This window comes from Pseudophryne corroboree, chromosome 6, assembly GCF_028390025.1.
Source record: "Pseudophryne corroboree isolate aPseCor3 chromosome 6, aPseCor3.hap2, whole genome shotgun sequence".
Lineage (NCBI taxonomy): Eukaryota > Metazoa > Chordata > Amphibia > Anura > Myobatrachidae > Pseudophryne > Pseudophryne corroboree.
This window is the reverse complement of record NC_086449.1, coordinates 402,414,215-402,486,303: the sequence shown is the minus strand read 5'-3', so window position 1 is coordinate 402,486,303 and position 72,089 is coordinate 402,414,215. Positions and strand designations below refer to the sequence as shown.

The 72,089-nt window shown below is 43.6% G+C and overlaps 1 protein-coding gene across 2 annotated transcripts; it reads right to left on the bottom strand.

Annotated features, from left to right (window-relative positions):
• Window positions 1–31,452: 31,452 nt before the first annotated feature.
• On the bottom strand, window positions 31,453–63,850 carry PROSER2 (proline and serine rich 2). 2 transcript variants are annotated; one of them, XM_063926871.1, is made up of 4 exons: window positions 63,736–63,850; window positions 41,421–41,620; window positions 33,567–33,792; window positions 31,453–32,973 (listed from the first exon to the last, which is right to left on the bottom strand). In XM_063926871.1, exons 2-4 carry the CDS (start codon window positions 41,550–41,552, stop codon window positions 31,964–31,966), a joined length of 1,368 nt encoding a protein of 455 aa, XP_063782941.1. In that variant the 5' UTR covers window positions 41,553–41,620; window positions 63,736–63,850; the 3' UTR covers window positions 31,453–31,963. The 2 variants fall into 2 exon arrangements, with proteins under 2 accessions (XP_063782941.1, XP_063782942.1); XM_063926872.1 differs by lacking the exon at window positions 63,736–63,850 and adding an exon at window positions 63,497–63,691.
• Between the last annotated feature and the right edge of the window lie 8,239 nt (window positions 63,851–72,089).

Sequence of the window (72,089 nt, the reverse complement as noted above, 5' to 3'; positions counted from 1 at the left end):
GTTGAACTCAAAGGACTTTTTGCCTCTTTTCAACCTTATCAACTATGTTACTATCTAACGCAGAATATACTGTACAAAAGCAAAAATATACAAGTCACTTCTGCGCACATACTGCATGGTAAAACTCACCGTTTGCATCCGTGAGAAAAGATCTGTCTGACTCTGGAACATTATTATGACCAGCTTGGTTTGTAATTCTACCAAATTATAATTGACCTGACAGTACTGGATATTATTTAAAAGTACTGTATTAGAATCAATACATACTACAATGATTGACCAGGTTGATTAATACCTCAGTGTAGGTTTGATGGTCATCTTCTGTATTAGTGCCCCAGCAGATTACTGTACCTTTGTCTTGTAAATGCTAAACTGAGGAAATCATTTTGTATTCTTCTTTTAATCAGATATCATTTAAACCCTTTCTTCACATAATATGCTATATTCACATACGGAAAAGACTGGGTTGAGGAACTGCAGGACATTTAAAGGTGTGGTAAAGGTTTTGTATCATTGATGAGCTGTCCCTCAGCAAGAATGTAGTCTTCTGTACTTTTCAGTCAATCAAAAGAAGTTAGTTCATGTAATAACAACATCCTATTCTGCAGTCATGGAATTTTCTGTGTGACTGTGCGTTGTCTACACAACACCATATAGGATACAAAAGAAAACAAGTGACATTCTTAGAAAAGCAAATATTAACTGTGTATAGACACCCAAGAGTTATGAAGGTCTGTTTTACAAAAGTTGGCCTTGAGAAAAGCTGGGATATGTCCCACAATTCTGCTGCTTAAAGCGGTGACTGAAATGATGCCCTTTTCATCAGTTCTACAAACCAGAGAAAACATTTCTATATGAATTGTGTTCACGTTTTAAGGCAAATATTCAAGTTCATAAGCATTATCATAAAAGTCAATCATGTGCTGTAATCCACCCTGTATTTAGGCTCCAAGATTTTTTATTTTTTATTAAGTTTGTGAAGCCACTTAGATTATGTGCTGTTAAATTGAGTATGCCCTATTTTACACCAACTGATCCTAGGAAGTGGATCTTATGTTAGTGGCAGGAGAGGAGGATTTAAAAATGGAAGAAAAGATCACCAGAAGAGAGGTGTGCAGTCTGTAACTGGTCCAGGGAAAAATGTTTTGAGAGCATGTGATCCAGTGATACCACACTGCACATCACGCTACATGACTGTAATTTCTAGCAGCTGCACTATGGGGGTAAAAAAACTAAAAAGTTGTGAATCCCTAGCAAACGGCGCAAAGAAGAGCAGCCCGTAGGCCGGTTCACCACAACAGAACCTCACCAAAAAGTTCAGCTAGCACAAGTTTAAATACAAATGTGTGGGACAACAGAATAACAGGCGCTTAACAGTATATATATAAAGGTATACTTAGTAACACGTCCCTGGAATGTGCAAGAAAGATGGAGCTTCGAACTGTCGTGTGGACGGGCGTATTTCCCTTTTCTGAAGCAATTCTTTCTCCTCAGATCGATGTTAACATGGAAAAAATGGTATATATATATATATATATATATATATGTGTAATAATGTTTAAATAATGAATAAGTCTCTCTCAATGTCAGAGATATTAAACACAGAAAAGGCAATATTCATCCATCGATGAGGCGTACCCCAACTCACTTTCCAAACGAAACAAGAAAGCCTATCAAGGTATCTTTTTCTATCCACCTCTGTGTTTAGAAATCACAGATTTAGGTGATAAACCCTCTTTGCCAAGGAAATAAGCGTACCTCACTCACACAAAAAGGGGGTGGTTGAAACACATAAAGGTATCTTTCATACTCTGTAAGTTGAATGTAAGGCGTACCCTACTCACGGAAATAAAGATTATATTCAAGCACATCTGGGTTTCTTTCGATGATCAAACGTGTTAATGATTGGCACTAATTTTCCTCATGTGTGGATAGATCCCAAAATAAAAAAAGAATATGGTTCACGATATGTCCACATGAAAAAGGTTTGTATTTTATTAAAAAACGCCCCGTATATAAGGGGTGAGCACAATGAACACAATAAAAAGGTATGCACAGTCCATTAGATGTTATAGCAGCGTGGATAATGCATCCAAACACATACAGAAATTTTTTTAAGTCCAAGACTTAAATAAAAGAATTTAGTTAAAAGCAATGACAGTTCATACCTAAATGTTATAGTAGAAGGTCCACACTCTCAGCTGGTCAACATGTTTCGGCCTGTCATAGGCCTTTATCAAGACATGTTTTTTAATAAAATATAAACCTTTTTCATGTGGACATATCGTGAATTGGCAGGTGCCAATTGGTCAGGGAGAAGTGTGAGAAGTGTATCCACTTTCAGATTTCCTGGTCAAATTCCCTGTAACTATCCAGTCGAATTGTGTACTTTGAATGTACATGGGCAGGAGAATTAACATAACAATTACAGAAAACAAAAATGAAATACTGAAAAGTGTAACTTGATCAGATTTAAAGGCATTTCAAGAATCAAATTTGCTTGTAACAGGCAAAAAAAAAAAAACAACCCAAAAATCTAAAGGTGGAAACATTACCGTTTACCTTACCATTGTCAAAAAACCTGTAAGTGGAAACATGGAGTGTGAGGGGCAGAGGTGAGGCAATAAGTATTGGTGTTGAGCAGGAAAGATGGAGAAAGGAAGCGTTGGCAACAGTAAGATTGCAGTAGAATTAAAAATAAAGAGTCAAGAATTGATGTGAGCAGTGGAATCACAGTCTTACCGAGAGCAGTAAAGGGGAGATACAGAAGAAGTGGAGATAGAAGCAGTAGTCAGACGGGATCAGTAACAGACGACCGCAGTGAGAGGGCAGAGACTTTCAGTTATCTGCTTTGTAGAAGAGGCTCCTTCTGAGTGACAGACCATATAGCATAGCTCTGCCAGTGAAAAAGTGGTCCCATGAAATCCGGACAAATACTAGAACCGAGTAACCTTGTATTTTGATGGAAACAGAGAATCAAAATATTCTCAGTGCTAGTCTTGAAATACTTTACTCCTACTTCACAAACAGATATATGAAATGTGATTAAATGGCTCAAGAGGAATTGAGAGAAGATCAAGGTTGTTCAAGGCAGCAGCCTATGGGTATATAGTCCCAGTGTATTACATTTCTACCATAGCCAAGCGCCAGGTAAGCTATTTGAAAATAAGCAAGGTAAAGTTCAAGCCCACAGGGACAGTTTTGATCCTTGATTGGTAGCAGACTGGCCACTGAGAGCTGTATTTAAGATATCTGCTAGACAGCGCTCTAAAGGGGGGTACTCATGGAGCGATAACTGCTTAAAATCTAAGCAATCTGACTAGATAAGAGGTGTGATGAAAATACTAAGGACACACTTGCTGTAGCGATAAACTGTTAGCAGGTGATACATAGAACATTGTAAATGATAAGAGGCACATCCTCAAGTTTTACTGAAACTGGTATGTGCTAGATGTGTTCATTAAAAAAATACTACACTTTTAATTTCTTACTCTCAACCCAGTTTTCATACTTGCATGTGTGAGGGCCTCATTACCATATCTGTAATGGGTGCAACCATAATTATACTTGCTTCTCTGGAGTCCCATGTCGGCCAATACTGTAAAAAAAAAAAAAAAGCAGAAACCCACTGTGAAAATGGCACAGTGCACATTTTTCCAGTGATCTGCGCATGTACAATGGAGAAGTCACCGGGAATGTGGCACGGCATAAAGACACAGTCTACTGCATTGCCAGAGAGGAGGGGACCCAAATGGCATCTGCCCTCTCTGCTCTTAAACCGCCTCTAAAAGGCCTTTACCACATTGCCCTGTGATGAGAACTGTGCAAACTTGGTGACAGTGTCAAATATGCACTTTTAGGTTTCCGCTGGTGAAAATGTGCATTTCGAAAACTTACAGGTGGCAAGCAACTGTCCTTTAAGGCTAATGTATTGGTTTAATATCTCTAGGAGGTTGAGATAGGTTTTGTATCTGACAAAGTCAATAATACGACTAGCAACAGTATTCTGATAATATTTGTGTTAAAGAATAAATAACACCAACAAACTCCTGCCTAGATTGCATGATCTGTGCTCTTTATATAATAAATCTGATAAGGGATGCATGATAATAATACTGGCATTGGATCTCTGCGTCCACTCACTACCCTACAGTTAGGTTATCACTTTACTGCACACCTATTCCACAAAAACAAGGTCCTATTGAATCCACTGTCTGAGCAAGTGGTTTTCATAAAATAAACCTGAAAAAGAAAAAAAAAGAAAATTGCCACAATATGCAGGAATTAGAAAGGATACTTTCAAGCCACGAGTGCCAAAAATGATCAATATACACTATAGTGAGTTCATGATATTCTAACACCCTAATAGTATAAAAAGTTAGCAAATATGTGCGTCACTTACACACTACTCTGTGTAATCAGGAGCATTTAATACGATAAACAGAGTGATCGCTACTATGTGATTGTGTACCAAATTCGAGTCTCAATCCTATTAGCTGTGATGATTTTGCAGCTGTATTTAAGATATCTGCTAGACAGCGCTCTAAAGGGGGGTACTCATGGAGCGATAACTGCTTAAAATCTAAGCAATCTGACTAGATAAGAGGTGTGATGAAAATACTAAGGACACACTTGCTGTAGCGATAAACTGTTAGCAGGTGATACATAGAACATTGTAAATGATAAGAGGCACATCCTCAAGTTTTACTGAAACTGGTATGTGCTAGATGTGTTCATTAAAAAAATACTACACTTTTAATTTCTTACTCTCAACCCAGTTTTCATACTTGCATGTGTGAGGGCCTCATTACCATATCTGTAATGGGTGCAACCATAATTATACTTGCTTCTCTGGAGTCCCATGTCGGCCAATACTGTAAAAAAAAAAAAAAAAGCAGAAACCCACTGTGAAAATGGCACAGTGCACATTTTTCCAGTGATCTGCGCATGTACAATGGAGAAGTCACCGGGAATGTGGCACGGCATAAAGACACAGTCTACTGCATTGCCAGAGAGGAGGGGACCCAAATGGCATCTGCCCTCTCTGCTCTTAAACCGCCTCTAAAAGGCCTTTACCACATTGCCCTGTGATGAGAACTGTGCAAACTTGGTGACAGTGTCAAATATGCACTTTTAGGTTTCCGCTGGTGAAAATGTGCATTTCGAAAACTTACAGGTGGCAAGCAACTGTCCTTTAAGGCTAATGTATTGGTTTAATATCTCTAGGAGGTTGAGATAGGTTTTGTATCTGACAAAGTCAATAATACGACTAGCAACAGTATTCTGATAATATTTGTGTTAAAGAATAAATAACACCAACAAACTCCTGCCTAGATTGCATGATCTGTGCTCTTTATATAATAAATCTGATAAGGGATGCATGATAATAATACTGGCATTGGATCTCTGCGTCCACTCACTACCCTACAGTTAGGTTATCACTTTACTGCACACCTATTCCACAAAAACAAGGTCCTATTGAATCCACTGTCTGAGCAAGTGGTTTTCATAAAATAAACCTGAAAAAGAAAAAAAAAGAAAATTGCCACAATATGCAGGAATTAGAAAGGATACTTTCAAGCCACGAGTGCCAAAAATGATCAATATACACTATAGTGAGTTCATGATATTCTAACACCCTAATAGTATAAAAAGTTAGCAAATATGTGCGTCACTTACACACTACTCTGTGTAATCAGGAGCATTTAATACGATAAACAGAGTGATCGCTACTATGTGATTGTGTACCAAATTCGAGTCTCAATCCTATTAGCTGTGATGATTTTGCAGGTGCAAGTCATCGCACCCTTTGCAGGCTGAAATCAGCCCCAGTTAAAAAGTGCTCGCTGCCCCATAGGGCTCAAAGCAATTTTGTGCTAACTAAGGCCGATTTCTGCCCGCGAAAGGTGCGAGATCGGTTGCAGTTGCCAGCGTTGAAACGTCGCAGCAACAGCACATCGCACCTAATAAGATTGACCCCATGGCCCTCATTCCGAGTTGATCGGTCGCAAGGCGAATTTAGCAGAGTTACACACGCTAAGCCGCCGCCTACTGGGAGTGAATCTTAGCTTCTTAAAATTGCGACCGATGTATTCGCAATATTGCGATTACTAACTACTTAGCAGTTTCAGAGTAGCTCCAGACTTACTCTGCCTGTGCGATTATTTCAGTGCTTGTCGTTCCTGGTTGACGTCACAAACACACCCAGCGTTCGCCCAGGCACTCCCACCGTTTCTCCGGCTACTCCTGCATTTTTTCCGGAAACGGTAGCGTTTTCAGCCACACGCCCCTGAAACGCCGTGTTTCCGCCCAGTAACACCCATTTCCTGTCAATCACATTACGATCGCCGGAGCGAAGAAAAAGCCGTGAGTAAAAATACTTTCTTCATAGTAAAGTTACTTGGCGCAGTCGCAGTGCGAACATTGCGCATGCGTACTAAGCGGATTTTCACTGCGATGCGATGAAAAATACCGAGCGAACAACTCGGAATGAGGGCCCATATACAGTGCCTTGCTAAAGTATTCACCCCCTTGGCTTTTTACTTATTTTGTTACATTACAACCTGTAATTTATTTTTTATCTGAATTTTATGTGATGGTTCTGCACAAAATAATCTAAGTTGGTGAAGTGAAATGAGAAAAAATAAGATTTTAAACCTACCGGTAAATCTTTTACTCCTAGTCCGTAGAGGATGCTGGGGACTCCGTAAGGACCATGGGGTATAGACGGGCTCCGCAGGAGACATAGGCACTCTAAAGACTTTAGAATGGGTGTGCACTGGCTCCTCCCTCTATGCCCCTCCTCCAGACCTCAGTTAGAGAAACTGTGCCCAGAGGAGACGGACAGTACGAGGAAAGGCTTTTTGTTAATCTAAAAGCAAGATTCATACCAGCCCACACCATCCACACCGTATAACCTGGAATATACGCAACCAGTTAACAGTATGAACAAAACAGCATCAGCCAAAGACTGTAACATAACCCTTATGTAAGCAACAACTATATACAAGCCTTGCAGAAACATGTCCGCACTGGGACGGGCGCCCAGCTACCTCTACGGACTAGGAGAAAAAGATTTACCGGTAGGTTTAAAATCTTATTTTCTCTTACGTCCTAGAGGATGCTGGGGACTCCGTAAGGACCATGGGGATTATACCAAAGCTCCAAACCGGGCGGGAGAGTGCGGATGACTCTGCAGCACCGATTGAGCAAACATGAGGTCCTCATCAGCCAGGGTATCAAACTTGTAGAATTTTGCAAAGGTGTTTGAACCCGACCAAGTAGCTGCTCGGCAAAGCTGTAACGCCGAGACGCCTTGGGCAGCCGCCCAAGAAGAGCCCACCTTCCTAGTGGAATGGGCTTTTACCGAATTTGGTAACGGCAATCCGGCCGTAGAATGAGCCTGCTGAATCGTGTTACAGATCCAGCGAGCAATAGTCTGCTTAGAAGCAGGAGCGCCAACCTTGTTGGCCGCATACAGGACAAACAGTGCCTCTGTTTTCCTAATCTGAGCCGTCCTGGCTACGTAAATTTTTAAGGCCCTGACTACATCCAGGGACTTGGAGTCCTCCAAGTCTCCCGTAGCCACAGGCACCACAATAAGTTGGTTCATATGAAACGATGAAACCACCTTAGGTAAAAATTGAGGACGCGTCCTCAACTCTGCTCTATCCACATGGAAAATCAAATAGGGGCTTTTGTGAGACAAAGCCGCCAACTCAGACACCTGCCTTGCAAATGCCAAGGCCAACAACATGACCACCTTCCAAGTTAGAAATTTTTAATTCAACTGTTTGAAGAGGCTCAAACCAGTGAGATTTTAGGAACTGCAACACCACGTTAAGGTCCCAAGGTGCCACTGGGGGCACAAAAGGAGGCTGGATGTGCAGCACTCCCTTTACAAAAGTCTGGACTTCTGGGAGAGAAGCCAATTCCTTCTGAAAGAATATAGATAGGGCCGAAATCTGTACCTTAATGGAGCCTAACTTCAGGCCCATATCCACTCCTGTCTGTAGAAAGTGGAGAAAACGGCCCAAGTGGAAATCTTCCGTAGGAGCATTCTTGGCTTCACACCAAGAGACATACTTCCTTCAGATACGGTGATAATGTTTCGCCGTCACCTCCTTCCTAGCCTTTATCAGAGTAGGGATGACTTCCTCCGGAATACCTTTCCCAGCTAGGATTCGGTGTTCAACCGCCATGCCGTCAAACATAACCGCGGTAAGTCTTGGAATACGCAGGGCCCCTGCTGCAATAGGTCCTCCCTGAGAGGAAGAGGCCATGGATCTTCTGTGAGCATCTCCTGAAGATCTGAAGACCAGGCCCTTCGAGGCCAATCTGGAACAATGAGTATTGTCCGAACTCTTTTTCGTCTTATGATTCTCAATATTTTTGAGATGAGAGGAAGAGGAGGGAACAGATAGACCGACTGAAACACCCACGGTGTCACCAGGGCATCTACCGCTACTGCCTGAGGGTCCCTTGACCTGGCACAATACCTCCGAATCTTCTTGTTGAGGCGTGACGCCATCATATCTATTTGAGGAAGTCCCCAAAGACTTGTTATCTCTGCAAAAACTTCTTGATGAAGTCCCCACTCTCCTGGATGGGGATCGTGTCTGCTGAGGAAATTTGCTTCCCAGTTGTCCACTCCCGGAATGAAGACTGCTGACAGAGCGCTTACGTGATTTTCCGCCCAGCGAAGAATCCTGGTGGCTTCCGCCATTGCCACTCTGCTCCTTGTCCCGCCTTGGCGGTTTACATGAGCCACGGCTGTGACATTGTCTGATTGAATCAGAACCGGTAGGTCGCGAAGAATATTCTCCGCTTGTCGTAGGCCGTTGTATATGGCCCTTAATTCTAGAATGTTGATGTGTAGACAAGCCTCCTGGCTCGACCATAGTCCCTGAAAATGTTTTCCTTGTGTGACTGCTCCCCATCCTCGGAGGCTCGCGTCCGCGGTCACCAGAACCCAGTCTTGAATGCCGAACCTGCGACCCTCTAGAAGGTGAGCACTCTGCAGCCACCACAGGAGAGACACCCTGGCCCTGGGGGACAGGCTTATTTTCTGATGAATTTGAAGATGGGACCCGGACCACTTGTCCAGAAGGTCCCACTGAAACGTCCTCGCATGAAACCTGCCAAAGGGGATCGCCTTGTAGGTCGCCACCATTTTTCCCATTACTCAAGTGCATTGATGAACTGACACTCTGTTCGGTTTTAACAGGTCTCTGACCATGTTCTGGAGTTCCTGGGCTTTTTCCATCGGGAGAAAACCCCTCTTTTGTTCTGTGTCCAGAATCATGCCTAAGAACGATAGCCGAGTCGTTGGAACCAACTGTGACTTTGGTAGATTTAGAATCCAGCCATGCTGCTGGAGCACTCTCAGGGAGAGCGACACGCTTTTCAGCAACTGATCTCTCGATCTCGCTTTTATCAGGAGATCGTCCAAGTATGGGATAATTGCGACTCCCTGCCTGCGCCGGAGCACCATCATTTCCGCCATTACCTTGGTGAAAATCCTCGGGGCCGTGGAAAGCCCAAACGGCAACGTCTGAAACTGGTAATGACAGCCCTGTACAGGGAATTTCAGGTATGCCTGATGAGGGGGATATATGGGGACATGAAGGTATGCATACTTTATGTCTAGTGACACCATAAAATCCCCCCTTCCAGGCTGGAGATAACTGCCCGGAGCGATTCCATCTTGAATTTGAACTTTTGCAAGTACAGGTTTAGGGATTTTAGATTTAGAATGGGTCTGACCGAGCCATCCGGTTTCGGAACCACAAACAGGGTTGAATAGTACCCCTTCCCCTGTTGAACTAGGGGAACCTTGACAATCACTTGCTGTTGACACAGCTTTTGAATTGCAGCTAAAACTATCTCCCTTTCTGGGGGAGAAGCTGGTAAAGCCGATTTGAAAAATCGGCGCGGAGGCACCTCTTCGAATTCCAGCTTGTAGCCCTGGGATACAATTTCCATCACCCAAGGATCCACGTCTGACTGAACCCAGACGTAGCTGAAGAGTCGAAGACGTGCCCCCACCGGCGCGGACTCCCTCAGTGGAGCCCCAGCGTCATGCGGTGGATTTAGTAGAAGCCGGGGAGGACTTCTGCTCCTGGGAACTAGCCGTGGCAGGCATTCTTTTCCCTTTACCCTTACCTCTGGCGAGGAACGAAGAGCCCCGACCTCTTCTGGATTTATGCGACCGAAAGGACTGCATCTGATATTGTGGTGTTTTCTTTTGCTGCGGGGGAACATAAGGCAAAAAAGTAGATTTACCCGCGGTAGCTGTGGAAACCAGGTCCGCAAGACCTTCCCCAAATAACACCTCACCCTTATAAGGCAAAACTTCCATATGCCTCTTTGAGTCGGCATCACCCGTCCATTGGCGGGTCCACAGGGCTCGCCTAGCAGAAATCGCCATGGCGTTGGCTCTTGAACCTAGTAGCCCAACGTCCCTCTGAGCGTCTCTCATATATAAGACTGCGTCTCTAATGTGACCTAAGGTCAATAAAATGGTATCCCTATCTAGGGTATCAATGTCAGCTGACAAGGTATCTGTCCAAGCTGCTACCGCACTACAAACCCAAGCCGATGCTATTGCCGGTCTGAGCAAAGCACCCGTATGTGAATAAATCGATTTTAAGGTAGTTTCCTGTCTGCGATCAGCAGGATCCTTAAGGGGCTGCCGTGTCTGGAGACGGTAGCGCCACCTTCTTGGACAAGCACGTTAAAGCCTTGTCCACCCTGGGCGAGGATTCCCACCGTACCCTGTCCTGTGCAGGGAAAGGATACCCCATAAGAATCCTCTTGGGAATCTGCAGTTTTTTGTCTGGAGTTTCCCAAGCTTTTTCAAATAACGCGTTCAGCTCATGAGATGGGGGAAAGGTTACCTCATGTTTCTTTTCCTTAAACATGCATACCCTCGTGTCAGGGACAGAGGGGTCATCTGTGATATGTAAAACATCTTTTATTGCAATAATCATATAATGAACACTTTTGGCCACCCTTGGGTGTAACCTCGCATCATCGTAGTCGACACTGGAGTCAGAATCCGTGTCGGTATCAGTGTCTGCTACTTGGGACAGGGGACGTTTTTGAGACCCTGAAGGGCCCTGTTACACAGTCAAAGCCATTGATTGACTCCCTGTTTTATCCCTGGACTCTGCTTTGTCCAATCTCTTATGTAATAAAGCCACATTTGCATTTAAAACATTCCACATATCTAACCAATCAGGTGTCGGCGTTGCCGACGGAGACACCACAATCATGTGCTCCACCTCCTCCTTAGATGAGCCTTCCACTTCAGACATGCCGACACACACGTACCGACACTCCCACACACTCAGGGATATATCTATATGGAGACAGTCCCCCAATAAGGCCCTTTGGAGAGACAGAGAGAGAGTATGCCAGCACACACCCAGCGTCACCGGACACTGGAATAAAATCCCAGTTAGTACAGCGCTTTTATATAAATATATAAATACACTCACTGCGCCAATGAAATGTGCCCCCCCCCCTCTTTTTTGCCCTCTGTAACCGTGTTCAGCAGGGGAGAGTCCGGGGAGCCAGCTTCTCTGTAGTGTGCTGTGGAGAAAATGGCGCTGGTTAGTGCTGGAGGAACAAGCCCCGCCCCCTCACCGGCGGGCTTCGGTCCCACTCAAATTATTTATACTGGCGGGGGTTTATTATTATACTGCCTCCGCAGTATCTACTTTATATGCCAGTGTCCCTAGAGGTTTTTATTGCTGCCCAGGGCGCCCCCCCTGCGCCCTGCTCCCTTACAGTGCCCGCTGTGTGTGTCTGTGTGGGAGCAATGGCGCGCAGCGTTACCTCAGTGAAGATCTGAAGTCTTCTGTCGCCTGTGAAGTATTCTTTTCTTCTTAATACTCACCCGGCTTCTATCTTCCGGCTCTGTGAGGAGGATGGCGGCGCGGCTCCAGGACGAACGGCGAGGGTGAGACCTGCGTTCCGACCCTCTGGAGCTAATGGTGTCCAGTAGCCTAAGAAGCAGATCCTATCATTTAAGTAGGTCTGCTTCTCTCCCCTCAGTCCCACGATGCAGGGAGCCTGTTGCCAGCAGTGCTCCCTGAAAATAAAAAACCTAACAAAAAGTATTTTTTAGAGAAACTCAGGAGAGCTTCCCTGCAGTGCACCCAGTCTCCTCTGGGCACAGGATCTAACTGAGGTCTGGAGGAGGGGCATAGAGGGAGGAGCCAGTGCACACCCATTCTAAAGTCTTTAGAGTGCCCATGTCTCCTGCGGAGCCCGTCTATACCTCATGGTCCTTACGGAGTCCCCAGCATCCTCTAGGACGTAAGAGAAATGTATATAAAAATCATACCTTCAGAAGTCAAATAATTAGTAAAATGAAGTCCACCTGTGTGCAATCTAAGAGTCACATGATCTGTCAGTATAAACACACCTTTTCTGAAAGGCTCCAGAGGCTGCAACACCAATAAGCAAGAGGCATCACACCATGAAGACCAAGGAGCTCTCCAAACAAGTCACGGACAAAGTTGTTGAGAAGTACAAGTCAGGGTTGAGTTATAAAAAAAATATCCAAATCTTTGATGATCCCCCGGAGCACCATCAAATCCATCATCTTCAAATGGAAAGAACATGGTACCACAACAAACCTGCTAAGAGAGGGCTGGCCTCCAAAACTCACAGACCAGGCAAGGAGAGCATTAATCAAAGAGGCAGCACAGAGACCAAAGGTAACCCTGAAGAAGCTGCAGATTTCCACAGCAGAGACTGGTGTATCTGTGCATGTGACCACAATAAGCTGTACACTTCATAGAGCTGGGCTTTATGGAAGAGTGGCCAGAAAAATGCCATTACTTACTAGGGAATTCAATTTAAATCGATAACGTCTTAAGACCCGTTAACTTGCTGTCACGTGATCATTTTTCCGGGTGAAATATTATCGGTATATTCATTTACGTGTTTATCGGGTGATATGTGTATTTTCGTTTTTGCTTTCACCCGTAACCGATTTTCAATGGTTAAAGATAGGTTTATCGCGGAATGGTATTCAATTTTTCGAAACCGATTTTTTTTCGGTCGTTTTGACGGGTACTTATCGCCATTTTACTTCACCTACTGCTGAGTAGGTGAAATATATTTTAATGTTATTTTTTTGCTGCAAAAAGGCAATAGTTTAGTTTTTTTTTTAAGTGTGCCCCATGATTTTTTTTTTATTATTTCTCTTTTTTATATTTTTAAAAGCATTTTTACATTTTTTTTTGGTTACTGTAATATTAATCCCCATGATGCAATGCAAAAGTCCCCAGGATGCATTGCTCCTGTTTTGACAGGAATCTGTCACTCCTCTCTTGGGACTTCAAGGAGAAACACAGCAATTGTGCAGTCTGCTGTTGGATACGTTTTTTTGCGGTTAGTTTGCGGATTTATTACTTGACAACTTTTTAGCTCTGTCTACAATCATGGAGCCATTCACTGATACAGTTTGGATGTTCATGATCCAGGCTGCTGTTGTGACACAGGAGGACAGGACAGATGAGGAAGGTGATCAGTCAATTGCTCCAGGTGGTGAGGTAGAGCGCGTTTCAATTCCACGCCAACGTAACTATCGTTGTAGGCGTGTGCTGGCAGACTTCTCCGAGGTGGATGTGATTAAGAACTGTCGCTTATCCTCTCGTTCAATCCATATGCTGTATGACTTGATGGAGCCGGACCTTGAACCACGGGTGCCCACTAATCACGCAGTCAGTGGTATGTCTAAACTGCTGGCTGCATTACATTATTTTGCGTCTGGCACTTTCCAGCCAGTTTTGTCCCAAACAGTCGGTTTTTCCCAGCCCACATTTTCACGTATTTTAACTCAGGTCTGTACGGCTTTCCGTAAATTAACGACCCAGTTTATTTATTTTCCAAGCACTGTCAGCGAATGGAGGTAGGTCAAATTGGAATTTTTTGAGAAATCACGCTTTCCCAATGTTCTGGGCGCGATAGATTGCACTCATGTGGCAATTGCACCACCAAGGCAAATGGAAGAGTGTTTTCGTAATAGAAAATCTTTCCATTCCTTGAATGTACAGATGGTGTGTGATGCCAAATTGAAAATCACCAATCTTTTTGTGGGCTTCCCTGGGTCGGCCCACGACTCCTTTATTTTGAGCCAGTCATCCGTGTTCCATAATTTTGAAGATTGCAACATGCCGGATGGGTGGCTGTTGGGTGAGGTTTTTTTTTTCTTTCTGATTTTTAATTAATTTTTTAATTGTGGTTTATTATTTATGTTTTTTTTCCACCATTTATTTCTTTAAGGTGATGGTGGATACCCTAACAAGAGTTGGCTTCTTACCCCATTGTCCAATCCCGTTAGTGATGCTGAGCATATGTACCAAAAAGCGCACATTACATCGAGGGGTGTAATTGAAAGGACCTTCGGTGTGCTTAAATCCCGGTTTCGCTGTTTAGACAGGTCCGGGGGTACGCTGTTATATTCTCCGGATAAAGTTTGCAATATAGTTAATGCTTGTTGCATTTTACATAACATCTGTGTTGCAAACCGATATCCGGAGAATATAGATCCAGGTGTTTGGCGGGATTCGGACATTTGCTCAGCATCACTTGAGGGTATGAATGATGGAGGTGATACTCGTCGAACACTAATTGATGGATTCTTCACTGGTGAGGTTTTTTTTATTGCCTTTCTATTTGTTTGTGCTTGGTAGATACTGATCCTACTAATGTTTTTTTCTTTTTCTTTTTTATTTGCAGAAGAATGTGCATGAGATTTTCTTCCGAGTTTGGCCCCTGTTGTTTAAAATATGGCCATTTAGTTTTTTGTTTGCTTTTTGAAGCGCAGTTGTTTATTTTTCAATTTACTTGTTGGAGGGTTTTAAAATATTTTTTACTTACACTTACCTGTCCCTGGCTCCTGTGATCCATCCTTCCTTGCAGCGAGATGGCCTCTCCACTTCTTTCCTGGCAGAAGGAGGTTGATGCTGAGGGATCCCTTCAGTCTCCTTTCCGGTGAGTATCCCCCAAATCCCCTCCCTGCCTCCTCTGTGTCCACGCTAGCTTTTAGGTTGTAACTGTGTACTAAGCCCAGTGTGTGTGTGTCTCCCTCTTTTTTTTGCAGCTACCGTTAACCTTGACTCCATGAGAGGCGTCTCCTTTGTGCCCACACTTACCTGTCCCTGGCTCCTGTGATCCATCCTTCCTTGCAGCGAGATGGCCTCTCCACTTCTTTCCTGGCAGAAGGAGGTTGATGCTGAGGGATCCCTTCAGTCTACTTTCCGGTGAGTATCCCCCAAATCCCCTCCCTGCCTCCTCTGTGTCCACGCTAGCTTTTAGGTTGTAAGTGTGTACTAAGCCCAGTCCTCTTTGTTTTTCCTAGGAACACTGATTTGGACTTTTCTTTGATCCTTTCAACACAACCAAATCAACTTTCTTATCAAACTGAACAGAAGGTTGCAAAGTTTTAAACTTCTTAAAGGTTACAATGTAAAAGAATATTCAAGGATGTTTTAATGAGTTTATTAAAGTGATGAATTTAATTTGTTTTGTAAATGTCAATGAACTGTAAACAATATTTACTTGTGTTTGCATTTTTATTCAAGTTTTTTTTAATAAACTTACATATTAAAAGTAATTTGTTCAATTTTTTTTTTAATAAATAACAATATAATTAGTATAGTATACCTATATAAATATATAGGTATAGTGTATATCCCTCCATTTAACAGTGCACACACATAAGCATCCAAAAGCACAGAAACAAATCATGTAGGCAAGACGCCAAACAATCAAACAGAGTTATGTTTACCCTGAGAAACAAATGTAAAATGTATAACATTAAAATGAATGATAGTGCAAACCACAACGAGTAGTACATATAGACATTGGTCCAATTTGAGAGGACAAGTAACAATTAACAATGTGATTCATCTGGTTTTTGTTGTTGTGTGTATGGTCCTGGTGTGGTTGCACTATCAGGAGGAGCAGGACTAGGAGCTGTTGGCATTTGCGGATGGACATCACCAGAGTGCAATCCATGTAATTGTCCCTCTGGACCAAAACCTGGAAATGGTTGAGTTGATTCTTGAATGGCTGGATGGTGTTGTCCCTGACTCAAAGCAGCCAACATCTTCAACATGATAGTATTCATAGTTTGGAGTTGTGTAGCTATTAGAGATGTATTTGCTGTAGTTTGGCTATGGCTGGTCTGCATGATTTGTAGGGTGTTTCCTTGGCACGAAGTGTTGTCCACAAGTTTGTTTAAGGCAACAATCATGGTACCTAGTTTGGACTCTATGCCCTGTAACACGGTAGAAGTGGAGGTTGTCACGTCTCTTAGATAATCAGAGAACGTCCCAGTGTTTCGTCCATCTTTAGCAGACGGTGGTCTACGGTTACATGAAAGCTTTCTTGTCTGTTCTCCATTTGTTTCGCTATGTCATTCACACGTTCAGTAGTCCCTGTCGATAGGCCTGTCCGTATATCCTCCAACACTTGAAATTGACTTTCTAAAAAAAAAATATAGATTTAATAAAAATGTTAGTTAACTATTATTCAGTCATACTTGCGTATAGTTTACATTTTAGAAAATTAAAAAAGTTGGAATACACTAGTTACACATTACTGTACCTATAGGAGATGATACTTGTGTCCTATCAGGCTCATCTAAAGGTTCTACATCTTCCTCAAGGGAAAATGCTGCAGTAATTGCTGTGGCAGATTCAATCAGCTCCTCCGATGTGTTGGTATGTACGTCAGATAATCGTGTACTCTCTTGTTCTGGTTCCTGAAATGGCTCATTTATTGGGCTTGAAGGAGAAGTGGAAATTAAATCTACAATTGAAGAAAAAGTAAAAAATATGAAACATGTTAGTTTACAGTAAATATGTGTTTTGAGCGAGTGCATGAATACGCTTCAAATGTGGAGTTTCAATCTGCTGCTGACAATGGGGGTAATTATGAGTTGATCGCAGCAGCAAGTTTGTTAGCAATTGGGCCAAAGCATGTGCACTGCAGGGGAGGCAGATATAACATGTGCAGAGAGTTAGATTTGGGTGGGTTATTTTGTTTCTGTGCAGGGTAAATACTGGCTGCTTTATTTTTACACTGCAATTTAGATTGCAGATTTAACACACCACACCCAAATCTAATCTATCTGCACAGGTTATATCTGCCTCACCTGCACTGCACATGGTTTTGCCCAAGTGCTAAAAAATTTCCTGCTGCAATCAACTTGGAATTACCTCCCATATACGTTGTTCTCAGTCTCTCAAGTGTGCAACATAACTTGTAATGTTCCTTTACATTTTTCGAGGCACGAGCAGCTGCATGTTATGCAGAGAAATATTAGAGATGATCTCAACCTACTTCTGGCAGAATGGTGTGTAATGTTACACAATGGTCATACACCTTCACACTTTTTTAAACCATGGTTGCCACAAAGCATATTTGCACATGATTATTTCCTTAAAACATTGTGAAATTGGGGAGCTCATCTTGCATTTTCACATTAAATAGTATTGGTGGTTGCATCACAATTGCAGGATATGGTCCAAACTTGAAAATTCTTTTACCTTCCGCAGTGGGCTGTGGGTCCTGGGTTATCGTCAATATGGCAGCGGTGCTGCTTTCCAGAATATGTGAGGGTGTCAATTTTTCAGTAACTTTTTTATGAATTAATTTTCCGGGAGTCGGATCAGCTTGGACGTTTTTTACGGCTTTGTCATGTCTTCTTCTTACATCCTCACTCGTCAGTTGACTCATGGTCAATGTACCTGCTTAATAAGAAAGTTTACTTAGAATAATTTTCAAAACAGTTTATTTAGTTACCAAAATTACTACAAACTTAAGTCGTACTCAATTATTTAACATAGATTTACCATGAGTTTTACTTGTCTTTTTGGAAGATGTTCCAGCTGCTGATGCCATTTTTTCAGCAAGATTTCTTAAAAGCTGTGAATCTCCTAATTTTGGAAATTAGGGCATTACAGGTGTACCAATTTTTTTTACAGAAAATGAATACAATGTAGACCACTTTATTGCTGATATGAATATTGCTTGATATTATCTGGTAATTGTGTAATTACCTTGGCCTTTTGAAGACTTTGAAGTTGTGGCTGGTCTACTCCCGCTACCAGATACCTGAACTTGTCTTGGTCGATGTGTTTCACTGGGATCTGTACTAAATGGAGTGTTATGCATAAATGTTAATCTGCTTAATACAAAGGCAAGTCTGAAGAATTGAATATTTTTTATAAAATTAAAAAAAAAAATATTCTACCTAGACAAAAAAGATGCATGGATTAATGACAGATAAACCAAAATCTACGTTATTTGCTAAACAGATTGTAAATATTTTACAAGAAATAATCAAATGAAAGTCAAAAAAACAAAATAATAATAATATTCTTCAGGTGCATATAGTTATTACTGTTTTATTTGGGTGAATTGGTGGTGAATACATGGTAGTCTTATTTATTGAAAGTGAGGTGAAGTTTACTTTTGGCCAGCTTTTTGAACATTTTTTTTTTTAACCCTTCAAAATAGTCTGAAATATTTTAATCCATAAGAAAAATGGCATACAGGAGCAGTATTTTTAAACACAGCTTGTAATGTGTTTTGGAGTACTTGAGTTTATTATAAATTGACTTTTAAAATACCTTCTTCAGTGTGTATTCTGCTGACCATTGATGCCATACTTGCTTGTTTAGGGTGATGGGATTTTGCCCTTTTTTTCAACTTCTGCAGTGCGTATTTTTTTACTTGGTCTGCCTTCTTGACTCTCCTTACGAGTTCTTTCTTGAATTCCACCTTTAGAACATACTACATTAGTAAAAAACAAAACTTTTAAATTTGTATACAATTTTTAATTCAAATACTTACTTTGTGCCTGACTTGAGACTGAAGGACGAGAGTGTCTGTGAGCAGTACCACTTGTTGATGGACCTTGATGTCTTTCCATTGATTCTCTTATATCTGTATATTTTTGATAATAATGTCAAAAAAATTGGTTAAATTAAAGACAATAAAAATGGGGGTGGGTGGTGGGGGTATCCGTTCACATGGTCGACCATGTTATGGTCGACAGTCATTAGGTCGACCACTATTGGTCGACATTGACATGGTCGACATGGACACATGGTCGACACATGAAAGGTCGACATGAAAAGGTCGACATGAGTTTTTTAACTTTTGTTTCTTTTGGGGAACTTTTCCATACTTTACGATCCACGTGGACTACGATTTGAGCGGTAGTCTGTGCCGAGCGAAGCGGTAGCGGAGCGAAGGCACCATGCCCGAAGCATGGGGAGCGAAGCGAGCCATGCAAGGGGACGCGGTGCACTAATTGGGGTTCCCAGTCACATTACGCAAAAAACAACACCAAAAAAAGTAAAAAAACTCATGTCGACCTTTTCATGTGTCGACCATGTGTCCATGTCGACCATGTCAATGTCGACCAATAGTGGTCGACCTAATGACTATCGACCATAACATGGTCGACCATTCATACCGGAACCGGTGGTGGGTTGGTTATAATGATTACCTGTGCTTATAGCAGGCCTGGAAATGCTGCTATCTATGCTTGCTGGCAAGCCTTTAACCATAGCCGGATTCATTCTCTGAATGATTTTTTCTTCCCAGGGCAGCCAAGTTATGTCCAATGCCGGTCCTCCACCTGTACCTTTTTTATAATTATGCTCTTTGGCCATTTTTTTCTTGGTGCATCTCCTGCAATCACTGTATCTTTTTTTACATACATCTACTTCCCTGACTACACCAGAAACTGCAGTAACATTATCTGCAATTTTCCGCCATATTTTCATCTTTTCACTCGGATGAGTTTTAGCAGAGCGGTGTCCTAAAAGCTTGTCATAAAATTGGTCAACACCATCGATTAATGCATCATTCTCTGCATTGTTAAATCTGGCAGCTCGGATTGCCTTAGTTTTTTTAGATTTGGAGTGAGCAGGTACCTCAGCCTCAGAGGTGTCAGTATCCTCATTATTTCCCTGTAAAAAAAGATTACACAAGTTACAACAACAACAAAAAATGGATGGTGGGGTGGGTACATGTGTGTGGAGGGATGGCGGGGTGGGTGCATGTGTGTGGAGGGATGGCGGGGTGGGTGCATGTGTGTGGAGGGATGGCAGGGTGGGTGCATGTGTGTGGAGGGATGGGTGCATGTGTGTGGAGGGATGGTGGTGGTGGGTGCATGTGTGGGGAGGAAGCATGCAGTGTCAGCCAGTGACGGGACAGGGCAGGTTCGGATGGGCAGGCGGGGGTCGGGCCCCCAGGGGCCACATGGCACAGTGGGGAAAATACAGGGTCCCATGTGGCCACATGGCAGGTTCGGATCGGTGGGCGGCGGTCGGGGTCCCCGGGGGCCACATGGCACAGGGGGAGAAATACAGGGGGCCCATGTGGCCACATGGCAGGTTTGTATGGGCGGGCGGGGGTCGGGGCCCCCAGGGGCCACATGGCACAGGGGGGTAAATACAGGGGGCCCATGTGGCCACATGGCAGGTTCGGATGGGCAGGCGGGGGTCAGGGGCCCCCTGGGGCCACATGGGACAGGGGGGAAAATACAGGTGGCCCATGTGGCCACATGGCAGGTTTGTATGGGCGGGCGGGGGTCGGGGCCCCCGGGGGCCACATGGCACAGGGGGGAAAATACAGGGGGCCCATGTGGCCACATGGCAGGTTCGGATGGGTGGGCGGGGGTCGGAGCCCCCGGGGGCCACATGGCACAGGGGGGAAAATACAGGGGGCCCATGTGGCCACATGGCAGGTTCGGATGGGCGGTTGGACGGACAACACAGATTGGGCAAGTTACCAATCTACTCCACCAAACAGGGCAAGAAAAATATGCTTCTTCTAACTGGCTGGCTTCTAGGCTGGCTTTTGGCTGGCTTCTAGATAGCTTGTAGCTGGCTTCTTGGCTGGCTTCGCTTCTTGGCTGACTTCTGGCACTTGCAGTACTTCCACATTAAACATACAGGTATGCTATACACCGTGGAGGCTGAACTACGGCGGGAAAAACAAGCTTATATATAGCGATATTTGGCACCACCCCATATACGGCCGATTGGACAGTTAACGGTTGAAGTGGGTGTTAAGTCGTTGCTAATTGGATACCTGCGCAAAGACGAAACCGAAAGTAATATTTTTTTCGACCGAATGCACCAAAAACACATTTCACCCGAAAACGTGTGGCGCAGTTCGATACATTGAATATACCCCTTAGTGTTGAAATTAAGAAGGCACGTTTTGAGTTTGCCAAAAGGTATGTGGATGTCTCCCCAAATGTATGGAGGAAGGTGCTCTGGTCAGATGAGACTAAAATTTAACATTTCAGGCCACCAAGGAAAACGCTATGTCTGGTGCAAACCCAACACACCCCATCACCCCAAGAACACCATCCCCACAGTGAAACATGGTGGTGGCAGCATCATGCTGTGTGGATGTTTTCCAGCAGCAGGGACTGGGAAATAGTTTCTAGTCGAGGGAAAGATGGATGGTGCTAAATACAGGGACATTTTTTAGCAAAACCTGTTTCAGTCTGCCTGTGATTTGAGACTGGGACGGAGGTTCACCTTCCAGCCGGACAATGACCCGAAGCATACTGCTAAAGCAACACTGGAGTGGTTTAAGGGGAAACCTTTAAATGTGTTGGAATGGCCTAGTCAAAGCCCAGATCTCAAACCAATTGAGAATCTGTGGTCAGACTCAAAGATTGCTGTTCACAAGCGGAAACCATCTAACATGAAGGAGCTGGAGCAGTTTTGCCTTGAGGAATGGGAAAAGTCACAGTGGCACGATGTGGCAAGCTCATAGAGACTTATCCAAAGTGACTTGCAGTTGTAATTGCTGCAAAAGGTGGCTCTACAAAGTACTGACATTAGAAGGGGGGGGGGGGGAATAGTTATGCACGCTGAAGTTTTCTGTTTTTGTCCTATTTGTTGTTTGCCTCACAATAAAAAAAAAATCATCTTCAAAGTTGTAGGCATGTTCTGTGAATGAAATGATGCAAACCTTCCTTCAAACAATCCATTTTAATTCCAGGTTGTGAGGCAACAAAACATGAAAAATGCAAATGGGGATGAATACTTTAGGAAGGCAGTGTATTTGTACTCCATTTGCTCTCCTTTAACAATTTATATTGCGTTTTCAATTCTAGCTCCACTGTTGTAGGTTAGCAATCTTGGAGCACATACTTCATAAAAGCAACTCATCATAAAACGAGATGATTACACTTTGCCCAACACATTCCTCGAAACTTTGTCATGACAACCAAAATCCCTGAAATTCCTCGGATCCTGAGCTTGGAGAACAAGTTGTACTATCTGCTTTACTTGTCATTTATTGCATTCAGTAAGATCTGCCACATATTTCTTCCATTACTACAGCTATATATAGACAGAAAGTAACACAAACACTAGTTCCCACGTGGGGTTATTTTATTACCAACTCAATGAATGTTGACAGCATATAACATTTGAATCAGGTCATCTAATTTCCGGTTAGGCTCTTTTAATAATATGTTTAATTAGAACCTGTGTGTTTATCCCAAGCAATGTTTCAGTTATCTTTTCAACCAGATTTCCTGGAAGTGCACCTAAAGCCCCGTACACACTGGGCAATCTCCCCTAATTAGCAATCAACGCTATATCGCTGATTGCTAATTAGGTGAGATAGCCAGTGCATACACACTGAATAATATCGTTCAGTGACGTCATCCCCACACTCCCCAAACATGCAACTCAAAGATATAGTTAAAGTTGAGCTTCATGTTTGATAGATAATGCATGAATGAGAACGACCCACGGGAGCACACATCGTCCAGACATACACACTATAAAATATGAACGATAGATCTTTTAAAAAAGATTGTTAATGTTCATATCATCTAGTGCATCACTGTGTGTGTGCGGGGCTTAACACTCCAACATGCATACATAAAAAAAAAAAAAAAACAATCAAACAAAAACACACACACTGGACACAGATAAAGATCTATATCTATATCTATAGGATTTTGGTTATCTACCGGTAAATCCTTTTCTCGTAGTCCGTAGAGAATGCTGGGGTCCATATTAGTGCCATGAGGTATAGACGGGTCCACCAGGAGCCATTGGCACTTTAAGAGTTTAATAGTGTGGGCTGGCTCCTCCCTCTATGCCTCTCCTACCAGACTCAGTCTAGAAACTGTGCCCGAGGAGACGACATACTTTGAGAGAAGGAATTACACAGATAGTGGCGAGATTCATACCAGCTCACACAACATGCAAATCCGGCCAATATGCCGGAACAACTCAGCAACAGCTGAAACAGTTAATAATGCAGAACTTACCTAGGAACCAGGTAACACTGAACTATAAAAATCAATGCAGGAAAACGAAGCGCTGGGCAGGCGCCCAGCATCCTCTACGGACTACGAGAAAAGGATTTACCAGTAGGTAACCAAAATCCTATTTTCTTTAACGTCCTAGAGGATGCTGGGGTCCATATTAGTACCATGGGGATGTACCAAAGCTCCCAGTACGGGAGGGAGAGCGCAGAGGCTCCTGCAACACTGCCTGACCAAACTTGAGGTCATCAGAGGCCAAAAGTATCAAACTTGTAAAACTTGGCTAACGTGTTCAACCCAGACCAAGTAGCTGCTCGGCAGAGTTGTACCACCGAGACACCCCGGGCAGCCGCCCAGGAAGAGCCCACTTTACAAGTAGAGTGGGCCTTTATGGATTTCGGACACGGCAAGCCTGCCGTGGAATAAGCATGCTGGATAGTGAACCTGATCCAGCATGAAATTGACTGCTTAGAAGCAGGACATCCAATTTTCTTTGGATCATAGAGGAAAAACAGGGAGTCACTTTTCCTGTGATGAGCCGTCCTCTTCACGTAAATCTTCAAAGTCCCCACTACATCCAAGGCCTTTGAAGTAATTGAGGGGTCAGTAGCCACTGGCACCACAATAGGTTGGGTGATGTGGAAAGCCGACACAACCTTAGGTAGGAACTGTGGATGAGTCCTAAGTTCCGCCCTATCATCATGGAAGATCAGATAGGGACTTTTACAAGACCAAGCCCCCAATTCCGACATGCGTCATGCAGAAGACAAGGCCAACAAGGTGACCGCCTTCCACGTGAGAAAGTTGAGATCAGCCTCCTGTAGAGGCTCAAACCAAACAGATTGCAGGAACTGCAATACCACACCCAGATCCCATGGATCCGTAGGCACCACAAAAGGAGGCTGGAGGTGCAGAACCCCTTTCAGAAAGGTCTGAACCTCAGGAAGAGCAGCCAACTGTTTTTGGAAGAAGATAGACAAAGCAGAGATCTGGACCTTGACAGAGCCCAGTCTCAGTCCCATATCCACCCCTGCTTGCAGGAAAAGGAGAAAACGTCCAAGTTGAAACTCCACCGCCGGAAATGTCTTGGCCTCACACCAAGAAACATATTTCTTCCAAATGCTTAGACGTTACCCCCTTCCTGGCCTGTATCAGGGTAGGAATGACCTCACTCGGGATACCTTTCAGAGCTAAGATCTGGCGTTCAACCGCCATGCCGTCAAACGTAGCCGGCGTAAGTCTTGATAAGCGAATGGCCCCTCTAGAAGCAGATCCTCCCGAAGAGGTAAAGGCCGTGGATCTTCCAGCAGAAGATCCAGCAGATCCGCGTACCAAGCTCTCCTTGGCCAGTCTGGAGCAATGAGGATTGCCAGGACCCTTGTTCTTCTCACGAGTTGAAGAACCTTTGGTATCAGAGGAAGTGGATGGAACACATACACCGACTTGAACACTCACAATGTTACCAGTGTGTCCACCGCCACTGCCTGTGGGTCTCTTGACCTGGAACAGTACCTCCGTAGCTTCTTGTTGAGGCGTGAGGCCATCATGTCTATGTGGGGAACCCCCCACCAACTGGTTACCTCCTCGAACACCTCTGGATGGAGTCCCCACTCCCCTGGATGGAGATAGTGTCTGCTGGGGAAGTCTGCTTCCCAGTTGTCTACACCCGGAATGAAGATTGCAGACATTACCACCGTATGCCTTTCTGCCCAGGAGAGGATCTTTGACACCTCTGCCATGGCAGCCCTTCTTTTCGTTCCGCCTTGTCGATTTATGTAGGCCACTGTGGTCACATTGTCCGACTGCACCTGAACAGCCTATATTGTAGAAGGTGTGCTGCCTGCAGAAGGGCGTTGTACACTGCCCTGAGCTCCAGGATGAGGAGGAGAGACTCTTGGTCCAACCAACGTCCCTGAAAGATTTCCCCCAGAGCTACTGCTCCCCAACCTCTTAGACTTGCATCTGTGGTTACAAGGATCCAGTCGTGAATTCCGAACCTTCGCCCTTCCAGAAGGTGTGGAAGCTGCAGCCACCAGAGGAGTGAAATCCTGGCTTTCAGAGTCAGGCGTATCCTCTTGTGCATGTGTAGGTGAGAGCCCGACCACTGGTCCAAGAGGTCCAGTTGAAAAGGTTGAGCATGAAACCTGCCGTACTGTAGAGCCTCGTACTCGGCAACCATCTTCCCCAGGAGGCGTATGCATTGATGAACCGATACCCGGGTAGGTTGTAGGACATCTCGGGCCATAGTTTGAATCACCAACGCTTTCTCCACCGTGAGAAACACCCTCTGCACTTCCGTGTCGAGGATCATGCCCAGGTAAGACAGCCGCCTTGTCGGCTCCAGGTGAGACTTTGGAAGGTTTAAGATCCAACCGTGTTTCCTGAGCAGCTGTGTCATGGGCGTGATGGATCGCAACAGCCTCTCCCTGGATGACACCTTGAGCAGGAGATCGTCCAGATAAGGAATTATGTTCACCCCCTGCCTGAGGAGGAGAACCATCATCTCCGCCATCACCTTGGTGAAAATCCTTGGTGCTGTGGAGAGGCCAAACGGCAGCGCCTGGAACGGATAGTGATCGTCCAACAGTGCAAACCGGAGGTATGGCTGATGCGGCGACCAAATGGGAATGTGGAGGTAAGCATCCTTGATGTCCAGAGAAATCAGGAACTCCCCCTCCGTCAGTCCTGAGATGACAGCCCTCAGAGATTCCATCTTGAATTTGAACTCCCTGATGTAAGGGTTCAAAGACTTTAGGTTTAGAATAGGCCGTACCGAACATCCGGTTTTGGTACGACAAAAAGGTTCGAATAATAACCCTTGCTCCACTGCTGAGGTAGAACCGGAACAATGACCTCCGACACCACCAATTTTTTGATGGCCTCCAGAAGGATTGTCCTGTCTGCCAGCAGGGCTGGCAAGCTTGACTTGAAGAAACGGTGAGGCGGGGGATCTTGAAACTCCAGTCTGTACCCTCTGGACACTATATCCAGCACCCAGGGGTCCAGACCCGATGACACCCAGACGTGGCTGAACTGCCGGAGTCTTGCCCCCACCTGACCTTCCTCCAGGCCTAGCTGTCCACCATCATACGGAGGACTTAGGGGTATCAGAAGTGGGCTTCTGGGTCTGGGAACCTGCGGGAGCAGGTTTTTTTCCTTTGGCACGACCACCTCTGAAGAAGGTGTTCGACGGCTAATTCTTTCTAGGCCTTGTGGGCCGAAAGGACTGCGACGTGGAAGATGAAAAAGGCTTCTTCATAGCCGATGTCCTGCTGGGGACCCCGAGGAAGCAGTGTCAGACCAGACAACCATAGAGGACTGGAGGATCTGAGTGGCATGCTCAGTCCTAGCAACTTATCAGAAATCTGAGAAATAGCTGGGATCTGTGCTAAAACAGTGCAATCCTGATTACATGGAATGGAGTCTTCCTGGGAAGACAAATCCTCTGCAGCATATGAAACAGTGTCCCTAGACATGTTGCACACACACTCAAACACCCCACAAACACGCATGGTATTATGAAGACAGAGTTACCCCACAAGAATGTCAGAGAGACACAGAGATTGGAGCCAACCCACACACAGCGCTATCAAAGGTATAGGGAGTCCCCCAACCAGTGCTGGCTGTGTCCCCCCCCCCTTCTACAACCCCCTTGGTACCGTACAGACAGCTGGAGATTGCTCTGGAGGGACCTGGTTCCACGTGAAGTGATTGCAGGCAGGAGAAAATGGCGCTGAACGCTGCTGGGTCCGCTCCGAGAAGCTCCGCCCCCTCAATGGCACTGTCTTCCCGCTCAACAACAGATTATACTGGCCGGAGGACTTGCACTGGCCTGGATCCTCAGACCCCGAAAGACTTTAGTGGACAGTGTAGGGATCGGCGCTGGCCCAGGGCGCCCCTCCCAGCGCCACCCCACCGGTGAGACCGCGCTCCTTACCCCAAGGCCGCCTTCTTCACACTGTCCCCCCGCTTGCAAGGGGGGACAGTGACTCACTCGCCACCTCTTCAGCTCCCGAGGGGGTGGCGGCCGGCTGCCGGGGCGAGCGTTCCCCTTTGGCGGGGCGCGATCAGACCCCTCTAAAGCCAGTGTTCAGTCAGCGGGAGCAGTGGCTCAAGACCCCGCAGGGCGGACACTGCTCCCATCCCCCCTCAGTCTCTCGCTGCAGGGAGGCTGTCGCCAGCAGCCTACCTGTAAAAACAAAAAAAACTCTGAAAAATAAAAATTAAACTTTTTCTAAAGAAGCTCAGTAGAGCTCCCCTAGCTGTGACCGGCTGCTCCAGGCACATTTTCTAAACTGAGTCTGGTAGTAGGGGCATAGAGGGAGGAGCCAGCCCACACTCTTAAAAGTGCCAATGGCTCCAGGTGGACCCGTCTATACCCCATGGTACTAATATGGACCCCAGCATCCTCTAGGACGTTATAGAATTTTTTTTTATATATATATATATATATATATATATATATATATATATATATATATATATATATATATATATATATATATACATACACATATATATGCACATATACACACACACACATACATACACTCTACATTATGGAAAGTGGTTGGCCTAGCTTTACATGTAACATTGTTATAAAATTTCATATGTGGCAAATTCAGACACATGGAGCATGTGAAGTTACACAAAATCATCATGGAGTAGGCAACTTAGCATATAAAATATATAGGCATAGAGTAAAGGCCAGTACTCACTGGCCGATGGCAGAGAGATGTGTGCTGAGCGAACCGCTCAGCACACATCTCTCCCGGCGCTCAGCACAGCGCGATCTGTGCTGAGCGGACGGGGGGAGACGGGGGGGCCGCTCACTTCACCCAGCGGGTGAAGTGAGCGACCCGCTAGATTGGCCTGCATGCAGGCCAATCTAGCAGCAGCGATAGCGATGCGCGGGGCTGCGCATCGCTATCGCTAAGGGGGCTACACACGGAGCGATCGTGCTTAAAATCTAAGCAATCTAGTCAGATTGCTTAGATTTTAAGCAGCGATCGCTCCGTGAGTACCCCCCTTAACTGGTTAATTATATTATGCATTAGGATGGAGACACTTAGGGGGGAAATCAATTAGCTTTTGTAAATTTCCGTGCGGTAATTGATCGCCTGGGGCTATCCAATTCGTCTTGAATGCAGGCCACTGGCAACACATAACAGTGATTTTTGTTTTTCAAGACCTCAGCAGGCTCCAAGAAACCCCCCCCCCCCCCCCCATAAAAAGCCTGTTTTCGCTAGTCCGGCAGTGTTAACACATAGATCCATGATTATCACGGATCTATGTGTTCAACACAAAAACAGATAATTATATGGCACAAAAAACGGTCTCTAAATGAAAAGGCTAAAACTAATAAGTGTAAAAAGCTTGAGGTAACCCCCGTTTTTTGCCCCTGTTAAATTAATCTGGGATAACTGAATTCCCCCTTAAATTAAAAAGGAGGCACAGGATCTGTGGGAGTGGCAGGTCAGATGAGTGTCTTACCCTAACTTTTAAAAGTCAAATGATTCCTGCTTACCTCCATAAATCTTGGATAGGATTCTAAAATAGAGCTCAAATAGGACATATCATACTCTTGCTGTGAAATCCATATGGCCCTGTGTGTCACCCCATAGGGAAGTATAAAACATATCAGCTACTGTAGGTCAGGTGTTCTGTAGCTAAGATAGATCCCTTGGCCTCTGGCATCAAAATTGTGCCTATCCTTTTGCTAGCATTAATCTATTAAGGTAAGTGTGAACAGGAATGGGAACTATGGCTTCTGATAGCCCCACAACCACTTGCAGGTAGGAAGTCATGTGCCATTTCTTTTACATTGTCTGCTTTATTCATTTTAGCAGTCAGTGGCGGACTCTCCACATGGATGGATGTGTATGCATGCATGTCATTTACATAAATATGTACACACACACACACACACATATATATGCTTTAGTGAATATATGTACAAAAGGGTTACTTGGTGATTTAGGGGTAAATTTACTCAAGCTTCTAAAACAGAGAATTGGCGATGTTGCCCATAGCAACCAATCAGATGCTGTATATCATTTCTCTATTGCCTTTTAGAAAATGATAGCATCTGATTGGTTGCTATGGGCAACATCCTAATTCTATGTTTTAGAAGCTTTAGTAAATTTACACCTCAGTCCTTCAACAGTGTATTGTTGTTTTTAAATCTTCACATACCCTTTGTTCAGCGTGAAGCTGAAGCACGGTCATCATGTGTACTCCACAGCCATACTCATTTTCCTCAGAAATGATTGTGGCTTGAACCAACTGATAAAATACAATACAGCATTCAATTTAACAAGTGTTACTTCTGCACCTTATCACCCCACAAGTGTAAAAACCTGTAGCATGCTTTGCACACCTTGTGACAACAATCACACAATTCAAGAGCTATGGACACACTCCTGTTAAGTTATAAATATATTTATTCATGAAAACTAGGTTTATTGTAACAACGGTTACCAAATATACAAAATAAAGTTTAAACCTCAAAAGTACATATTCATACTTCATAAAACTAATGTACTGTACATATACTATTTTAAACCTATGGTAATGTTACAGTGGAGTTCTAAGCAATGTGATTGTAAGATGGTAACAAAGCATGCATCATTATATTAGTACAAGTAGTAATCTTAAGACCATATTTGAAATATTTTTTTCCCGCTACTATAATCAATTGACATGATGAAGGATTCATATTGGCTGTTTAGATTTACTGTACACCCCATTTCATATATTGCATAGTTCACAGAAGTCTACAAAAAATAAAAATAAAAAAAAATGTCAGAAATAAAAGTAAATGAGGCCAGACACTGATCCCAGTGAGGCCTCATTAAGTAATCTGTGAAAGTTAGTCTTTGGCATTTATTGTTTCAAACGAAAAGAGAACGCTTTCATTTAAAAAAAAAAAAAGTGATTTCCTTTGTAAGTGTTCTGTTCAAAGAGTAAAGCGTGTGAAACACCACAGGAGGTTTACAATGGATTATAAAAAAGCAAGAATGGACATGTGTATACCTGCAGGATTGTCTGGGGAGTAACATTGGATCCATTATTCTCCTCCGAATATGTTAGAATGATACTGTATGCTAGAATACTATATAAATATTAAAATGCTTCCAGAGTTTATCATTTACTGTAAATCAATAACAATGAATGAGTGCCGGCAAATGGAACGACTGTCTGGGGGAAGTTTGTATGCCTTACTCAGCGACATGAACTAAACCTTTAATTCCTAAGATGTTGTTTCATATAAACCTAAAATATAGATCTTTTATTTTGTTTTTATAAAATAGAATATAGCATGAATATCAGTCCCAGTTTCCAGATAAGAAATACCCAATAGTATAAATAGACCCAAAGATCTCTAGAATCATGAAGAGATGTTACTTAAAGCACTTCCCATCATGTAATAAGTAAAAAAAACAATAGTATGATGGCCCTGATAAAGACATATATGAAACCCATAGGACAGGTCTACTGGTAGTGTTCGAAATAATTTGCCTCACCTCTTTTATCATATGGTTCTACCATGATTACTAAGAGTGGACTCGCACCTTTATTTTTTGCACGCTTACAGGTTATATCTGTAAGTAACCGATTCGCTATTATGCTCTGTGTTTTTAATCTACTATTTGTTTTAAAAAATATAAGTAAAGTGTACTGCAAACACTGTATGGGGCCTATTGTCTCAAGGATGAATGAACCATACAATTTTCATGGTTGATATTCTGTTATTTGAGATTAGTGGCACCTTAAGTGTGATTTACTTATCAAACCTGACAAGAAAATCTTAAGAACATTTTCTGGTACTTGCATTAATTAGAATTTGTTGGCATACTACTAACTATATCCACCATTTAGGCTTTTTTGTTTTTGAAAACACATTTTTTAATCTAAATAAATGATATAGTACAAAAGAACAGGAAATCATATTTTATATTTAAAAGATTCTAGTGAATGGAGATATATATTCATTTTTTATACACAACTGAGATTTTTATGTAAGTGAAAGACACAGCACCTATTATTTCTGCTAAATGTATATCTAAATAAAACTTTAAATATATATTTTTCAGAAAATATACCATTGATTTAATTTCCAGCTTGAAACAGAAGTTTCATTAAAACAATTTAAGATTAGAAAGATACAAATCTATCTAGAATAATTTCTACTCTAACCACTTCTAAACATTTTGTCAGGTTATAAACTGCAACAAATAAAATAAAATACCAAAATTTATATTAATGGTTCCATGGAAACAAGTTTCCCATTTTTAATTCACCATTTCAAAAGCACTGCTAAAACAACAATTTTGTAAGAGAATGTGTGTGTGTTTTCAATCCTGAAGTTTAATTACATAAAAAAAAATATATATATATAATTAACACATACAAACCTTCATATATACCATAATTACATGCACACACATATAATGTACATAACTATACACATCTAACACATTTTTGCTTCAGAGCCTGCAAGACTATGCTTAGTGCAACCTATATGCTTTGAAAAATTAGTTTGTATATTATACACAAAACAACAGTCTTATGTGATCTTCATCAATGCCTGCTATTTAGAAATGTAGCACAGTCTCAGTGTCCAGGTAACTCTTTCAGTAGGCCAAGTCTCCGCAAAGCATCTCTTCTAGTCTCCTCAGAAGAGTCACGTCCAGAGAACTGTACCGTAATCCCCTGATGCCAAAAACTAGCAGGTCTTGGCATGGAATAAGCTCTTCGGACGTCCTGATGGGCATTTGGCTGCTTTTGCTCATGTGGAAATTGTGACTGTGGTTTGTTTTTTTGTGAAGACGACGTAACTTCTCCTTTAATAACAACAGTTTTCCCCAAAGGAACAAAGCTACTAGGTTCGCTCATCAAGATGTTGTTAATATTTTCATGCTCATTTGAAAGCCTCCTATTTGGTTCTGGAGGCAAGAACTTTGGCGAGTGTTGACCATTTGAGACCGGAGATAGGCCAGCTGAAGGGATGTCAGCTTGAACTGGAATTTCCTTCACCAAGCCAAGTTTGGTCAGGGCTTCATACCTGGTCTGCTCAGATGCCACATCCCGAAATGAAGTCCTCCTACCCAGTGATTCATGGTTATTTTTCCCATCAATTTCATCAAATAATGCAGATCTATGTAAATTGGCCAGTACTTGAGCTTTCCGTTCCTGTACATTAACTGCTGCCTTGGCAATAGTTTTATTATATTGTTTCCCAACAAGTTTAATATTTATGTTGTTTGGAAAACGGGCAGTTTTGGTATTTGGTGATCCAGGGAATACAAAATGGCCTTCATTGATAGGCGAGGTTGAAACACTCTTTTTCAATTCTAGTGATTTATCCTCATTGGGTGACAATGGAGACATATTTGCATTGTCAGATTTCTTCTCTAAAATCTTTTGAGCAATAATTACAGGGGTTGGAATACCACCAGGAGGTTTTGGATGTCCTGCCGGTAGCTCAGGAGAGAAATTCCCACTGACCTTCTGTGTTTCACCAGTTGGAATAGACACAGATAAACTTGTAGCAGCCGACTCTGAAATTGCAGTCTCCTTTTGTGCACGATTCCAACCACTGGGGCTCAGTCCAATACCAGAATCTGCATACAAATTAATTAATTACTTTCAGTTTACTCTTAGCACAACATAAAAATAAATCTAAACTGAGTATTGAACAAAATGTTTCTATCCCACTTGTGTGAAATAATTAAAGACATGTATTTTAGAAAAAAATATTAGACAAATACACTTTAAAGCAGGAGTACAATGGCGGTTAAAGCACAGACTAACAATGAAGGTTTGCTGAAGACCATGGCTTAAATCTTAGTTTCAACAGGTAACAAGATACACACATTAAAAAACAAAACTAAAACTAAAAAAAAGACAGGGAGGAAGGTGGGGGTAGATATATCAAGCCTCCTAAGGAGTAGAAAACATGTCTGTAGCATCTAGCCATCTGATTTATAAATTACGTTCTATAAAATTATAGGTAGATGGGGATTGGTTGCTATGGGCAATATCTGTACTGTTTTAGAAGCCTTGATACATCTCATAATGTCTGAGCTGTATATATAATTTATCAATTTTATTTGAGAAAAACATTCAAAAAGTGCATTTATATTGACAACTATATTCTCACTGTGCATGATTCAAAGTCTGAACATAGAGTTAGGAACTAGAGATCAATCCATACCTGGTGGAGAGTTCCCAACATGATTGTGCTCAGACTGCACAAGATCAATGATGTCATCAGTGTCAGAGTGACTATCTTCTATTGATCTAGGAGAATAATAGCCAAGGCTTGAATTACGAGAAAGTGATGGTTCCTCTAGGTCATCTTCAAAAGCATCCAACGTTTCCTCCAAAAACATTAGTGCATTCTTTTCCTCGTTTGTTAGATATTTCAGGTTCTCATCATCCTAATGATAAATACAAGACAAACTTAACTATAAAACAGATGTTAAAAAGTAGCTACAAGCAGAAACATTGTTGAAACATACACCTACTCATTTAATCGCTTAATACACTCTTTTGAAGATGATCATTGGCAGTTCTTGCATTAAACATTCTAATTACTTTTACATACGTCATAAGAATTAGATTTAATCTAAATATAATATAATAGACTGTTGATAAAAATGATGTCATCATGCTGGCACGTAATGATAGCTGGTATGACCTGACCCGTCCCTACCAGTGTCAGATATGTACAGATGAGAGGGGGGGGGTGATAAAGAGAGCCAGTGGGAGGATGGTGAGAAAGCGTGGGGTTGAAGACAGAGGAAAAATAAAAATTAAAAGCCAGGCATTATAGTTAGCAACAGCAGGCGAGTATTGGTACAAGGAATGATTCTGTATTTCCACAGAAAATATATTGATTTCCACAGATAAATTAGTGAAAGTACTTTACATACAATTTATTGAAAGTTTAAAAAAAAAAAAAAAAAAGCATTTTTATCCACAGAATGCAAAGCATCTAATGCATCGACATAGGGTTTTTTCTTCAATACAGGTATTAACAACAAGTGCTTGAATCTTGCCTTTAACACGATGAAGGCCCACCCTCAAATATAGACCTATGAGGGCAGTGAAAGAAAGGAATCTCTCTCTCTCCTTAAGGTCATACAGATACTGTAGCCCAAAAAAACTGTAGCATCTGCCTATAAGAAGTGAGAAATCTGGAGCATTTCAATTCATAGATACACTGGAAGACTCAATTAGCTGCGGGACTTACCGCGTGCTTAAAGCTCCAGGTTTAAAACCCAGAGCTATTCAATTGCTAGCCAACTAATCCGTGTGGCATGCACTAATCTATTGATTACACCAAGCGGTAAGCCCCAGAGGGTGCAATAACACATTCTTCCTCAGTAGCGGCATTACTTGTATAGATACCTCCCAACTTTCTCCAAAGAGGGACACACGCCCCCATTTTTGTCACTGAGGGGGCATGCCCAGCGCTCTGTGAGTCGCAGGCATGCATGCCCCGTCTCCCTCTGACTCCCCTGAATAGACGCTGTGCGCATGCGCACAGCGTCTATTCAACGCTGCTCTGCTAAGCAGGGCAGCGAGAGACAGAGCCTCCCAACTACCCCCCCCCCCCCCCCACCGCGGGACACTGCGGCCCGCGGGTGGGACAGCGGGACAGTCCCCAAAAAACGTGACTGTCCCGCGAAAATCGGTACAGTTGGGAGGCATGTAGATCCAGGCAGAGTTGTAGCCACAGGGCAAGCCCTGCAGCTAACTGAATCTGCCCTCACAATTCAATAACTTGAATTAAGCCCACTCCGCCATAAAATGTAAATGTTGTGTCAGGGGCACATTGAGAGAGGAAAGTGTCTGTGTGTAGTCTGTCTGGGCCTGCCCCTCTTTCCGACAGCGCATTAAGTCAGCACTAGTAGACTCTGGCTTTGTGACAGAGTCTACTAAGCACGTGCAGGTCTATGGGAAAATGACACAGCATCCATTTTCTAGAGATGAGCGGGTTCGGTTCCTCGGGATCCGAACTTCAACTATTTTACACGGTTCCTCGGATCTTCCCGCCTTGCTCGGTTAACCAGAACGCGCCCGAACGTCATCATCCCGCGGTCGGATTCTCACGAGATTCGTATTCTATATAAGGAGCCGCGCGTCGCCACCATTTTCACTCGTGCTTTGGAGATTGAACGGAGAGGACGTGGCTGCGTTCTCTCCCTGAAAAGCTCCGTAATCTGTGCTCAGTGTGCTGCAAATATCTACGTTCTATGCCTGAAAACGCTCCATATCTGTGCTCAGTGTGCTGCATTGTGGGGACTGGGGACCACCAGTATATACTTTTCTATAGCTTCTATACTGCTTGTCAGGACACACATGGGTCACAGTTACACTGCTCTGTACCGTTATATACAATAATATAATATTATATATATATATATATATATATATATATATATATATATATATATATATATATATATATATATATACATACATACATACATACATACATACATACATACATACATACCACTTTTCTATAGCTTCTATACTGCTTGTCAGGACACATGGTCACAGTTACACCACTCTGTACCGATATATACAATAATATTTATACTTTTCTATAGCTTCTATACTGCTTGTCAGGTCACATGGGTCACAGTTACACCGCTCTGTACTGATATATATACACAATAATATAAATACTTTTCTTATTTTCTATAGCTTCTATACTGCTTGTCAGGACACATGGGTCATAGTTACACCGCTCTGTACTGATATACAGTAATATTATATATACTTTTCTATAGCTTCTAGTATTACAGTGCAGCATTTTGGTGACTAACAGTATATAGTTGTACAGTAGGACATTGCTGTATCTTGCAGCTCTGTGTCACTGCAAGTATCCATCCATTCCATTTTCTTCCAGTGATTTGGACCAATAATACCATTGATTAGAACGAATAATTCCTGTGATTTTGTCATTTTCTTCCAGTGATTTGGACCAATAATACCATTGATTAGAACGAATAATTCCTGTGATTTTGTCATTTTCTTCCAGTGATTTGGACCAATAATACCATTGATTAGAATGAATAATTCCAGTGATTTTGTCATTTTCTTCCAGTGATTTGGACCAATACCATTGATTAGAACGAATAATTCCTGTGATTTTGCCATTTTCTTCCAGTGATTTGGATCAATAATACCATTGATTAGAACGAATAATTCCAGTGATTTTGTCATTTTCTTCCAGTGATTTGGACCAATAATAGCATTGATTAGAATGAATAATTCCAGTGATTGTCATTTTCTTCCAGTGATTTGGACCAATACCATTGATTAGAACGAATAATTCCTGTGATTTTGCCATTTTCTTCCAGTGATTTGGATCAATAATACCATTGATTAGAACGAATAATTCCTGTGATTTTGCCATTTTCTTCCAGTGATTTGGACCAATAATACCATTGATTAGAACAAATAATTCCTGTGATATTGAGGTGTTTGTGTCACTTAGCTTAGCCGTCCAGCGACCACAGTGCACCTCTTTTTCTCTTTTCTTTGCATCATGTGCTGTTTGGGGCCAATTTTTTGAAGTGCCATCCTGTCTGACAACGGCAGTGCCACTCCTAGATGGGCCAGGTGTTTGTGCCGCCCTCTTGGGTCGCTTTGCTTAGTCATCCAGCGACCTCGGTGCAAATTTTAGGACTAAAAATAGTATTGTGAGGTGTTCAGAATAGACTGGAAATTGTGGTTATTGAGGTTAATACTATAGGATCAAAATTACCTCCAAATTCTATGATTTACCGTATATACTCGAGTATAAGTCGACACGAATATAAGCCGAGGCACCTAATTTTACCACAAAAACCTGGGAAAACTTATTGACTCGAGTATAAGCCTAGGGTGGGAAATGCAGCTCTAACCGTACACAGCCCTCAGTGCCAGATATGCCCTCATGCTGCCAGATATGCCTCCACCGTGCCTGATGTGCCAGATATGCCCCACAGTGCCTGATGTGCCAGATATGCCCTCATGCTGCCAGATATGCCCCACAGTGCCAGATGTGCCAGATATGCCCTCATGCTGCCAGATATGCCCCCTCATAGTGCCAGATATGCCCCCTCATAGTGCCACATATGTCATCCCCCCAAGTGCCAAATATGCTCCCCCAGTGCCTGTTACTTACCCTCCGTCGCTCCCGCGCTGTCTTCTGAAGGAGGGACACGGAGCGCACAGCGCGCGCCTCTCCTGTGTCCCTCCTGCATCTCCGGCGGGTCTATTAAAGGAAGTGCCGGTTCATGAGCCAATCAGAGCTCACGAACGGGTACTTCCTTTAATAGACCTGCCGCTGTCGCCGGAGATGCAGGAGGGACACAGGAGAGGTGCGCGCTGTCCGCCTACGTGTCCCTCCTTCACGCTGCTCTCCCTGTCACACTGCTCTCCCTGCACTGACTCGAGTATAAGCAGAGGGGGCTTTTTCAGCACAAAAAAAAAGTGCTGAAAAAGTCGTCTTATACTCGAGTATATACGGTAAGCTGTTTTTGAAAAAAAACACCCGAATCCAAAACACACCCGAATCAGACAAAAAAATTTCAGGGAGGTTTTGCCAAAATGCGTCCGAATCCAAAACCAGAAAAAATTTCGGTGCACATCTCTACCATTTTCCTACTGCATATGCGCAAATTGCCAGGAAAATGTCTGCACCATTTTCACAGTCATCTGTGTAGCGCTGCTGCAGGACACTGGATAGGTAAATATTGAAGAAATGGGTGCAGGGTGTGTTGATTGGACCCCCCTGGATGGGACACCCTTACAGATATAAATCACTGGTTGCAGGGTTAGGAAAAAGACAGTCAAAAGCAGATAGACGCTTTTACTTAATCTTACCAGTCTGAAATGAACATTGTGATCTTTTCACTTTAGGCGAGGCAGAAGATATGGTCAGCATTTGAATTTTGGGGGTCTATGTGAAACAATGAGTTCCTTTTGCTTCAATGGCCTTTATAGTCACCATATCTCAAACCAACAGAGCAGCTATGGGATGCAGTGGGACGGGAGAGTCGCAAAATTAATCTACAGCCGCCGAGTCTGCAGGGGAGGCATTCAAGTTGCCGGCTGCCAGGATCCTGGTTGTCAGGACACCGGAATCCCAACACCCGGTGAAATACCAGCGTTTGCAATCCAGATTGCTTTCTGGAATCCCCACTTGGGTGGTGATCCACGCCACCACCAGAGTGGGAATATAACCCTGTAGCGACCAAAGCATGGCGAGCACAGTGAGCCCGTGTTATTTTGTTTCTGTGCAGGGTAAATACTGGCTGCTTTATTTTTACACTGCAATTTAGATTTCAGTTTGAACACACCCCACCCAAATTTAACTCTCTCTGCACGTTTATTCCACTCCCTCTTCTTTCCCAATTAGCTCAGCAAGGAGACACGGAAAGAAGTAGAGTTAAAATAGGACACACATTCTTGGGTGGATTGGACAACAATCCCATACACTGCTGGAGAAAGGAATTTACCAAAAAAAAAATATTTTTCTCAAACAGCAGTAAGGTAAAAAGGATATAGTGGTATATCCTAAAGCCACCCAAGTATGTGTGAGGAGCAATGCCTTTTAATGAACAGCTGCCTTACGGACTTTCCTACCAACTTTTAAAAATACCCCCCCCCAGCCACAAAATTGGCTTGCCAGACTGTCATTAAACACGGGTGATGGCAGAAATTACACATGGGTGTTTATATAAAACATTAAAGGTCTAGATTTACTAAAGCTTCTAAAACAAGTGGAGGTGTTACCCATGGCAACCAGATTCCATCATTTTCTAGAATACAAAAGAGAAATGATAGGTTGCTATGGGCAACACCAACACTTCGTTTTTAGAAGCTTTAATCTACCCTTCATGACTTATCTAGACCACTATGTACTTAAACCAAGAACAAAATTGCAGTGTCCCTTCTTTCCTTAAGTAGTCACAGACGCAATACACCCACTTTTTCCACTTACTTATTTTTATATGAATAAAGGAAATGAGGGAGGTGTAAAAAATTCAATGATTAAAATAGGATTAATGAACCAAACAACAAGCAAGCATAACATTTTCTAATGCGAAGGGGAAAAAAAGTTGCCTTTCAAATTTATAACCAGTATAAAAGATATTCTGCTTTTAATCTAAAAAGTTACCGGTTATAAAAACCAATTTAAAAAAACAAAAACAAAAGCAAAATTTGTATATTACTTATTAATCTTCAAGTTCATAGTAATAAATTAGCAATCCAAGGGCATGGTGAAGGATGTATGGAGAGTGGTCAGTGTGTGGCCCATCAGCCCGTGACAAGGGGAAATAAGCAGTGTTTTATAACACAATACTAGTTATGTGTAGCATTTTGTTAATTAGTGGCTAGGGTTGCAAATTCCTTTTAAGGCTTTGTTCTAGGACGCAGCATTTTTTTCACGTACACACTTTATCAGGCTGTCACCAGTTATTTACACATGAATTCCATGCACAGGTAAACGGCAATGACATAATAAATGAACCATGATTCATATCATGAGTAAGCTGCTGCTTGCAAAATAGTTTGCAGTAATGAAAACTGGTTTTAAGAATGCCAACAACAAATGTAACAAGATTGAGTTTAATTTTAATAAATGATGTAAACAAACTAAAGCAGAGGTTCTCAAATGCAGTCCTTGAGACACCCTAACAGTCCAGGTTTTAGGTATATCCATGGCTCAGCACAGAATGTTAAATGAAATGAGTGAGGTGCTAGTTAAGCCACGCAAGCATGGATAAACATAAAACCTGAAGTGTTGGGGTGCCTTGAGGACAGAGTTTTAGAACCTCTGGACTAAAAGCTCTCTGAGGTTCTAGATAAAAGGACATCAGGCGGGGCCACCCCCTTCCTCACATATGAACATGCCCTATGTAGGGTTACCAGATCAAACATGTACAGAAACACAGCATTCACATGATCCAACTGTAATTAAACCATGCAACACATTTATATTTGGATCTACATATAAGATCTAGTAACTCTGCTTGTAAGAAACTACACGTGGCTAAACTAAAAGTGGTTATCATGCTTCAGTATGCACCACACACTAATAAAGGCAGATAGGGAGACATTAGTGTAAGGCTTATGCAGTATGTATGTGTATGCTCTTTTACCAAACCACACATGATCTGTGCAGAAATAAATAGTCTGCAAGTGCAGAACAAAGAGTAAGAATGACCTGCACGTGAGAGCTTGCTAGGGTATTATCCAACATATGCTTAACAGAGATTTAAAGTACTTTAACAAAGAACGTCATGTCCAATAAGTCACCTTACGCTAATGACCGTCCTTCACAATCATGATTTGTGTTAGAAAATTTGCAATTCCCACGAACCACGGATACTAATGTCTGAGACACGATGGCACACGCAGAGTAAGAGGGGAGCAGCACAGCTAGCATAGTGTATAAAGGCAGCCTAGAGACTGGGTTCTTAAAAGATACTTAGGCCATGAATACAATATCACCTCTGTGTCACATTTCTGTCTCCTGGTACACAAGGTAATGCAATTAAGTCACGTTTGGCCAGACATTCTTTTGGAAGGCATGTGGTGTTGTAGATAGGCTAATTAAAATCAAAGATGATTTCATTTACACTACAACAAAATGATACACTAATATTATTTCCCATTTGTGTCAATTATTCTGCATTATAAAAACAGCTTAAAACGGACCAAAACGGATATAGAGGTGATGCATTATACAGAGTCTGTATCTGTATTGTATCCCAACATCAAGCGAGTGAGTGCTGGTCTCTCCATATGATATACTATATCTATCTATCTATCTATCTATCCATCTATCTACATACTGCTGGCTAGGACTACTCCAATGTTGGTGGCCGGCAACGAGCGGTAGTGTGTAGCCAATGTGCAGTCTGTCGGTCTGATACGCTGGATCTGACAACATATTGCCTAGGTGTGTACCCAGCTTTAGGTGGCATTATATAAGTAAACTAAAAAGAATGAAAGAAAGAAAAAAAAACAAAACAAACAAAAAAAACACAGCACTTACAAAAGTAGAACTTCTAGACCTGGAATGGTGGCTGCCTTGACTATCAAAACTGCTACTTCTCTCAAAGTCACTGCGGTTATGGAAATCCGATTCCATGCTGGAAGAGCTGAGCTTCAATAGGTTGCTGGGCATTCTCTCAAAACGACACTTCCTTTTTTAAATAAACTGTGCTTCTTCGCCTTGGACCATGCCCTACCACTCTAAAAAGGAGAAAGAAAATGGTTATGTCCAAGTATACAGACCTGCTATCATGCAACTGTTAAAAGCAAATAAAGGGGTCAATTCTATTCGGCAACTAAAGAATAGCGCCGGGAATTAGCTCCCGACGCTATTCAATTCTGCTACTAGTTGCCCGCAATTGTCAGGAATTCTTCTCTCATCCCCGGGGGATGAGAGAAGAAACCCGACAAAAAAGTGCTGCCTCGCGGCCGGCGCGAGGCTGATTCTGTCGGGAATCAGCCTCGCGCCGGGTAGTTAAGTCGGAGAATGCCCGTTCTCCCGACAAAACTACCTGTTAAGTCGGCGAGAACGGGACATCGCCGACTTAACTTTAGCTGAATTGAATAGCGTCGGGAGCTAATTCCCGGCACTATTCTTTAGTTGCCGAATAGAATTGACCCCAATGAAAATTCAAAAATTTAGATATGTTTTCATTCGCATAATGGTGCTGTGGGGGATCAACTGTGCGCTGGGAAAACACATATGATATAGTGGGTTTTGCAACCATACAAAAGGACTAATCAGGGTAGGTGAAAGTACTAAGAAGTGTATTCATATTTAATCTACAATCATATGATTTTATTTTATTTTTAAATGACTGTAGCTGCTCATGTACCTCCACCCCATATAACGAATGCATCATGCACAGACGTGGTTAGCGGCATCACAAGTATTGGGGTGCTCTAACATCCACAGAGCTGTCTCATTTGTGTATGTTCTATAAATTAACTAAAAGGCGAGTGGGAAATCCGACATTCACTTTCTTTGTAAAAGAGATGCACTGCTTTCATGTGTACACAGATAGCATGTTTTGCTTTTAGTCTAAGGGGGGACCATAAAAAGGTTTCTACAGAGGAGGGGGCCCGTGTGCACCTCTGGATGGGCCCCCTCCTTTGCACGGTGCTGTAGACGGCGTAGTAGACTCCGGCACTGTGCTGCAGTCTACTGCGCATGCGCAGATCGCCGGTAACATGGCGCCCGCCATGATCCGGAGACCAATTTGGCTACCGCGCATGCGTGGTGGCGATTTTCACCGAGATTGCAGCTCCCGGCGCTGGACTTCGGAAAGATAAGTATTAAAATGGGTGCAATGGGTGCAGTGTGGGCCCCCCTGGACCCAGGGGCCTGTGTGCACCGCACCCATTATAGAAACTCCAGTGTCGAGGATCCATTTGCGTAACAATCATTTCACTAATACTTTTTCATGACAAAATATCATGCAATTTAAAAGAGTACATAGGGTTGTAAGCATAGTTCTGAAAACCCACACTCATGGGTTTACAGACCATCTGCAGGTATGTCTCAAAGCCCATACACACGGTGAGATTCGGGCTATGCCCGATTCTCACTATGTGACAGGGGCTAGGTCGGCATCGCAAGCATATAATGTGTGCTTGTGATACTGACTATGTGCGATTTTGGCTAAGTGTCAATTTTGACTATCCCTTCTATAGAGATAGTCAAAATTGACTTGCCTGCACAGTCTATCTATTCTTGCGATACCGACCGCGTGGGACCGTGCATCGGCATCGAATCGGGATCGCAAGGTGACTTTCACCTTGCGATCTGCACTAACGTTTCTTACGATTTTGACTATATAGTCAAAATCGTAAGAAAATATCTCACCGTGTGTACACACCATTACAATACCCTCTCATACGGCGTACAGAATCTGGTAAGAGCATTGTGCTGGATCTACATTTGCACGTAAGATGATCGTACAGTTATTCACCATACAGTCGCTAATATCCACAAAAGGAATTATAGTTATGGTTACAGACAAAAGACCTTTAGTCAGACAAAACTGTTCTGTGGTTGCTTGGAAGCAGGATAAGGAAATGAAAGCAAGAACATATCATCACCTTATTACATTAGCCTTCAGGTTAATGAGGATATATACTGTGCGGAGCTCACAGTCACAGACAAAACCACTCATGTGATATAAATGGAGACATTCTTACACCCCAACAGTGTAAATAGAAGAGCATCATAACAAAACATGAAATAAAAGCTAAACAGGTCTCCAACTCAGTTGGACAGTTCATGCATTAGATTTTATGCAACATATATTTTAAAACATTTTATTGGTAGTTTTCCTTTCATTTAATGTACCACTTACATGAAGAAAGCCTGCCACCAGTTTCACATTACAATACTGGTTTTAGAAGAGACCGCTTGTAACCTGATGGGTTTGAAGACCTAACACAGAAAGCATTATATGCTTAATTGTCTGATACATTAAAGTACACATGGAGTTACCTATAAAAGCAAACCATTGTTTATATTGAACATTCACGAGTGATTCAGGCTTTATTATATAAATATATAAAAACAGATTAATAGGCAGGTGTGTTTATTGGTATAACAAGATTCATTTAACATGAGCAATGAATAGGAACTTAATCGCTCATATTGTCAGCAGCAGACAAAGGCCTCAACGTTGGATGCTACAAAATAGACAATAATTGACATGATCATTTCTGTGCCTGACAAGTGCTCTCATCCTTCATGCCCATTCCCTTACTAAAAGTACCCTTGCTTTTGTTATACTGTAATAGAAGTTCACATCACTGAACTGACCACTGGATACGAATGGAAGGAAACACTTTGTTTAGACACTCACATGCATTGCACATGCAGCAGACTATTATATTTCCATGTACATTGGTTTCAATTGTCTGTGGTGAAGCTGGCAGCAGAGGCAGAACTACCAATGGTGCAGCAGGTACCTGCCCCTAACCTTAGGGAGGTGGAATTGACCTTGTGTGTGCGCGCAACTGAATCAGTATGCCATCTAAGCCAGACTGATGGGGAGTAGTGCCGCCTATCAGCGGCGAGGATCATTGCTGGGTATTGCTTCCTATTCAGACAGCTGTCTGGGGGCAGTGCCTTTTCTCGCCTCAGTGCAGAGACCGCTGCGCTCCTGCCCCCACCAAGGTACATCTTTGCCGTTCTCCAAAGAGCTTAGGACTGTGTGCTTGTACCCTGTCACCACAGCCTCCCCATCACCGTCTACCACTCCCTGTCACCCACTACTGTGTATCATATTATGAACTTGTGGTGGGCCCACCACTCACAAGTTCCGCCACTGGCAGGCAGAAATACAATGGAAGAACACAATGCAATAAAAAGTAAGACGTTTAGGAAGAACATTAACTTTAGGGTGGGAATTAACTTGTTTTCCCCCACTGCTGTAACAATTCAATTCCTCCGTCGGGAGCTAAGTGCTGTGTGTGCGTGGGGAGGGGATGACACATCCTGGGCTGGTAAACAAAAATGTGTTATAACTCTGTGGTTTGGGTGCACGAGCCAGGAGTTTAGCGTGGTTCAGCTGCTATACACAGCTAAACAACTGTCTACAAGTGCAGTAATTAATGGGTGCTCAGAACAACTGAATTGCTCCTTTGGGTGCCCAATAATTATTGTGGCCGTTACAACAAATGAATCGCCCCCTTGGATATTAAACTAAAAGGAACAAAGTTTGTTTATAATGACATACTGCTACAATGCAGAGTAATGACAGCAGGTGCCCATGCCATTACAATGTGTAAATATTCTGCTAGTCACCCTTACGGATGCCTTGGATAATATTATAAAAAGATATAAAAGGAACCCTGATTCATACCTCTCAAATTTTTTTCATAGCCAAAACAGGACACTGTGGAACATGTTCTGAGCCATGAGCAGCCATACACCTGGCTCCCTTATCCATTCCAAAATTCCAATTACTATCACTACAGAACTGGGCATAGTTTAGAAATACGTACATTTGTTTTTTAAAGGTCATATGTATTTTTGCATGCTAGTAGCAATGCCTATGTTAATAAAATGCATTTACTACCGTTCATTCTTTAATAAATCTAGAATACAAAAAGTTAGAACAGGATCAGGATGTGTGTATTACAGTAGGTCTGTTCAAACTGTACTGGACGTAACATACAAAGTTGCGGTTTGTACTAGCCATAAAATGGATAATGGGTCCAGTGTTGCGGTGGGGCATGAAGTGACCACCGGGGGAATGCAGTGGAAGGGGTCCATGTTTAGGAGTGTGACCAGTGACTACATTGGTTTGCCTAACCATTAAATTGTGGTAATTGTGTCAAATTAATAACAGCAATGCACTGCAGAAAAAATGCACCATAGTTCTGTGCAGTATAAGTTAACATATGTATAATTCAAGTACAGTCTGGAACCCCTGATCCCTATAGGGGGGGGGGGGGGGGGGGGCAAGCCCTCCGGGGGTTCCACCGTACCCCTGTGGGCCAGTCCAACCCTGTATGGGTCTTACAGGCAACTGGTATATATCTGTTGTGAGTCATTTGACATATCAAATATAAATATGAGCGCATGACTCCATTATCATGAACAACTTGAAAACAATTACGATAGGTGCCTCAAGTTACTGCGATGCACCTATGAATTAAACTTCTAAAACTATAAACATAAAAACAGCAGGGCAAGATTCTCTCTTCCTTTGCTGTTAAACTCCTAATAAAATACCATGGCCATATATTTACAACCATAGACTAACTAGACTGTTCAGTCCCCTCTAAGTTGCATATCACACCCTTCACTGCATTCTGCATAAACGCATACATGGGAGGCAATAGAAACAAAAAGGGGAATCTATGGCCCCTGGGAGGGGGTAAGTTCAGTGGGATAGGATAAAGCTGGGTACACCCCTAAAGATATATCTGCCCTGCTGGGACCGAAAATTCTGGTAATGTATCGGAGCAAATGACAATCAGCAACTTGCTCCCAAAAGATGGAAAAACAGACAAAAACGATTGTTTGGATACATTTGTTAAATCAAACTGATTTAACCAATTTGTCTAAATAACTACTGTCCGTTTTCCAGTGTTTGGGAGAAACTGCCTTACTGGCTTTCTTTCCTCCCTCCCACAGCTTGACCACTCCACTGAAACTGCCCTCACAAAAGTCTGCAATCATCTTCTTGCTGCAAAAGGGCTACTAATCTCTCTGCTCATTCTCCTTGACCTCTCAGCTGCTTTTGACACTGTGGACCACCCTCTCCTTCTGCAAATCCTTAACTCCCTTGGTCTGCTAGATACTGCCCTCTCCTGGCTGTCCTCCTACTTCTGACCATTCCTTCCCTGTCCCCTCTCATGACTCCACTCTACCCCCCCCCCCCCCACTTCCACTAACTGTAGATGTCCCCAAAGGTTCTGTTCTTGTCCTCTCCTTTTTCCTCTCTCTCTCTCTCTCTCTCCTCTTTAGGCGAGCTCATTAGCTCTTTTGACTTGTAATATTATGTCTGTGCTGATCATACACAAATCTGCCTTTTCTAACCTGACCTCTCCCTGGCTCTCTTCACTCGTGTATTCAAATGTCTCTCTGTTACCTCTTCTTGGATGCCCCAGCGCTTTCTTAAACTTAACATTTCTAAGACTGAGCTGATCATCTTCCCACCCTCCCGAACAACTCCTCCTCCCACAATTTCATTATCTATTGCCGGCACTACTATCTCTTCTAGCCCTGAAGTACACCGTCTTGCAGTAATCTTTCCTTCCCTCTCCTTCAAACCACACATTTAGTACCTCCCACAAACCGGTCATTTTAATCTCAAACATATTTCCAGGATCAGACCCTTTCTCATCCAGGATGCTAGTAAGACTCTTATCCACTCACTGGTCATCTCAGACTGAGACTACTGTAATCTCCTTCTATGTGGCATCCCTGACAAATGCCTCTCTCCACTCCAATGTATCCTCAATACTGCAGCCAGCTCATCTTCTTCAAACATACTACGTCCACCTTCCCTTTCTTACAAGCCCTTCACTGGCTCCGCTTCCCTTCCAGAATCCAATTCAAGCTTCTCACACTCACAAAGCCCTCGCCCATTACTCTTCCATTTACACCTCTGGCCTAATCTCTCTTTACACTCCCATCCGTCCTCCTCGCTCTGCTAATGCACACTGCACTCCACAAAACTTTAAACAGGCTCTCAAGACCCAAACTGTCCTCCCAACCCTCTGTTCCACTCTGTTTACCCCATCTGTGTCATCCCTGTCTGTCAACCCCTCCTCTTTAGACTGCAAGCTCTTACAAACAGGGCCCTCTTCCCTCATGTGCCTTTCTTTCTCGCACTTAAACCATCTTCTACTCCATACTCTGACTGAACCAAATCCCTCGGTTTTCTGCCACCCTAATACTTATTTCAGTGTCGTCTGCTGATGCAGCTATGTTTATATACCCTGTACTTGTCCTATATTGTCTTGAACTTTAAGTCACTCTTTTCTTGCTTTTGTTCTGCTTATTTACTCTGTAACTGGGTGCTGCATATCCCTTGTGGTGGTGGTACTACTAGGATTTAAAATAAGAATTTACTCACCGGTAATTCTATTTCTCGTAGTCCGTAGTGGATGCTGGGACTCCGTAAGGACCATGGGGAATAGCGGCTCCGCAGGAGACTGGGTACAACTAAAAGAAAGCTTTAGACTACTGGTGTGCACTGGCTCCTCCCACTATGACCCTCCTCCAGACTTCAGTTAGGATACTGTGCCCGGAAGAGCCGACACAATAAGGAAGGATTTTGAATCCCGGGTAAGACTCATACCAGCCACACCAATCACACCGTATAACTCGTGATACAATACCCAGTTAACAGTATGATAACAACTGAGCCTCTCAACAGATGGCTCAACAATAACCCTTTAGTTAAACAATAACTATTTACAAGTATTGCAGACAATCCGCACTTGGGATGGGCGCCCAGCATCCACTACGGACTACGAGAAATAGAATTACCGGTGAGTAAATTCTTATTTTCTCTGACGTCATGAGTGGATGCTGGGACTACGTAAGGACCATGGGGATTATACCAAAGCTCCCAAACGGGCGGGAGAGTGCGGATGACTCTGCAGCACCGAATGGGCAAACTCTAGGTCCTCCTCAGCCAGGGTGTCAAACTTACAGAATTTTGCAAACGTGTTTGACCCCGACCAAGTAGCTGCTCGGAAAAGTTGAAGAGCCGAGACCCCTCGGGCAGCCGCCCAAGAAGAGCCCACCTTCCTCGTGGAATGGGCTTTCACTGATTTAGGATGCGGCAGTCCAGCCGCGGAATGTGCAAGCTGAATCGTACTACAGATCCAGCGAGCAATAGTCTGCTTTGAAGCAGGTGCACCCAACTTGTTGGGCGCATACAGGATAAATAGCGAGTCAGTCTTTCTGACTCCAGCTGTCCTGGAAACATAAATTTTCAGGGCCCTGACTACATCCAACGACTTGGAAGCCTCCAAGTCTTTAGTAGCCGCAGGCACCACGATAGGTTGGTTCAGATGAAAAGCCGATGCCACCTTAGGGAGAAATTGGGGACGAGTCCTCAATTCTGCCCTATCCATATGGAAAATCAGATAAGGGCTTTTACATGACAAAGCCGCCAATTCTGATACACGCCTGGCCGAAGCTAAGGCCAACAACGACCACTTTCCACGTGAGATATTTCAATTCCACGGTTTTAAGTGGCTCAAACCAATGTGACTTTAGGAAATCCAACACCACGTTGAGATCCCAAGGTGCCACTAGAGGCACAAAAGGGGGCTGAATATGCAGCACTCCCTTAACAAAAGTCTGAACTTCAGGTAGTGAAGCCAGTTCTCTCTGGAAGAAAATCGATAGAGCCGAAATCTGGACCTTAATGGAACCCAATTTTAGGCCCATAGTCACCCCTGACTATAGAAAGTGCAGGAAACGGCCCAGCTGAAATTCTTCCGTTGGGGGCCTTCCTGGCCTCACACCACGCAACATATTTCCGCCATATGCGGTGATAATGGTTTGCTGTTACTTCTTTTCTAGCTTTAATCAGCGTAGGAATGACTTCCTCCGGAATTCCCTTTTCCTTCAGGATCCGGTGTTCAACCGCCATGCCGTCAAACGCAGCCGCGGTAAGTCTTGGAACAGACAGGGCCCCTGCTGCAGCAGGTCCTGTCTGAGCGGCAGAGGCCATGGGTCCTCTGAGATAATTTCTTGAAGTTCCGGGTACCAAGCTCTTCTTGGCCAATCCGGAACAATGAGTATAGTTCTTACTCCTCTTCTCCTTATTATCCTCAGTACCTTAGGTATGAGAGGAAGAGGAGGGAACACATAAACCGACCGGTACACCCACGGTGTCACTAGAGCGTCCACAGCTATCGCCTGCGGGTCTCTTGACCTGGCGCAATACTTTTCTAGCTTTTTGTTTAGGCGGGACGCCATCATGTCCACCTGTGGCCTTTCCCAACGGTTTACAATCAGTTGGAAGACTTCTGGATGAAGTCCCCACTCTCCCGGGTGGAGGTCGTGCCTGCTGAGGAAGTCTGCTTCCCAGTTGTCCACTCCCGGAATGAACACCGCTGACAGTGCTAACACGTGATTTTCCACCCATCGGAGAATCCTTGTGGCTTCTGCCATCGCCATCCTGCTTCTCGTGCCGCCCCGTCGGTTTACATGGGCGACCGCCGTGATGTTGTCTGACTGGATCAGTACCGGCTGGTTTTGAAGCAGGGGTTTTGCCTGACTTAGGGCATTGTAAATGGCCCTCCGTTCCAGAATATTTATGTGCAGGGAAGTCTCCTGACTTGACCATAGTCCTTGGAAGTTTCTTCCCTGTGTGACTGCCCCCCAGCCTCGAAGGCTGGCATCCGTGGTCACCAGGACCCAGTCCTGTATGCCGAATCTGCGGCCCTCTTGAAGATGAGCACTCTGCAGCCACCACAGCAGAGACACCCTGGTCCTTGGAGACAGGGTTATCAGCCGATGCATCTGAAGATGCGATCCGGACCACTTGTCCAACAGGTCCCACTGAAAGGTTCTTGCATGGAACCTGCCGAATGGAATTGCTTCGTAGGAAGCTACCATCTTTCCCAGGATCCGCGTGCAGTGATGCACCGACACCTGTTTTGGTTTTAGGAGGCCTCTGACTAGAGATGACAGCTCCTTGGCCTTCTCCTCCGGGAGAAACACTTTTTTCTGTTCTGTGTCCAGAACCATCCCCAGGAACAGTAGACGTGTCGTAGGGACCAGCTGTGACTTTGGAATATTTAGAATCCAGCCGTGCTGTTGTAGCACCTCCCGAGATAGTGCTACCCCGACCAACAACTGCTCCCAGGACCTCGCCTTTAATCAGGAGATCGTCCAAGTACGGGATAATTAAAACTCCCTTCTTTCGAAGGAGTATCATCATTTCGCCCATTACCTTGGTAAAGACCCTCGGAGCCGTGGATAGACCGAACGGCAACGTCTGGAATTGGTAATGACAATCCTGTACCACAAATCTGAGGTACTCCTGGTGAGGATGGTAAATGGGGACATGCAGGTAAGCATCCTTGATGTCCAGTGATACCATGTAATCCCCCTCGTCCAGGCTTGCAATAACCGCCCTGAGCGATTCCATCTTGAACTTGAATTTTTTTATATATGTGTTCAAGGATTTCAAATTTAAAATGGGTCTCACCGAACCGTCCGGTTTCGGTACCACAAACATTGTGGAATAGTAACCCCGACCTTGTTAAAGTAGGGGCACCTTTACTATCACCTGTTGTGAATACAGCTTGTGAATTGCCTGTAACACTGCCTCCCTGCCTGAGGGAGTTGTTGGTAAGGCAGATTTGAGGAAACGGCGGGGGGGGGGGGGGGGGGGGGGAGACGTCTCGAATTCCAGCTTGTACCCCTGAGATACTACTTGAAAAATCCAGGGATCCACCCGTGAGCGAGCCCACTGATCGCTGAAATTTTTGAGACGGGCCCCCACCGTACCTGGTTCCGCCTGTGGAGCCCCAGCGTCATGCTGTGGACTTAGAGGAAGCGGGGGGAGGACTTTTGCTACTGGGAACTGGCTGTATGCTGCAGCTTTTTCCCTCTACCTCTGCCTCTGGCAGAAAGGACGCGCCTTTAACCCGCTTGCCCTTATTGGGCCGAAAGGACTGTACCTGATAATACGGTGCTTTCTTTGGCTGTGAGGGAACATGGGGTAAAAATGTAGACTTCCCAGCTGTTGCTGTGGAAACGAGGTCCGAGAGACCATCCCCGAACAACTCCTCACCCTTATAAGGCAAAACTTCCATGTGCCTTTTAGAATCTGCATCTCCTGTCCACTGCCGAGTCCATAACCCTCTCCTGGCAGAAATGGACATCGCACTTATTTTAGATGCCAGCCGGCAAATATCCCTCTGTGCATCCCTCATGTATAAGAGTGCATCTTTAATATGCTCTACGGTTAGCAATATAGTGTCCCTGTCTAGGGTATCAATATTTTCCGACAGGGAATCTGACCACGCAGCTGTAGCACTGCACATCCATGCTGAAGCAATAGCTGGTCTCAGTATAACACCTGTGTGTGTATATATAGACTTCAGGATAGCCTCCTGCTTTCTATCAGCAGATTCCTTCAGGGCGGCCGTATCTGGAGACTGTAGTGCCACCTTCTTTGACAAGCGTGTGAGCACTTTATCCACCCTAGGGGATGTTTCCCAATGTGACCTATCCTCTGGCGGGAAGGGGTACGCCATTAGTAACCTCTTAGAAATTACCAGTTTCTTATCAGGGGAAGCCCACGCTTCTTCACACACTTCATTTAATTCCTCAGATGGAGGAAAAACAACTGGTAGTTTTTTCTCTCCAAACATAATACCCTTTTTTGTGGTACCCTAGGTAACATCAGAAATATTCAACACATTTTTCATTGCCTCAATCATAGAACGTGTGGCCCTATTGGAAGATACATTAGTCTCATCGTCGTCGACACTGGAGTCAGTATCTGTGTCGACATCTGTGTCTGCCATCTGAGGTAGCGGGCGTTTTAGAGCCCCTGATGGCTTTTGAGACGCCTGGGCAGGCACAGGCTGAGAAGCCGGCTGTCCCACATTTGGTTTGTCGTCAAACCTTTTATGCAAGGAGTCGACACTGTCGCGTAATTCCTTCCACAGAACCATCCACTCAGGTGTCGACCCCGCAGGGGGTGACATCACATTTATCGGCATCTGTTCCGCCTCCACATAAGCCTCCTCATCAAACATGTCGACACAGCCGTACCGACACACCGCATACACACCGGGAATGCTCTGACAGAGGACAGGACCCCACAAAGCCCTTTGGGGAGACAGAGAGAGAGTATGCCAGCACACACCAGAGCGCTATATAACACAGGGATCCCACTATAAATGAGTGTTTTTCCCTTATAGCTATATATATATATATATATATATATATATATATATATATATATATATATATATATATATATATATATATATATATACACACATACACACACACACACATACATATATATATATACACACACACACACACACACACACACACACACACACACACACACACACACACACTGCGCCTAAATTTAGTGCCCCCCCTCTCTTTTTTACCCTTATGTAGCTTGACACTGCAGGGGAGAGCCAGGGAGCGTCCTTCCAGCGGAGCTGTGAGGGAAAAATGCCGCCAGTGTGCTGAGGGAGATGGCCCCGCCCCTTTTCCGGCGGACTTCTCCCGCTTTTTCTGGAATTCTGGCAGGGGTATTTTTACACCTATATAGCCTTCCTGACTATATATGGTGTAGATTTGCCAGCCAAGGTGTATTATATTGCCCTCAGGGCGCCCCCCCCCAGCGCCCTGCACCCATCAGTGACCGGAGTGTGAGGTGTGCATGAGGAGCAATGGCGCACAGCTGCAGTGCTGTGCGCTACCTTGTTGAAGACAGAAGTCTTCTGCCCCCGATTTTCCGGAACACTTCTTGCTTCTGGCTCTGTAAGGGGGCCGGCGGCGCGGCTCCGGGACCGAACATCGAGGTCGGGTCCTGTGGTCGATCCCTCTGGAGCTAATGGTGTCCAGTAGCCTAAGAAGCCCAAGCTACCACCAGTTAGGTAGGTTCGCTTCTTCTCCCCTTAGTCCCTCGCTGCAGTGAGTCTGTTGCCAGCAGATCTCACTGTAAAATAAAAAACCTAAAATATACTTTCTTTCTAGGAGCTCAGGAGAGCCCCTAGTGTGCATCCAGCTCAGCCGGGCACAAGATTCTAACTGAAGTCTGGAGGAGGGTCATAGTGGGAGGAGCCAGTGCACACCAGTAGTCTAAAGCTTTCTTTTAGTTGTGCCCAGTCTCCTGCGGAGCCGCTATTCCCCATGGTCCTTACGGAGTCCCAGCATCCACTTAGGACGTCAGAGAAAAATGCTTAAAAATAAAACAACATTTTGTGAGACATGTTTAGAAATATAATTTGTCAGTTAAGTGGTTAAAATAGGAAGGGCCATTAATCGGCCTACTGTTGATGCCATCAGTGGATTACTGCAATGACAGGAAGCCCTCGATGGTTAACATCACTGACCGTCATCACTGCAGCGGCTCCAACTGTGGGGGTGATTCAGACTTGATCGTAGCTGTGCTAAATTTAGCACAGCTACGATCAGTAACACAGACATGCGGGGGGACGCCCAGCACAGGGCTAGTCTGCCCCGCATGTCAGTCCCTGCCTCGTCGCAGAAGTGGCGATGCACAGCGGCGATGCTTTTGCACTTTCGGAGTAGCTCCTGGCCAGCGAAGCTTTTGCGTGCTGGCCGGGAGCTATTCCTCGCTGCCCGGGTCGCAGCGGATGCGTGTGACATCACGGAGTCGCTGCAGCTCACCCCCCGCACGGTCTGGCCACGCCTGCGTTGGCCGGACCACGCCCACAAAATGGCAGCCAAATGCCGCCGTGCCGCCCCCTCCCGCCCAGCTACCGCCTCTGCCTGTCAATCAGGCAGAGGCAATCACTAGGCAACAACAGCAGTCGGCCGTCAGCAATGCGCCGGCGCACTGTGGCGCCGTCGCATGCGCAGTTCTGAACTGATCGCTGCGCTGTGAAAAACTGCAGTGAGCGATCAGGTCAGAATGACCCCCTGTGTGCGGAGGTGTGTCTCGATGAGCCAGTCAGGGAAGTGGTAGAGCTAACCTGTTGCCCCAGTACTGGAAATAATAATTAAAATATTCGGATGTGGAAAACCATTGGATTTCAGTCATCGATGAAAAAAGGCATCAACGATTGATGGAAAGCCTTCAATGGTCAATGGCTATCCCTACGTTAAACTGCAAGGATATGGAAACAAAATCTATCATTTAAAAAGTTGATACTTGTGCTTAAATCAAACACAAAATAGCTGCAGGTGTGTGGTCACAAGCATTCTAAGCAAAACATAAAAATTGTTAGAGTGAACAATCTCTCCTTGCACCTTCCAGCCACACAAGCAGCACAGGGACATCATACAGTAACTTGATCACAAATAAGTACAGTAAACTCCAACATAAGGTAAAATTGCATCGCTATCTTGCTGTGTATCTACAGTAAAGGGCATAAAAATATAAACAGACTACCCTGATACATTTAAAAAAAAAAAATTCTACATATAATATGGTGATAATTTTAACCAAGGGGTAAGTTCCACCAGATATACTGTAGGACATATGAACTTACACTGTAAGCAGAGAGAAAATAAACTTCACATATTTTATTTGATTTTAGCATGCCATTTTGAGAAGAAAAATAAATAAATAAATCTTGGCTCCCCCATAATTTCTAATTGAGGAGGATACCGAATGATGCTTTCAATTACTGTAGTAGTGTAGAAAGTGCTATATTCAAGGATCAACTGAAGATATAAAAGATACTTGTATTAGAATAAAGATGGACCATATTTCTTGTACCTAGTGCAATTACTTTTGGTCATAGGAGGCCTGCAAGAGAATTTTATAAACTAAAAATTTTTTTTTCTTTTTTTTTTTCTTTTTTACAGGCGACCTAATCAGATAGCTTGTAAAAAAAAAAAAAAAAAAATTAAAAATCGGTGAAACATCAGGCAAAATTGTGCAAAACGTCCGGTTTTCATGCCCACTGTTTTTGCGCCCCAAATTTGATATCCCTTATATTCCTGCCTTATTCCTCTACTCCATAGGAACACCTATATTACATTCTACCTTGTATTATGCATCATAATAAAACATATATATTTTACGCACACAGACACACACTTTTTTACTTTACCTTTTATTGACTAGCAACATATAAGAGAAACTTTCTTAATTTAATATTAAGAGTGAAAGCACATTGAAGGGATTTAGAAAATGTAGCATTTTTCTACTTATGTCGCTATGAGATGCAAGTTTTCAGCCAGGTTGGAACCAAGAACAAATTGGAGCAATTACATCTCATGGGTGGGAATAAAAGGGCACATACATCTAGCCTGTATCAGGACAATACCTCACTCTGCTGTCACCTGGGTCAGAGAAATCCAACATGTTGGACAGTGCCAATTCCACGATTCCAACCTGAAAATGCTTGAAATCGACGAGTCTGATTTTTGACATGTTTAAATTTCCCCAATTCCCCGATGGATAGTTGATAGATATCTACTGATCAGTGGATCGGATCAACAGAACAAGTGATTGGGCTGTTCACTGAAGCAAATATAACTAATGTAACACTACGTATTGCCGCATGTCACATAATGTTTCAGTTACAGTAGTGGACATCTGGTTTGAGTTATGAGTAAACTCTAGTAGATATGACAGATTTGTACTCTGTTCTGCAACTGGTCATACTGGATTTTCAAGCACAACTTCAGATTCCTAAAGCATATATAAGCTAAACAAACACGCTAGTCTTCACCAAGTTAAGGTCCTGAAGACTAGTCATTCCAGCATTACAAGATAATGTAGCCTGGTATAGCTAGATATAGTAGCTGTGGATTTCCACTGTAGTCTGCCCCATCTATGGCGAAATCAGCCATACTCATCCACATGCATTTGCACAGGACAAATTTATCCTAATTACAAATGCCCCATTTCCACCCAGATACACTCATTTAGTTAGCAACAAGTAAAGATATTGCGGACTTGTGAATACTCTGACCAGCTGGTATATCCACAGAGATGCACATCTACACCTCTGCCATCCCGGGACACATGCACACTGCAAAAAACTGCTGATGTGGGGTCTTTTCATAGGACTGAATCAGGACCATTCTGTGGAAGAAAAAACGTTTGCAGAGGGGTCTTCACAAACGCTTCATTTACATTATGATGGCCTGTGCGATCCAACAGATTTTTTCTGTACATTAATATGTCTCATCACCCTGTTCCTAGTAATAAATTTCCACTGCAACTAGAACTAGAATACAAGTAAATGAAAACGTTATAGACTACAAATGAACACTAGATTATACCTTACTGTACAAAGTCACAAAAACATGCAAAAGTGCAAACAGAATGAATTGGGGGCTTTATTATACTAAATTTGTGGTCACTACACAATTGGCATTAAGTGAATCTATTTCTATATGACAGACATGGACCAAGTTAATAAAAAAATAAAAATAAAAAAAATAAAAAAAAGGACTAGAGGGGTAAGAAAAAGGAAATAACATTCATAAGGTCACATATTTTACCTTTCTGATCATAAGTTTTTAACATATAATTTACAAAGTGACAATGACTTAGCATCATACCCACCCCTGTACTAGATATGTGCATTTTTGAAGTTCCTTCAATCACCGTCTGCCCTGCAGGGATATTACAATCACCACTTTAAAAGGGGTAAGGCAGTGGTTCCGTAACTTTTTTGAATCACGGCACCCTAGAGCATCAGAATTTTTTTTGTGGCTCCCCTATGCCAAAAGTTTCTTATTGAGAAATTTAGGAAGAAATATTAAAGTAAGTAAATTGTGTTTATACGTCATCCTTGGGGTCAGTTATGTGGTGAGGGGCAAGATTTGCTTGTTTGTTCACATATTCTATGATTGACAGCCGCCAGCACTGGTTTTGCATATTATATTAATCATAAATAATTTGAATTGGTCCTGGACAACCAATCCAAAGCACCCCTGTAAGTGTCCCAAGGCACCCCAGGGTGCCTAGGCACACAGTTTGGGAACCTCTGGGGTAAGTGAAAAAAAAACAGCTACTTCTGGGAGTATAATTTATTAACAGGCTGCCTGGCTCTCACCCTACTACCCACCCCTAAACTCACACAGAACCAGGTATCAGGATTGTATAAAGAATCCCATGGTTATAAAATAAAGATTAGGATGTCATGCAACTTTAAAAAAAGTTATTTTGCAAAGAAGCAAAGTAACTTTACTTTTTTTTTAATGTACTTTTATCCTTGACGAGAACTTTGTTTTTTTTATGTTAACGCCATAAAAAAAAAAAAAAAAAATCAATGTTTTATGAATGTGGTCCTGGGTCTTTATAGATTTTACCAAACACAAAAAACCCTGGCATGGACTATATTTCTATAATCTGCTTCAGACTTTTATGGTTGCAAAAAGTTTATTTTGCTATAAATGTTTTACTATCTAATTAGAAGTGCGTCAATCTCCTTATTGATCTTTTATTACAGTAAGAAAATCTGGAATAAACCCAGATCACCAACATCTATGGCAGTGTTTTCCAAACTCTTTCATCAAGGCACCATAACTGTCCAGGTTTTAAAGAATATTCATGGTTGAGCACAGATTGTTAAATTAAATTAACTGAGCTATTAACTAAGACACCTGTGCTCAAGCAGGGATACCCTTAAAACCTAGACTGTTAGGGTGCCTTGAGGACAGAGTTTAGGAACCTCTGATCTATGGTGACTTTACTACACTGTGGCAATTCCAGTCTTTCTGCTGCCTGAAGCGAAGTGAAAATTGCAGCACCCCCATTACATAATCCATACTTTCATTCTGTATGCCTAGTACAGTGTAATAAAGAGATCATACTGCTTACCAATATACAACACTGATCCTATTCTGATGGGCAGTGCAATATACAAACCCTTTACACTGAACGGAATATTAGTAGTACACAATAAATATCCATTACTATGTTCATCACTATGATCACCGGTAGCAAGAGCAGTAACAACCTCAGATATATAGCCAACAATCGGGATTCCGTCATTTGTATTCTGACTGCCGGGATCCTGACTGCTTCCCGACTGATTACCTCGATCATTCCTAATATCCTCTATGAACAATAGCTACAGCTACTATTTTTCAGAAAACCATCTTATTGTATTTTTACAATCTGTTCTGAATTTGTCATGACCATCTCATGTGGTAAGCCATTATACGCGGACATATCATGCAGTGTGTACACGGGTTGCACTTGATATACCAGCTGTCGTGATCCCGACGCCGGAATCCCGACCGCCAGTATATGACAAGTATTCTCCCTCTTGGTGTGTCCATGACACCCCTGGAGGGAGAATAAATAGGGTGGCGTGCGTAGCGTGTCACCGTGCCCGCAGCGTGGAGAGCGCAGTGAGCCCGCAAGGGGCTCTTTCGCACTTGCCCCGCTGCCAACATTCTGGTGGTCGGGATCTCTGTGCTGGCTGGTATGCTGGGTGTCGGGATCCCAAGCGCCGGGGAAACATACCACACCTTTGTACACACTGCACAATGTTGTGAACGACCGCATGATAGGTCATTCCCCCGCCATATGTGATCGTCAGTCGCATCTTTAGATTGAGCAGCATGTAGGGCCGACCTGAAGATGCGATGGATGATGCCGCGGGAGCACACATAGTATGTACACACTGGATGACTTGAACAATTTGAGTAAGAACCCCTTCACATGAGGGCAGAAACAGAATGGGTGTGGAAAGGGGTGAAAAGAATTGAATCCCGCCCTATGTAGGAAAAGAACTTCACCAATATGCATCTCATCTCAATGTTACTATGACACTAACACGGCAGACCTGTCCTTCCTACTGCATTTTGATATAAATTAACTGTCAGAATGCCGGTTTCACCTTGCTTTGGGGCATCAACGCAGGGCAAATTGTCCTGTAGAAGAAGCCTCATTTGAGCAATGAGAAGCTATAGAGACTTTAAGACGCTGGATTAGGATAATGTAAAGCAATAAAGTATGCCATTTATGCTTTTGTCCCTTACCCTGACAGGGGTGTAGTATGAGTGGGTGGGGAACTTGTATAGGGATGCAATATGAATGCCAATTTCTAGACCTTTTGGAAGACCTATTTCCCATGGAAGCATCTTAAAGTCTTGGGTGTAGGTGTAGTACGAGTGGCCGGCGGCAGGGATCCCGGGGGGCCAGTATACCGGCGCCAGGATCCCGACCGCCGGCATACCCACAGCTGGGCGAGCGCTAATGAGCCCCTTGCAGGCTCGCTGCGCTCGTCACGCTCCGGGCACACTATTTATTTTCCCTCCAGGGAAGTCGTGGACCCCCAAGAGGGAGAATATGTGTCGGCATGCTGGCGGTCGGGATCCCAATGCCGGTATGCTGGTCGTCGGGATCCCAGCCGGTGGCATACTGAATACCACCCAATACCACCCCTGAGGGTGTAGTACGAGTTGCCGGCTGCCGGCTCCCCGGCGGCCAGCATTCCGACGCCGGGATCCCGACCACCGGCTTGACAACAGCGGGGCTAGCGCAAATGAGCCCCTTGCTGGCACGGTGCGCCACGCTATCTATTCTCCCTCCAGGGGGGTCGTGGACCCCCAAGAGGGAGAAAAGGTGTCGGTATGCCAGGATTCCGGCGCCGGTATACTGTGTGCCGGGATCCCAACAACCGGTATACTGAATACCACCCCCTGTCCCTGACAGACTATAAAGTATACAGAATGTGGAAAAATATCAATTCAAGATATCAAAATATAAGTTTACAGCTTTATTTTGCCATTATTCTCAGAACAGATCAATTTCTGGTGCATATTATTGAGTTGCCCACCAAATTCTGTCATTTTTTTTGTGAATATCATCCCCACACCATAGACTAAGCAATACTTCAAAAGCTGTATTTCAGAAGATTTACAAATTTACTTTAAAATAAATAAAAATAATTATTTTATTAAATTTAACTCAACTGGCAGTAAAGAAGTTAACTGTAAATAGACTGATTTCTTCGACCCATTTGTGCTCCAAAGCAGCACTTTTCGCGCCGCGTCCAGCATTTTTGTTGGGTTTAGTTAGCCCTTTTGCATGGGTAAACCCGGCACTGCAGGGCACGATCCCAAAAAATGTAAATAAATTTGGATAGCAACCACTGATCTCCAGTCACTTAAGACTGGAGATCGGGCGCACATAAGTAAATTGAATTGCACCCACGCATGCATATCCATAGGAGTAATACATTATAATTAAATGGACTTGAAAACTCTCTCTAGACAAAATGCATGTAATGCCTCTGCTGCTGGATCCAGATTCCCCCTCTTGCTGTAGTATGTCACAACTGGTTGATACAAAACATACTGCAGAAACAGAAACATTTCATAATTGCTACATTGAAACTACAGGCAAACAGTACATTAGCCGACAGATAAACCAGAATTGGGGAAATATTTAAACCGTATCAAGATGAAAACTATTCACTTTATTTCAGATGTTAAAATATTAAAATTCACTTATATTTCCTACAATTCTATAATAAGCATTAAATGTATCACCTGAACCAATATGAACTCTGCCAAAGGACCAAACATGGTATGATATTTATAGGAAACTCTTCCAACCCCCTTGGCTAATTTTGAGTTAAAAACTATTTAGCGAAAACCCAAACAAAACAATACAGGACTACAGTCCTAGGGCAACAAGAGCACTCGACACCCTCATCTGTGGCCAAACAATGTGTTACTTCATATCACGCTGCCTGCTGAATGATGGCATAAGTAAGCCACCCAGAACACTTGCTTTGTATAAACCGGACACCTTTACTTCTGGGAGAAATGGAAATACAGTAGGTGTATTAAGATGACCCCAGAAATAACACACTGTTACATTTCACAGACCTGAAATGCCATTTTCACAATGAATAGAATCCCGTTTCCTCTGCATGCTTATTCTACTAACAAGAACAATTCATTTTGCAGTGGGTCCACTGTCACCCTTGAAATAACTAAAAGGGTAGAATTCAATTGACCGCAAGCTCCGTTAGTGAGAAGTCCTGCGGTACATTGCATACTTCAAAAGGATATTTTGGATCAAGCATGCTCATGATACCCATGCAACTCATTTAGTAATGGCAAGTTGTGGGCATTGCATTCATTCTGCAGTGTGCGACCAATGTGAATTTTATGAAAGAAATCTCCCCGAACGCCAACAAAGTGGCAAAGAAGATAGCAGGACCGTGCAGAAGCTGCAGCCATACGCATCTTATTTGAGGCATTACATGGCGTCCAATGGTTGATTTTTGCAGGTTTTATAAGTAAACAAATATGTTAGCCAACTAGTGGTTTTCAGCAAATAAAGGTATCTAGAGTATGTTGAGGTACATTAGAACAGGTAGTCATTATTCTGAATGTTGCCATTTTTCACTACTCTTATTAAAGGGCGATAATCAATTATTTTAGAGTGCCGCCAGCCAGTTGATGGCGTCCAATGGAGCTATCCAATTGTTTCTCCATTCAGGCAAGATCAGCTGCCAGCGTTGGCATTTCAGCTTGCACCTCCCAGGATTGACGAGTTGAAATAAGCAAAAAGCGACCCGTTTGGGCACCATGCACATTACTTTGGTTGGGTTTGACCTCTCTGGGCACTATAACAGAGGTTAAAACAAACAAACAAACAAACAAACTGAATCTCGCCCCAAATGTCTCTATAGTGATTTAAGCATTTATAAAGTATTACAGAGAATACTTGTAACTCTTTGCTGAAAGTAAAGTACAATCCAAAAATATTCCTCATCAGTACAACACTTCAACTTACACGTCCTACATAACTGAACTCATTTTTTGCTTATTAGACAAAATTACATGTCTTTACTGCCCATATTTTACTATTTAAAGACTTCTACATATATTATTTATTGGTTATTACTGCAATATGCTCTGACATTTTTACATTAGAAAAAAAAAAGGACTTTTCACCTTCTCTGGATATCGGAACTAAAGGCTACAACTTCTCCCACAGAACCCCACATTAACGCAACAATAATTTTTTACTGAACAGCATAAAGCAAAAAAGTTGTGACTTTTTAGTTCACGGTTAATTGAATTTGGTGAATAAAACAGTGATCATAGAATACTGTTCACAGCGTTTTATAGTTGCTTTGTTTTTTCTGTAACACAGAAGTATGAACACAAGGTGAAAAAAAACAATGCTGGGCCACTTGCTTGAGTCTGCCCCAGGCTAAAAGTTGCCAGCCAGCCCCTGGCTATAGTCCTTCCTGAATAACGCACATTTTTAAAGTGGATACATGGTGAAATTTGGTCACATACCTCCGTGTGTAATATACCCAATGATAATTATGCCAGATCAAAATAGGATTTTTTTTAAAAAAAATAAAAAAATTAGTATTTATTGATTTTCAAGAAAACAAACTAGGCTACTGTCAGAAAAGAGAATGTACAGTATGTATGAGGCCCCATGTATTGCGGAAATGTGACCAAATCGCCACATAACCAATTCTTTGCAGTCTGTACAAGTAGATGTTCTCATGTAGGTGTACAATACTCATTACCATGGGGACTTACAATGTTTAATAGATTAATTAGCCCCTGTCGCAGTGGAACTTATATAGTCTAAATTCTCTACCACATAAACTTCCATTAACCTACCAAAAGGTTTGGACAGCTGAGGGCAATACATGCAAACACCACACCTAGTTGGGAACCTAGAAGCAGCAATGCTAACCACTGTGCCACATGCCAACAGTCCTGCCAATATAGCTTTTGTAGTTTCGACGTGCTATGTGTTATTTAACTACAAAAAAAGTCTGTGTGGCTTGAAGAGTGACTTTGCCATTAGAGTCATATCTTGAAGGACTAGATGGCTAGAACACGGAGCATATCACCAGTGTGGCAGGGCCGTGTGTGTGATACAGTACAGCAGCACCATGCAGGACTAAGGAGTCCTTTATCCCCCTCTGTACCTGCAGCCAGAAAGCCTACAGTCCCGCAGTCAGCACTATGCTGTAGCAGTCGCCCTGCCCGGCTCGCTGACCGGTCTCTGCCCATCTACAGATCAGGACATATACAAGCAGCAGCGATCCTTTCCTCCGACTCGTGTGGTGATGAAGTGAGGGGCGAGCGGTCACTCCCCGGGGAGAAGGGCTAACACCGTGCCGTGTGATAGGTCAGAGCTGTAAGCAGAGCAATAGCACGGACTCACCTGGTAACGCAGAGTAAGCGGAAGCTCCGGAGACGTCCTGTAGGAGACTGGGGCAGCAGGTGCTACAGGTGCGGGCTGTATAGTAACCAGCAATAAGGCGGGGACAGCCATTACACGGGAGCGGCCCATATAGGGGACAGTAAGATGCTGCACGCCACCTAGCGTCAGCTGCCGCACCCTACAGTGCTGCAATACACACAAATCATGTGCTATAACACATACTGTACATTATATTACATCACATGTGTGTGTTGTACAGTACTCTATGTACGATACGTGTGTGTGTATCACATGTGTGCGATGCCCAGTCTGTGTGTCACTGGCCAGAGTCACATCCTGTCACTCTGCACTGTGTTTACTGTTTAGGTATAATAATTAAAGGACAAGTGTTGCCTGGGAATTGGTAGTCACCATGCCGCCGCCTACCCTAGCCGGTGCGGGGTGACCTGTTCGCCGCCGTCAGGGCGAGTTTGCGTTGCTTTTTTTTCCGTGTATTCCTCTGTTTTTTTATTAAGTAAAGTATAAAAAGTCTGATTAATTTTATATATATATATATATATATATATATATATATATATATATATACGTATGGTCCGGCTCTCCTTCTGATAGAGATACTCGTCCGGGTGCCTTCACGTACATGCATCCACACACATCTCCATGTGCGGCACTCCTGGACTTTTGCAAATAAATCACGGCTCAAGCAGGCAGGTATAATATAACATTATACCTGCCTGCTTGAGCCGTGATTTATTTGCAAAAGTCCAGGAGTGCCGCACTTGGAGATGTGTATATATATATATATATATATATATATATATATATATATTATTATTATCCTTTATTTATATGGTGCCACAAGGGTTCCGCAGCGCCCAATTACAGAGTACAAACAGGAAAACAGCAACTTACAGTTGAAGACAATATGGGACAAGTACAGGGTAAATAAACATAGTTACATCAGCAGAAGACACTGGAATAAGTATCAGGTAGCATGAGACTGCTGGATGTGGTACATCTGAAGATTATTAAAGTAAGAAAGGATAAGCACATGAGGAAGAGGGCCTTGCTTGTGAGAGCTTACATTCTAAAGGGGAGGGGTAGACAGACAGGGGTGACACAGATGGGGTACATAGCGTAGAACAGAGGGTTAGGATGAGATTTAGCTGGGTTTGGTGAAGAAGTGGGTCTTGAGAGCCCGTTTGAAGTTTTGTAGAGAGGTGGAGAGTCTGAGGGGGAGAGGTAGGGAATTCCAGAGAAGTGGTGCAGCACGTGAAAAATCTTGGAGGTAGGAGTGGGAGGAAGTAATCCGTAGGCAGGAGAGTCAGCGTGCATTAGCAGAGCGAAGAGGATGGGTGGGAGTGTAAAGGGAGATAAGGTCAGAGATGTAGATGGGAGAGGAGTGGGTGAGGGCTTTGTAAGTGAGTGTGAGAACTTGAAATGGATTCTGAAAGGGAAGGGGAGTCAGTGAAGGTCTTGTAAGAGGGGAGAGGTGGACGTAGTGCGTTTGGTGCGGAAAATGAGCCGGGCAGCAGCATTGAGGATAGACCGGAGTGGAGAGAGGTATTTGTCAGGAATGCCAGTCAGGAGGAGATTACAGTAGTCCGGTCTGGAGATGACCAGTGAGTGGATAAGTGGATAGTAGCATCCTGGGTCAGAAAGGGTCTGATCCTGGAAATATTTTTTAGATGAAAATGGCAGGTTTGTGAGAGGTGCCGAATGTGTGGTTTGAAGGAAAGGGAGGAGTCAAGGATTACTCCAAGACAGCGCACTTGGGAGCTAGAGGAGATAGTAGTGCCATCAATAGATAATGAGATTGTAGGAGGTGAGGTTATGCGGGAGGGAAGATGATCACCTTGGTCTTAGACATGTTAAGTTGAAAAAAGCGCTGGGACATCCAGGAAGAGGTAGCAGAGAGATAGTTGGAGATACGAGTGAGGAGAGCAGGGGAGAGGTCTGGAGAGGAAAGATAGATTTGGGTGTCATCAGCATAGAGATGATATTGGAAACCAAAAGAACTAATGAGCTTACCTAGTGAGGATGTATAGAGAGAGAAGAGAAGAGGACCAAGGACAGAACCTTGGGGTACCCCTACAGTTAGTGGAAGTGTGGGGGAGGTGGAGTCATGAGAGTAGACTAAGAAAGAACGGTCAGAAAGGTAGGAGGACAGCCAAGAGAGGGCAGTGTCACGCAGACCAATGGAGTGAAGAATTTGCAGTAGGAGAGGATGGTCCACAGTGTCAAAAGCAGCAGAGAGATCAAGTAGAATAAGTATAGAGTAGTGTCCCTTAGATTTAGCAGCATGGAGGTCATTGCATACTTATATATACATACACACACACACACACACACACACACACACCTAGGGCCAGGGGAGTAGCCAGAACTTTGTGGGCCCCATAGCAACATTTTGAAGGGAGCCCGTCCCAATGCTTCCAGTGAGACACTTCTCTGCAGCAGTTGTTAATTTTATGCCCTGTAATAGTGCCCTAGTTCATTTTCTGAACCATAGTAGAGCCCTATTTAATGTTATGCCCCATAGTAGTGCCCTTGTTTCTTTTATGAATCGCAGTAGTGCTTAAGTTCACCCTATGTCACATTTCAGAGCTGCCAGTACACATTATGCCTCACAGTACCCCCAATTCACATTATGATATATAGTGCTTCCCGTTCATATTGTGCCTCATTACAGTACCCGGTCCATATTATATAACATTAAAATGCCCTACAGTTAATTTTATACCACACTTCAATAAGCAGGTCCAGGGGCATACCTAGATATATTGCAGGCCCCAAGGAAAAAGTTTAAAAGGACCCCTACGTACCACCCAATGGTGAAAAATGTATATAACAGGTAAGGTGGGCCCTTCTCAGCTCTGGGCCCCATACACCCTTGCCTAGGGCAGTGGTTCCCAAACCTTTCTGAATCACAGCGCCGTCGAGTATCAGAATGTTTTTCATTGCACCTCTTGGCTAAAAGTTTCTCACTGAGAAATTTAGAAAGATATTAAATTAAGTAAATTGGGTTTATATGTCATCACAGGGCTGTTTCTAGCCAATTTGGCTCCCCAGTGCGAGATTTAAAAATGTGCCTCCCTCCCCCCATTGACATAAAAGAATGTGCCCCTCTCCCATATATAAAAAAAAACCTGTACGCGCCCCTACTGACAAGGGGGCATGACCTCACTGAAATGGGCATGGTTTTGTTAAAAATGGGCTTGGTCTCACCTGAAAAGACTACCTTACACCCCAGTTTTGACACTGCACCAACAGATCACGGCCACCACAGAGGAAAAAATAAATTCCACCATATTAAGCCCCACGCAGTAATGCCCCCTGCCCCATATTATGTCACACACCGCAATGCCCTTGATACATTATACCCTACAGTAAAGCTTCTAATTAATTTTAAATTACCTGCTCATTGCCAGGGGTTTCACTTGCTGGGTGTCATGCTGGTTGCCAGGGGTTTCATGCTCTGGGATACATGCTGGTTGCCAGGGGTTTCATGCTCTGGGACAGGTGTCATGATCGTTGCCAGGGCTGTGTAATGCCAGTTGCCAGGACTGTGTAATGCTAGTTGCCAGGGCTGTGTAATGCTAGTTGCCAGGGCTGTGTAATGCCAGTTGCCAAGGCTGTGTAATGCTAGTTCATACTTGCCTACCTGACCCTCTCCATGAGGGAGAAAATGCTCTGTTCCTGGACTTTCCTGGTAATATATGATTGCCATCACCTGTGGTGAGCTAGTTAATTGATAAGAAAGGTGTTTCACCACAGGTGATGGCAATCACACATTACCAGAAAGTCCAGGAACAGAGCATTTTCTCCCTCATGGAGAGGGTCAGGTAGGCAAGTATGTGCTAGTTGCCAGGGCTGTGTAATGCTAGTTGCCAGGGCTGTGTAGTGCTCATTGTCAGGGATGTGTACAGTGCCCGCCTGCCAGCATCTCCCCCTCTCCTCCTCCTCCCTCCCGCTAGTCAGTTGCTGCTGGTGCTTCCCCTCCTCCCCGTCATTACTACTACGCCCAGGGGCGGAGATTCATGTAATAACACGTTTGACTTCTCCCCCCGAGTGGAGTAGTAATGACAGGGAGCAGGGGGAGCACCATGAGACACCAAAAGTGCCGCGGCGGGCACCCCTTGCAACCGCACGCGTCACCCGCCGCAAGAAACGGCACTGTGTCATCATAAGGTTCAGTTGTGTGGTGAGGGACAAGATATGCTTCTGTTTGTCCACATATGTTATGATTGGCAGCCACAAGCACTGGTTTTGTGCAGAATGGAATTCCTCCCTTTAAGTGGGCCAGCCCGGCGTATGTGATGCAACCTGGCCAGCTAACGCACTCTTGGCTGCGGTTGCATCACATACATTAGTGGCAGGCAAGTGGTTTAACAAATTGGGAGATTGCCTGGTTATAGGTTCTGTGGCTGTCTTAATTCAAGCCAGCATTTCACCTGGTTTTAATCAGCCATAGAACCTGTGTAATTCATGAGTGTCCCGGTTTAAAGGGTAATGCTGGAAAAATGAACAAAACCTGTCGTTCATACAAATTGATTACATCCGTGATTTAACCAATTTGTTTGAACGACAGATTTTGTCCATTTTCCAGTGTTTGGGACCCAATGTTCGAGTGTCATTTGCTCTCATCCATTACCAGATTTTCTTTCCAACCAGCCAGATCTGGTAGATTATCTGCCAGATAATTGTGTAGTGTATGCCCAGCAATAGTATGGCAAGCCTACCTGGTTATGGAAGGTCAGCAGGGTGGTGGATCTTGTCTAATTGCCACAAACCCAATGGCAGCATTTCCCAAACTCCTTTCTTTTAGTCCGGTACAAGTTTTTAATGCTAATGCTATCCATGCCTGATTCCAGGTGATTAAATCAATTTGACTAAGATACTAATTGTCACCTGTGCTCAAGCATGGATATCCTTAAAACCTGGACCGTAATGGCAGCGTTTGGGAGACTCTGCCACAGGCTGAAATGCTGACTGTGTACCAGTGGTGTCAAAAGTGGGTGCAGGCTGCTTGTGGGTGTCACCCTTCCACGGGGTGACAGCAAATTGCTGACTTCTCCGCAGTGACAGGAGCCAAGTGCTGCAGTATGACATTAACCTGTAGCACTCGACTCCTGTCACTGAGAAGGAGCCGGCAGTGCTTGAAGAGCCTCCGCCCACATGCCTCCGGAATGGGGAAATTGGGGGCTTCCATTTAGTGATGTCAGCAGGGCTCTCATGAGGCCATGCCCCATTTACGTGAAGCCATGCTCCTTTTCGTTCTCACGTGACGTTGCTCACACAGGGGTCTCTTTGCCGCACCGGGTGTCTCCAATCCCGATGCCGCCACTGCTCTATACTCCAGGGGTTCTCAAATCAAGTACCACCAGCAGGTCAAGTTTTGTGGATTGTTTTAATCATGCACAGGTGAAATAATCTATTTTGCTGGGATAGTGATTATCCCACCTGCAGCCACAGACAGAAATACACAAAACATGACCTGTTGGGAAAACATGAGGCTTGAGTTTAAGATCCACAGCTCTAAACCTAACAAAATATAGATTGATTTGGAAACTTAAGGGGGGTACACACGGAGAGATCCGTGCTTAAAATCTAAGCAATCTTGCTAGATTGCTTAGATTTTAAGCACGGATCTGCCGTGTGTATGCCCTCCAGCGATAGCGATGCGCGGCTCCGCGCATCGCTATCGCCGATGCTAGATTGAGCTGCATGCAGGCTCAATCTAGCGGGTCGCTCACTTCACCGTTGTGTGAAGTGAGCGGCCCCCCGTCGGCTTTCCCCCTCGCTCAGCACATCGCGCTGTGCTGAGCGGGGTGAGAGATGTGTGCTGAGCGGTCTGTGTTAAGATCGTTCAGCACACATCTCTCCCGTGAGTACCCCCCTTTACAGATGGCTATGCTTAGGTGCTCCCTGCCTATTGTAAAGAGATTGTAGAGTCATGGATACCAATATTCATTTAACAGATTTATTTATTTATTTTATAGCATGGGTCTTTTATATTCTCTGCATAAAAACTATCCAGGCAAGTCTGGATTTTTCTCTCTGCTTTCTAAACAGCCATACATGTTACCTTTGACTTCTTTCACATCTCCCAGCATTAGCACTTGCGGAATCTGGACTCCTTTGGAAAGGGGGCATGGTGAAATTAAGGCTTGGGCTTATGTATTTATTTATTGCACTATGCACTGTTCTTGCACTTTATTCACATTTTTCAGCACATTTTTTGTTTATGTTTGTGTGTGTTCACATTTGTGGGGGATTGATCGAGACCCTTATAGATCACCCTCTCCCCAACTCTCCTGAGGCTCTCTCCTTTTGGGGAGAATTGAAGATTCTGTTTCCCTGGGGAGAAAGGGGTGACCCGATCCTTGTGACAGCGGTAAGCCAGAAGACCCTTGCTTCCTAAGAGTTTTTTTGGCTCCGGGGGTTGGGAATTAAAGTGGTCCCTCCGAGCTTTGGCAAGGGGTCCTGAAGAATCACTTTTCCTCTCATTTGCCTTCTGGCTCTGAGGGGATGGGGAATAATGGGACCCTTATCCTATTGGAGAGGATCCAAAGTCCCATGCCCCAGCACAGTTTTGTAATGCAGCACCTTGAGCTTCAATAAAAAAATGGGTAAATTCTGATGTGTACATATCCATACACCTATGGAGGGGAATATGTTCCCCAACAACATGTTTGCCACTTCTGTAGTACTAGGCAGCTACCCTAAAAACAAGGCTTCAGTGTGTGGGACATACCTCCCAACATTCCTAGCAGTCTGAATTCATTTTCTATTTTCCTTAAAAACAAGAAAAGGAGGCCAGACTTTATTATAATTACCACTGTCCAAGGGCGTAGCTACCATAGGTGCAGTGAGTGTAGCTGCTATGGGGCCCAGAGTTGACAGCCGCCCACCTTCTCTGTCAGTTACATGTGTTACATACATTTTACACCATTGGATGGTACATAGGGGCCTTTACAAACCTTTAGCTCAGGGCCCACAATAAATCTAGTTATGTCCCTGGACCTGCTAATTGTAATGGGGTATAATATTAATATGAGGGCATTATATTGTTACAAAATATGAACTGGGGTACTTTAATGTGGCACAATATGAAGTGGTGGCACTGTGGTATGACATAATATGAAATGGGGTACTGTAATGTGGCACAATATGAAGTGGTGGCACTGTGGTCTGGCCTAATATGAACTGGGGGTACTGTAATGTGGTACAGTATGAAGTGGAGGCACTGTAGTTTGGCATGCTATGAACTGGGGCACTGTAATGTGGCACAATATGAAGTGGTGGCACTGTGGTCTGGAATAATATGAACTGGGGGTACTATATTGTGATACAGTATGAAGTGGAGGCACTATGGTGTGTCATAATATGAACTGGGGCACTGTAATGTGGCACAATATGAAGTGGTGGCACTGTGGTCTGGCCTGATATGAACTGGGTCAGCATTGTAAAGTGGCATAATATGAACTGGGGACACTATATGTCATAATGTGAAATGGGGGTACTGTGTTGCATATTGTGCACTGGCATCCCTACAATGGGACATAATGTGTACTAGGGCACTACTATGGTTCATAAAATAACCTATGGCACTAGTTTATGGGGCATAACATTAACAATTGCTGCAGAGTGGTGTCTCTCTAGACCAGGCATTCCCAACCACGGTCCTCAAGGCACACCAACAGTGCAGGTTTTAGTGATATCCAGGCTTCAGCACAGGTGACTTAATTAGTAGCTCAGTTATTTTGATTTAACCATCTGTGCTGCAGCCTGGATATCACTAAAACCTGCACTGTTGGTGTGCCTTGAGGACCGTGGTTGGGAATGCCTGCTCTAGACGTACTGGGACAGATGGCCCCTTCAAAATGTTGCTATTGGGCCCACAAAATTCTGGCTACGCCCCTGCCGCTATACTTTAAAAATAATAAATGATAACAATTTCTGTAATGTAAAATGACTATTAACATGTTGAAAAAGCAAATTTGTTAAATCATTTTCTATGGATTGAAAATATGTATGTGAAGAGAACATTGTTATAAGGAAATCTACAATAGATGCTGATTATGAGGCAATATTTTCCACAAAGACAGCCATATCAGCCCATACAATTCAGCAGCACATGGGGCTACAGAGATCTCCTCTCAGAATGCTTATTCAGTCTGACTGCAGATTGATTTATTCAGAAAGTAATAGGATTAGTAACTAATGCGAATAAAACTAATGCATAGTTCAGGGACTTGTATTAAGACAGAGTAATATGAAATTAATTACTATACTGCAGTGTAATTTATTCCTCTAGAATGGCATTGGACTCAATGGTGGGTTTGACTTCA

What these genes read in the sequence shown, in the direction of transcription:
- PROSER2 (XM_063926871.1), bottom strand. Translation starts at nt 41,552, where the DNA reads ATGCCCAGCAACCTATTGAAGCTCAGCTCTTCCAGCATGGAATCGGAT. An exon ending in GGTCTAGAAGTTCTACTTTT is followed by an intron (nt 33,793 to 41,420) that starts GTAAGTGCTGTG and finishes ATTTATCATTAG; the next exon opens with GATGATGAGAACCTGAAATA. An exon ending in TGTTGGGAACTCTCCACCAG is followed by an intron (nt 32,974 to 33,566) that starts GTATGGATTGAT and finishes ATTTGTATGCAG; the next exon opens with ATTCTGGTATTGGACTGAGC.